The 72,089-nt window shown below is 48.6% G+C and overlaps 3 pseudogenes; all 3 read right to left on the bottom strand.

Moving 5' to 3' along the window:
- Nucleotides 1-8,682: 8,682 nt before the first annotated feature.
- Nucleotides 8,683-9,471, bottom strand: LOC125368194 (annotated as a pseudogene).
- Nucleotides 9,472-37,889: 28,418 nt separating this feature from the next.
- Nucleotides 37,890-45,152, bottom strand: LOC125368193 (annotated as a pseudogene).
- Nucleotides 45,153-45,760: 608 nt separating this feature from the next.
- LOC125368191 lies at nucleotides 45,761-63,027 on the bottom strand (annotated as a pseudogene).
- Nucleotides 63,028-72,089: the final 9,062 nt, after the last annotated feature.

Genomic DNA, 72,089 nt, shown 5'->3' with positions numbered 1-72,089 from the left:
CTAGGGTGCTGAGGACTTGGAGGCATTTCTTTTCCCTTCCACCACCCACCAGAATCCCTGTGAGAGATCAAGGCTTCGAGGACGCTGACCCCACCAGAGGTGCTCTGTGAGATTGGGCAAGGTAGCTCCTCAATGTGGACGTTTTTTGCAAAAATATCACACTGTCTTAAGTCTTTCCACAGAATTAAGTGGGGAAGGATAGGTGAGTGTGTGTGTGAAGAAATAGTCTTTGTCAAAAGTACTGTCATCCTATAATAATTGTCACTATTAATGTCACAGCTTACCAACGTCATAGACATTGAGTATGTGGCTCTGTGCTGAGCCTGAAGCTAGGAGGTGGGCTTACAGTGAAGAGAAAGCCCCTATGAACCCTGATCTCACGAAGCAGCACATGTTTGGAGGCTGAGACTGACTCTGAAATGGTGTCTCCAGCCGGTGGTCACTGCTTAACAAAGGGATCTAGGAGACCAACATTGTTCAAAAGTGAAAACTCGACTTTGGATACATGAATGAGGTGTGGAAGTGTAGGAAGGGAAGATACTGCAAGGAAAAAATAAAGCATTGTGCATCCAGCCACAAGATAGGCTAGGCTCAGATGGAGACAAGGAGATATCAACTGACTGAGATATCAGGTGGGGCCCAAACTCTTAACCCATAACAAAGTACATGGTCCATGCTTTCTGCAGTATCAAGCCAAAATGAGAGCTCAATCTCTCTCCTAAATATTTGCAAGGGCAACATGCTCAAAGTGCCCACTTGTACTTAGTGCAACTCGATTGAAGGTTTCTTGAGGAAAGTGCAAGGGACTGTCACTGGATGCAGGTGAGGGTTTGTAAACTTTCCCTCTGAAAGTAGGGACTCTTCATTGGGCTCCTTGACTTTGATCACAGAATAAGAATTTCTGCAAAAGTCACAATGGGAAGAAAACTTGACAGAGCCTTATTGAGTAAGTAAGCAGGCAAGCAGACCATGAGCAGACAAAATAATCCCAAAAAACCAGATAAGCAGAAAGGCAAGGGCACTCTCTTAACGGAGTGTGGGTGCTTTCAGAGGGGGGGACACACACTGGGCTCTTTGACATCAGGATATATATCATGTGATAAAGGTGGTCAAACTTAAAGTTGTGCAGACTGGCGTTTATTCTTTGTTCTAATCATTCTTGGTGTTGCACTGCTACCACTTGGGCTCAGGGGCTCCAAGACTGACTATACTTTAAATTGGCCATTACGTTTGGGTATCCATTTTAGGAAAGAATGCCTTCTGCCATATATTTTTAAAACTGGTTGTTTGTGGCTGAGGATATGGCTTAGTGGCAAGAATGCTTGCCTCATATACATGAGGCCCTGGGTTTGATTCCCCAGCACCACATATACAGAAAACGGCCAGAAGTGGCGCTGTGGCTCAAGTGGCAGAGTGCTAACCTTGAGCAAAAGGAAGCCAGGGACAGTGCTCAGGCCCTGAGTCCAAGGCCCAGGACTGGGAAAAAAAAAATAAATGAATAAACAAACAAATAAATAAATAAATAAAACTGGTTGTTTATCCTTGAGATAGAATGTGTCCTGCCATACATGTTCATCTTTTGAGGTAAGCACTTTGTGGCAGGAGAAGCCATTTCCCCAAGTATTTGCTTCTCTAGGATACATGTCTTTTCTTTCTTTCTTTCTTTTTTAATATATCCTTTCTTAATTTTTAGAGCACACTAAATGTCTGGGGCTAGCAGGCAAGGTCAGATTGAGAAAGCTACTCTTGATTTTTTCCCTCTTCTTGTGTTAGTACTGCAGCTTACAAAGGAGTGCAAGTGCTATGCTTCTAAATACACTTTCTAAATCCCTAGCTGCCACTCACCTTATTTTCCCTGGTCTATCTTGCCTAATTCTCCCCTAAAACAACTTTGATCCCTTAATCTTAAAAAGTTCGTGGGTGAAAATCATTCTCCTTTATTTACTTTAAACTGAGTTTTTACATTCTTGGCTGCCGTTTACCATACCTCATGTTTCCTAGTCTATCCTGGTTCAAGATGATAGAACTTGGGCTGGGGATATAGCCTAGTGGCAAGAGTGCCTGCCTCGGATACATGAGGCCCTAGGTTCGATTCCCCAGCACCACATATACAGAAAACAGCCAGAAGCGGCGCTGTGGCTCAAGTGGCAGAGTGCTAGCCTTGAGCAGGAAGAAGCCAGGGACAGTGCTCAGGCCCTGAGTCCAAGGCCCAGGACTGGCCAAAAAAAAAGAAAAAAAAAAAAAAAAGATGATAGAACTTCATCTCAAGTGTTTGTACTGCCCAGAGTCCCTTCTTGGGGACCTATTCATACCCACCGCACCCACCATTACTTTTCCTCCTTTTTCATTCTACAGGTTTCTACATCTCTAAGAAGCAAGCAAGTTTCCTGTCTTGTTATTTACCTATCAGTTTACCAACTATTTCAGCCACTACCTGTACTCATGCTGTCTCCAAATACACTTTTAACGTTCTAACTAAAAAAAAAAATTATTGAACACGACTTTCATTGGACACAAATATTTAGCCCTGCATGTCTGCTGATGAGTTGTATTGCCTGTCCATTTTTCTGACTGGTACTCTACACATATCTTTGATCTAGCATGCAGGTAACTTCTAGAAATTGGGACACTTCTCATAGTCTAGCATCTGTCCCTTGCTGAGATTTGGGGTAAAGAATAATTATGTTTGAAATTCACAAGGAAGGCGACATTTTGTCTTACCTCAATCACTGAACCTCTGAGTTACAAAGGACCTTTGTTATTATCCAATTCAGAGTTCCCTAGCTCAGGGTAAACAAATGACCTTTCAAGGTCATGAAGCTCAATGACCAGATAAGACTTAGTTAGGAGTCACCACAGTGGCAGGATTGGTGTCAGGGATGGGGTGGGGAGCAGTGAGAAGGAGCAGAGGAATGGGTTGTGCCTTCATTCACATCCATTCGTGTTGCATCTCACTTTCTTGGTACCCAATATGCTAAATGCCCAGAAGCATTGATTGTGGATGAATGCCCCCTCTTCTTAAGTGAACAGTCTGAAATGGATCAGTTAGTCATTGTTGAATACAGAATGCCACTTACACAATACAGTGGTCTTGTGCTAATTATGAGAGTTGGTAGACTGTGATCAGTTAACAGGCTTAGGAATTTCACTCAACCTCTAAACAACCTAGAACTCTTAAATGCCAAAGGAAGCTGTTAATTTTCAAGGTGAGACCTAGCACAGTGTGAGTGCAAAGCCCCTAGAAATGACCCAGGGTTGGTGCTCTGTTATGTTTTTGAAACAGTCTCCCTATGTAGCCTAGGCTGCCCTTGAATCTTTGATCCACATTGCCTCTGCCTCTCAAGTGCTGAGATTATAGGCTTGTGGTACCACACCTGGTATGACACCCTTAATCCTCTAAGCTAATGGTCTAATATAACTATTGCTGTTATTGTGCAGAACTGTTAAGTCATGAAAAGACAAGAGAAAAAAAATAAATGCATATTACTAATATTTTAAAAGTTAATCTAAAAAATCTACCCACTGTGTGGTCCCCCAAATAGGCATTTTTAAAAAGGCAAAGCTATGGAGAGAGTAAAATGATCAGATATGGTCAAGAAAATGTGGGGACCCAGTGAGGAATAAGTTGAGAATAGATGATTTTAGGATAGTGAAAATATTCTGTCTGGCATATAATGATAGATCAGTGTCATACAGTTAACAACCTATCAAATGGACAAGAGTGGACTCTAATGTAAACTGTGGTCTCAGCATGATGATGTATCAATGTTGGGTCATCAGATGTACTCAGCGTATGTTTCTGATGTAGTTGGTACTGGGAGAAGCTGTCCAGGGATGTATGAAAGCTCTCTGTACTTCTCACTCAGCTATCCTCTGAACCTAAAATTGCCCTAAAATTAAGATCCATATTTTTTTTAAGTAGAGACAGTCCCTATTTGAGAAAGGACTACAAAGGCAAAGAGTCATGGCAGTTAATGCAAGTGTAATCCTTGATTGTGCCCTGAACCAGAATTCTTTATTCTCTTTTCAAATAAAACTCATTTATGAGATAATTGGAAACAAATGAATATGTTTGTAGTTAGGTCATTATACCAATGACAATGTCTTGACTTAATCATAATGTGGTTACTATATAAGATGGAACTCTGACGTGTTTAGCAGAAAAGAGTATAGTGCCTTCAATTATTCTGAATCAGAAAAAAATGCAGTGCAGATACATACAGAGAGGAGAGATAAGAAAATGCAGCAAAATGTTAATATTTGGAGTTAAAGGAATTGTTATTTCTACTATTTTTATGACTCTATTATAAGACTAAAAATGTTTCAACTGTTTAAAATACAAAAATTTGAAAAAAAACCATTCCAAAAAATAATTTAAAAACCCACTGATTTCCCACCTCCCCCACCTTGTTAAAACTTAGTAATATTCATTTAATTTTCTTACATGTCTTTTAATGACAATAGTTTTCCGTTGCTTCCAGCTTTGAGCAGTTATGAATAAAACTGCTATAAACATTTGTGTGTAGTTTCTGTGCAGAGGAGATCTCACACTCCTTTGGACCAGTGCCATATTGAACATCATATGCTAGAGATATGTTTAGTTTGTTCCAAGCTGCCCATTGCCTTACAAGGGGCCACACTGCTTCTCATACTACTTCAGTTCTCAGAACCAATCAGTGTAGAACACCTGGTTTCTCCATATCACTCTTTAGCATTTTAGATTTTGGGCATTCTAAGAGTTGTACAGTAGTGACTTGTTTCTGAATTTGACAATATAAAAGGCCCAGCCCATTGGGTCATCTCTCTTGGCCTACAGCCACACTGGCTGTGACCATGGTTTTGCCACTAGGAGGTAGTATGTCAAACTCATTACTGGTGTCAATGATTATCTTTAACTGTGACTACTTAAAGACACTTCTTACAACAATCTAGAAGTAAAGTGCTATTACAGTATTCTATGGCTTTTTGGTTGTGAAGCTTGGAGTCGGGAGTAGGTTTAGAGTCATTCATATCACATTGGCAGAATTGTTATCTTCTTTGCATGCATAACTGAGACAAAAAGTGTTTTGATAATCTTTCTAGTACGATCAGGAGAGTTTAGCATGAAGACCTGCAGGAATGCAAGACATTCTTGTGAGAAATGCCACATCAAGCTGGGTGCTGATGGATCATGCCTATAATCCTAGCTACTTAGGAGGCTGAGATGTGAGGATCACGGTTCAAAGCCAGCCTAGGCAAGAAAGTCTATGACACTCTCATCTCCAGTTAACTACCAGAAAACCAGAAGTGGAACTGTGGCTCAAGTGGTAGAGCTTTGAGCTGAATTGCTCAGGGGCAGTGCTCCAATACATATATATAGACATATATATTATATACATATATTATATTTTGTTTCTATGTCTGTCTTCTTGTGAATTGTGGATTGAACGTAGGGCCTAGGGCAAGCTAAGCAAGCATGGTACCACTGAGATATTTCTGTAGGCCAGTCTTCCATACCTGATCGTCTAGAGGCTATGGTCACAAACTCTGAGTTTAAAAAGGATTCTAAGCAACTGTGAATGCAATCAAGTTTTAGAAAAGTAACTAACCTATACATTGGAATGAAGATGATAATAATCTACACGTAAGTAAATCTAAAAGAGCTCTCCCAATAATATGAATTTAAATGTTAAGTATTAAGGAAGTATCTTGTGAGAGTTAATTTGCAAATCAAACTGTTGACTTTGTCTTTTTAGAAATATGTATTATCTCAGACAAGGTCTGGGCCTCAGGCCTTTTTCCAGAGACTCAAAATGGAAATAATAATAATAATAAAAGTCAACATACAAAAGAAATGTCTGCATACATTAATCAAGAAAACAAATAAACAATATGTATGTGTAAGCTCAAGGTAGACTGGTAAATTACATAAGCAAGATATTCTCTGTGTTTACCCCTGCCATATTGCCCAAATTGTGATACAAATTCAATGAAATCCCTATCAAAATCCCAGCTACATGGGGCTGGGGATATGGCCTAGTAGCAAGAGTGCTTGCCTCGTATACATGAGGCCCTGGGTTCAATTCCCCAGCACCACATATACAGAAAATGGCCAGAAGGGGCACTGTGGCTCAAGTGGCAGAGTGCTAGCCTTGAGCAAAAAGAAGCCAGGGACAGTGCTCAGGTCCTGAGTCCAAGCCCCAGGACTGGCAAAAAAAAAAAAAAAAAAAAAAAAAAAAAAAAAATCCCAGCTACATTCTTCACTGAAATAGAGAAAGCAATCCATAAATTCATATGGAACAGCAAAAGACCTAGAATAGACAAAGCAATTCAAGGCAAAAAAAAGCAATGCAGGAGGTATCACAATACCAGACTTCAAGCTCTACTATAGAGCCATCATGACAAAAACAGCCTGGTATTGGTATAAAAGCAGACCTGAAGACCAATGGATTAGAAGTGAAGATCCAGAAATAAAACCACACTCTTAAAGTCTGCTGATATTCAACAAAGGAGCTAAAGACCTACAATGGAATAAACAGAGCTGCTTCAACTACTGGTGCTGGGCAGCCATATGCAGAAAACTCAAGGTGGATCCTAGCCTATCACCATGCACCAAGATCAACTCAAAATGGATCAAGGACCCCAACATCAGACCTGAATCCTTGAAACTACTGAAGGACAGAGTAGGAAAGACGCTAGAACTTATAGGCACAGGAAGGAACTTCCTGAATAGAGTCCCAGGGGCACAACAGTTAGGGGAGAGACTCAACAAATGGATTACTGCAAAATAAAAAGTTTCTGCACAGCTAAGGACATAGCCACCAAAAATAGAAAGACAGCCAACCATATGGGAAAGGATCTTTACCAGCACAGCAAAAGACAAAGGCCTAATATCTGTCATCTACAGAGAACTCAAAAAACTAAGCCCCTCCAAGCCCAGTAAACCAATTAGGAAATGGGCAAAGGGGCTAAAGAGAGACTTCACAAGAGAAGAGATAAAAATGGCAAAGAAACATATGAGGAAATGTTCAACATCCCTGGCAGTAAAGGAAATGCAAATAAAAACAACCCTGAGATACCACTGGACTCTAGTTAGAATGGCCTATACTCTGAACTCAGGCAACAACAAATGCTGGAGGGGGTGCGGGGAAAGAGGAACCCTTCTCCATTGTTGGTGGGAGTGCAAATTAGTACAACCACTTTGGAGAACAGTATGCAGGTTTTTCAAAAAGCTCAACATAGACCTACTCTATGACCCAGCCATACCACTCCTAGGCATCTATCCTGAACAACAGGTCCCAAGATATCAAAAAGACATCTGCACTTCTATGTTTATCGCTGCACAACTCACAATAGCCAAAATATGGAAACAATCCAGATGCCCCTCCACAGATGAATGGATCCAAAAAATATGGTACCTATACACAATGGAATATTACATAGCGATCAGAAATGATGAAATATTGGTATTCGCAGGGAAATGGTCAGAACTTGAACAAATAATGTTGAGCGAGACAACAAAGGGGCATGATCTCCTTGATAGATGACTGTTAAGGTGGGGGAAGGGTGAGATAGTAGAGACCAGGTCTGTGAAACCAAAAACTTCTTGTCAAATGGTATTTCCCACAGGTGTAGGTCAGCGACCCTACACTATGTATGCAAAACCAACAACTACTCAAAATATAAAGGTCAAAAATAGACCTCTCAGTGGATCACATAGCTCAAAAGCTATGTATGTACAATCATATAAGACTATTGTTGACATATTGTCTACTGTCAATATTATATTTAAAGCCCTAGGCGAATTTTCTTTGGTGTAGGCCACGTGGCTACTGTATATGTTCTTGGTACACTGTGTATTATATATATACATATATATATTATATATATATGTCTACCTGACCTAGGGAAGGGAAACTAAAACAGGGTGTAAGATATCACAAGAAATGTACACACTGCCCTACTTTGTAACTGTACCCCTGTGCACAACACCTTGTCAAAACTTTTTGCTAAATTAATGAAGTATAAAAAAAAGGCATGGTGCCTTGAAATTCATACGGATGACTATGATCTATATCAGCACTTCAGGAAGGGAATGGAAGAGAATGACAAATTTTCACTAAAGCACTGTCAGCATATGTATTACGGGATAGATTCTACTACATATTTTTAAATTATAAATACAATAAGCTTTTGCTTTCTAAAACCAAAGTAAAGATGTTTAACTTAAATTTCCTATGGTAATTTTTCATATACTAGATATATTTGAATATCTACTATACTTACAGAGTACCAGGGAACAATAAAGAATGACATATTCAGTAGCAGGTCAGGAAAACATTGTTCATGTTAACAGTTTAATGCTATAATTTTGAAGACAGAAAGCTTTTCAATACCAAAGAAAAGATTATCAGGCTTTATGTTACAAAGTCAGATCTTTTAGGAATTCTCTGTGTACCTGTTGTCCTTATGACCAAAGTTATACAAGTATCCAAAGGTAAAGCTATGTTACCGGTGGGGAATAAAGAACAAGAGCAGTTATAACCTTGTAACTGAAGACATCCCTGGATATACCATACCTTAAAGGTAATGCAATCCAGATTCTTGACATCTTCATAACCTGTTGGCACTCTGATGCCACAGGTCGATTCTCTGAGGAACTCTCATGCGTACAATAGTCTTTCTGACTAAGATACTTTCAATTTACATTTTTCTTCTTTGAAAAATAAAGTTCATACACTTGACGGTCTCACTTCTGTAATCCAAGCATTCGGGATAGATGCACTAACAGCAGGCTTTATGAAACCAGCGGTACTTGGATGCTCCCATGGACTCACAGGATATTTTACACTGAGGTATGGACATGCGGTCATCAAACTAGACCACGGTAAACGGGTGCTCTTTGTCACCGGGATAAGGGGCCTTGAACATTATTTTTTGGAACAGACACATTTGGGTGATGAGGCTGGTTCACAGTTTCTAAAATAGAAACCAGGTTCTCATGTTCTGAAAGTTCTTCTGCACTAGGGAAGGAAACAATGTTCCAATTCAACTGGGTGTGTCCATCTGTGAGAGCCCAGAAGAGAGAGGGGATAGGCTCATACAGTTCTTCTACTGTGCTCTTGAAGTGGGAGGAGTGTCACTTTACTTCTGAGGATGACACATACCAACACAACCCCAGCACTTGTCCCAAAGTGCCCCAAGACACAGTGTACACTCCTTAGAGCAGGAACAATTTCCTTGTCCAGGCCCACCCTGGCATAGCTCCTGAATGAGACATTTGCTCACACCACTAGCACAGAGTGCTTTGTAACAGCTCTGTGATACAGGGAACCACATCAGATATGTCAGCAGGGCTAGAGGAAGCCCAACACACTGTGACTCCATGACTCTTCCAAGAAGCTGATCCTATTTCCCTCCAGGAAGTGCTTCAGTGACCTTCCTGCAAAGAGTTGCCTCCTGCCGGCCCCACAGGGGGCGATGCAGAGTTGGGGTTTTGTTTTGTTTCTTTTGTGGTTTTTTTTTTTTTCTTTTTTGGTTTTTGGGTTTTTTTGTGGTTTTTTTTGTGGGTTTTTTTTTTTTTTGGTTTTTGTGTTTTTTGTTTTTGTAACATTCTAATAGGCAAGGCTGCCATACTTCACTTAAAATAGGATTGTGGATGAAGGATTGAGAGGGTTTCAGAATTGGAGGTGAATGTAGGGGGGATGTGGCCTGGGCCACTGTAGGTTTGTGGTGATTAGCCCTGGTCCAGCCAGACCAAGATGATAGTACAGGTTTTGGCCCTTTCTCTACGTGGGAGGCAGACGGAAGCGCACTCTATGCTCCTTCTTTGTCCTCTGGGAAAAGGTCTTTTGGATCGGCTGGGAGCCGCCACTGCAAGGGAAGGCAGTGTTGTGGGAATGGTGGCACTAGAGAGGTTCTTGGAGTGCAAGCCCCAAGCACAGTCCAAGCTCCCATTCCCCAGTACCCTGCTAGCACGAGGCTCCAGTCCAGTCTCTTGGCAATCACTGCTTTCCTTAATCTGACCCCTTCTCAGGGATGGATCCCAGAGACTTTGTAGGGGAAGAAAGTGAGGCCCAGAGAGCTGAACCTCTAAGCCCAGCAACAGGGCTGCTGTTAGCTGGGCGAACTCAGCCCCAGGCTTTGGGGCCAGAGGGTTGCCCAGCACCCCCCCCCCCCCATCTACCCTGGTCCCTGACTGCCAGGGCCCATCCACTTACTTCTTCCCAGACTTGCCAACACTTGAGTGCTTCTGGCTTGGACAGCCAGTCGACCTGCAGGGCTCCAGGGCACAGGACAGCTCATAGCTAAGACAAATGAGCCGGTGAGGAGACCAAGTGCTGTGTACAGCTCCCTGCCAGAATTGGCCTGGGCTTGGAGCTTGGTGGCCCACCTGCCATTAGGCCCTCCAGAGTGTCAGTCCAATCCCCCTCACCCAGGTAACACAACTCTGTCCCTCTGGACTCTGTCCTAGGCACGGCCCCTCTCCCTGCCTCAGAGAGTGGCAACCTACCTGGCATCCTTGCTGAGCTGCTCCAGGCCCCTGAACCACTCAGTAAAATGGTGGTCGACTTGAATATTATAAAAGCGACAACTGTGTTGCAGCTCTTTCATCTGCTCGAGGATCTCGTTTTCCTGGCCATGGACAGCACAAGGGCAGTGACAGGGCTGGACTGGCCAGGGCTGGGCTAGGCTGTCTTGGGAGGGACCCAGTTTTTCTGACTGCTCTGGAAACCCAACTTCCACTGAGCCTCCAAAGGCTGCTGGGGACCTCACAGCCATGTCCTCACACTCCATCCTGCCAGCGGGGAATCTCCTGGGTGCCACCTCACAACCCACCCTCCCTGGGGTAGGACTTCTCTATCCTGCCATTGTCTGAAGGAAGAAAAAGCAGAGGGGCAGGCCTGACTCCACCACCCTGCTGGCCCCCACCAGCCCTGTTCTCTCTGGGCAGATACCTTGATCACCTTGATCAATTTCTTCACTTTCCTTCTCGCCACCTACAATGCAGAGGGCATTGCAGTTAGAATGGGGCCCTTCTGCACTTAGGACCTCTGAGCAGGGCCTCCTCTAGCCACGGGATCCCATGTGCATGCATAGAAAGAGGACCAACTCACAGAGGGCAGGGCTGGGGACCCAGCATGCAGTCAGGTGCAGGCAGTGTGAGGACTGACCCTTCTGAGCTAGGAGGAACATTGTGGCTTCAGGGGAAAAGGCCTGGCTTGGGCCACAGGTTGTTTGTCTTAGGAAATCTGCTTCCAGGTGGGGCCCCAGATCCTCCCTTATGGGACTTGAAGTCCCAGCTGGGCTCTGTGTCCACAGCACAGGGGTCAGGCGGCTGTGGGCGGCACCTGCTCCCAGAGGCATTGCACTCAGCTCAGTGGATGGCCTTGAGGCCACCAGCAGTGCCAGAGCTCAGGACGCCAGCTCCAAGCGGCCAGCTAGGTCCTGGCTACTCACATCCTTGATGTTCTCGTAGTCCACCTGAATCAGGATAAAGTCTTTCAGAATGATTCTCAGATAGGGAATGATGCCGTTGCTCATCGCCTGTAGGATTGGCAGAGTGATGGTCAGCGTCCAGGGCCCACGCCTCCCCAATCCCAGCGGACTTCTCAGACAGCCTGCATCTGCACAGGGCCTCCCACAGCACAGGGTCCTGGAGAACCTGTGAGCCCTCTGTCCACATCCCCGCCCTGCTGCTTGAAACTCCAAATAGTACAGGTCCAGCTCTAGGCTGTTTTGGGCAGAGCCCAAAGGGTAGTAGCCCACCTTTGCCAACCAACCTCCCTCTAAACTCTGCCAAGCCCTGGCTTTGCTGGCTCTGCTTCCTCCTTCCCATCTGACAGCTCACTGATCAGGGCTCCAATCTCCCACAGTGTGATCCTCCCTTCTGCTTGCCGCCCTCGGGCGTGAGCTCCAAGGCTAACAGAGCTAATTAAGGCTAGCATTTTCTCAGTGAGGCATCCTGGCCAAGGTCTCAGTCACTCACCATCTTTTGAGACTCCCTCGAACATCGTTTGAGCAGCTTCTTCTTGGCAGCCAACATGAAGGCCTCCTGCCGGGATCAAGCATGTTGTGAGTGAGGGCTCTGTCTTGTGCACCCTCCTAGTGCCAGTGTGTTACTCGTGCTATGCATTTGGCTGCTGTGCAGGGCCAAACCTTTAACAGCCAAGCTGACCAATTCTAGCTCAGGCGTGGACCCAGCATTCAATGCTGGGCATCTCCCCTGGACACCGGGCCTCCTCTACTTGCTTCCTCAACTGCACAGTGCGCCTCCTGGCACTGAAGACTAGACAGGGTCCTCTGCTGCCAGCCTCCAATGGGTGCTGACCTGCCTGGCATGGGGGGGTCAGTGCCTCCTCAGAACTCTACAGGGTTCACTGCTTTCTCCTTTGGGGGGCAGCACACAAGCCAACCTGGGTGGTTAGCCTTGGGAGCTGTGTAGCCCTTCCTATTTTCCAGTAGAAAACTGAAGGATACAGAAGGCTGTTGGGCTGTCCTGTGGCCTCAAGGCCTGTGGGGAAGGGGTCCATGAGCTTCTGAGTAGAGTCCACTCAGCTAGCATTTCTCTGTGGGTCAGGGTCCTCCCAGGAGGTGGGCACAAAGGGAGAATGCCATGGTGTTCCAGAATCCTTCCTGACCCCAAGGTCCTGGCTCTCCTCGGCTGAGTAGGATGGGGTTCCTGAATCCTGCAATATCTTCCCCTGGCTCCACAGCCCAGGCCCATGTGCTATGGCAAGAAGCTCTCTCTACCTGTGTGCAGCTGGGACAGGAGCATCCCGGGGCCTACTTGTGGACATGAGTGTGTCCAGCATGGGAGGAGATGTGCCTTCTGCTGCTCTTGAATGGGAAGAGCTCCGGAAAGTCAGGAAAGAAGGACCAGGACTTGGTTCCTTTCTCACCTTTATCTTTGAGGGCTTGTTTTCCTAATGTGTTTTCATTGCCACTGTGAGACTTCAGGGTCTGGGTGTTCTTTGAAGGTTGAAGCTCCTAGTGGCTGGGCTACCACCTGAGCCACAGCTCCATTTCCCGTTTTGGGGGGGGTCACCTCCCAGTTTTCCTTGCCAGGCTAGCTTGGAACAGCAATCCTCCCATATCCTCTTGTCAGAGTTGGAGTTAGGTTGAGAGGCAAGAGTTAGCAGTGCTTGGCCAGCCCTGTTTGTCAAGGCCTTGGGCTGTGCACAGCCTCTGCTGTGGGCTGGGAATTTCTCAGCTGGGATCTGAGCATGAGCAGCATCAGCTCTGTGGATACATTGAGAGCCCCACAGCGCCTCTGCTGGCACAAGGCTGCTCTGGGTGTTTGCACTCCAACCGAGGGGTCCCTTATGCATTTGACCAAGAGGCACCCCTGAAATGCCCCTAGCAGAGCAGGCCTCTTCTGAACAATGTGTCAAAACAATAAGGGGCAGGAGTCATTGGAGGCATCCTGCATGCAAGCCAGCCTAATATGGGGAAAGGCAGCCATGTTTCTGGGGCCTATAGCACATGCGGCAACATGTGGGTGGGTAGAAGCAGTCCCCAGTCCAGGAGATTCTCTGCTTCCCTGGACCACCGTGTGTTACCCTTCTATCTCCCAACCAGAAAGGCCTCCTAGGACTCCAGGGCTCTTGACCTGCATGAGTGCCTATCAGTCATCTCCTCCCTTGCCTTTCCCCCCAGGAGAAGCGCAATCATGTGGCCACACCCCTTCAGCATGAGTGCCCTCTCCACCTCTGCCCTCTGCCTTCCCCTCCTCATAGCATACCTTCAGTAGCAGCTCTCTACTCTTAAAGTAGTTGTTTTCAGGAGAGGTGATCTCGGCCAGCTTTTGGAATGTGAGCAAGTCCTTCCTGCAGGAGGGACAGAGTGAAGGTGACAGTTGGGAAGGTGTGGGAGGGGGAAGTTGGACTCCATTTTGTATGGGCAGCAGGAATCCCACAGGGCAGCACAAGAGTGTCCAAAACCTTTTCCTGAGTGCCCGGACCCGTGTGCCATGAGCAGTTTCGTGTTCCTGGCAGAAAGCTGTGCTATCCCACTTCCACTAGTCAGTGCTGCTTTCATTTCAACAAGACACAGATGTGTGGCCGCCACAGAAAACCTGATAACCATGTGTCTGTGTGTCACTGGATTTACACAAGTCTGTGTGTGTGTGTGTGTGTGTGTGTGTGCCTGTATTCAGTGGCCGAGCCTGCCAAGGACTGCCTAAGCTGTGCCAAGGCAGCAAGTGTGCCATTCACATTTCATGGCCTGGACTTTGGGACCCCAGCTCAGGGAAGTTGCTCTCTACCATGCTTACCCTCAGGGCATTTCCTGGTTGAATAGCAACCTACCTGGAGACCAGTTGCCACGACCTGTGCAGACGCCAGATGGCTCTGCTCTGCAAGGCAGACATGATGGCGTGCAGTGAGGAGAAGTTCCTCAGGACATAGCAACCCTGGGGAGGAAGATTGTGTGAGCTTTCCCTGGCACTGCCGCCACCGCTTACCCTGGACAAGAGAGGGATGCTTGGAGTGGCAGGGCTTGGAGGGAGCTAGGGCCACCCAGGCAGCTTTTGGGGTCCCACACTACAGGCTGAGGAGCAGGACAGGAGGAAGAGCCAGCCAGGGGTGACCTGGGACTGGCTGGCTCTGCCAAGCATGGGCCTAGCAAGGTGGGACTGTGCTCCACACAGCACCTGAGCACAATTCCAAGAAGCATAGGAAAGAGAGATGGGAAAGGACAGCGAGAGGCCAGAGGCCACACAGTCCATCCCCTACCTCAGCCACCTGGATCCAAAATTCCAGCAGACCGGCCCTGACTGAGGCGCTCATGCTGAGGTCCCCAAGACAGAGGGTTGTAACCAAGGACACGACGTTGTTAAAGTGTATCAAGATGGCCCGGATGCTGGGGGCCAGGTGCGGCTTGCCCGTGTTGTACCTTCGAGACCAGTTGTAGAGCAGGCACTGGATGGGCTCCGCCTTCTCAAAAAGCTCCTGTAGAGGAAGGCCAGGGTCACCAGGCTCTGTCACACAGCACAGTGCCCAGGCCAAGGCCTGGGATCCCTGTCCCCATACATACACACACACACACACACACACACACACACACACACACACACACACACACACGGCTATGGAACACAGAGGAGGAAGGAGGACACTCCAGCCTCTGGGAGTCTCTGGATCTGCTGTGCTGAACTCCCAGCACACCAAGCCCCACAGGGACTCCAAGGGAACTAAGGTGGGAAGGAGAGAGTTGTTTTTGCCCAAGTGCGCTTAGCCCTCCCAAATGCCTTCCTGTCCCCAGCGAAAACTTCTTTCACCCAAGCCTGGCCAGCACATGTCTGTGTCCAGGAACACTGGCATAGGTCCTACCAAAGAACTAGCACCCTTTCCTGTCCCTGGCCTTGGCTCCCATCAGGTCCATATCAGGTGCCTGCCGAGGGAGTAAGGAGACCCCCAGCTCCTGGTACTTTAGGCTGAGCTCTATCCTGTCTGCCTGTCTTTCTATTCCACCAGTTGATTCCACACATTTCCTGGCAGGGGAGCAGGGCTCACCTCTTTAGGGATTGCACTTAAACAAATGGTCCTAGACAGACAGGTGCCAGGTGTGCTGGGGCTGGGGCAAGAATCCTTGGACTCCAGGGAAAGGAAGCTCAGGCCTGGGCAGCAGAGGGCACAGGAAACCCAACCCCCCACATGAAGCTCTGCCCAGCCACTCACCACATCCATCCTGGTGAGCTGCTCTGACATCAGGTGGGGAACTGTAATCAGGGCAGGAGGCACCTCCTGGCCGCGCCCAGTCTCTCTGCCCACCACAGGACGATGGCAAGATTCTTGGGCAGGAACTGCTGCCCAATCCAGATCCGAATGGCCAGAAGCGGAGGGAGCCTGCTCCTTCACCATGGCCAGGCAGTTATGGGACTCCTGCTGAGGTCTCCAGGCAGCTGTACTGTCCTGAGCCAGCACTGGAGCACAGGCATCGCCTGCTGCTGTTGAAAGCAGGCCCAACACCGGAGTCGAGCTTCTCAGGCATTCCCTCTCATCCCCGGAGGCTGCTGTGTCCTCACGCCTGAGATCTGAAACCATGGTGGAATCTGGCCCCATCCGAACACTCCATGATGGTGTGTGGGAAATTGGGGCTCCTACGAGGAGGAGCACAACATATAGTGCTGCTCCAACACACAATGCCAGAACTGGTGTTTGCACCAGAGACACCATCGCAGCCAGGGGCAGACACACGTCCAGCTCTGCACTGGGGGCTGCGTCTCTGACACTGAATCCTGGAGCTGAGCTAGATCGTGGCTTCGGGGCAGGCCTGGAGGCTGGAGCTCCATCTACACTGTTCACCTGAGCCACGGTGGCCGATGGCTCTAAGTCTGCATGACATGCTATACCTCTGACCACAGCAAGAACCATGGCCGGTACTCCAACCAGAAAGAGCACCACAGCTGGTGCTCCAAGAAGGTAGAACAACAGACCTAAGGTGAGAAGCACCTCCAGTTCTGCACTGGAGACTGGTTCTTTGAGACTGAGATGAGGAGACAAGGGAAAACTGGGCTCCTTGTCAGTGCTACTTTCCATAGCTCCCTGAGCACTGTGCACCAGAGCCAAGCTGGTAGGTGACTCTGATTTGGCACAAGAATTGAGTGCTCTGAAAGCATGGAGCAGCAGCATGAGTACTCCCACAGCTGAGAGCACCTGATCGGGTCCTCTGGAGAGAAGCAGCACCAGGGCCAGGATCAGGAACACTGGCAGCTCAGCACTAAAGGCCGGCTGGCTGCAAGGGAGCACGCGAGCCCAGCTGGCACACGGCTCCCTGTTGGCAGCACTCCATGCTGGAGCTCCATCAGCACCGGGGCCCCGAGCCATGGGGGAAGCTGGCTCCGATGGGACACAAGAGCCTACAGCTCTCATGGCACAGAGCAGCAGAGTTAGTACTACTAATCCAGAGAGCAGCCCAACTGTAGCTCCCAGGACAAAGAACAACAGAGAGAAGGACAGAAGCAGCTCCAACTCAGGACTGAAGGTTGAAGAACTATTGCCTCGAAGGGGAGCCAAGGTGGATGCTGGCTCTGCCTCAGCGATGGCCTCTGCTGCAGGCTGGGCCCCAAGCACAGGCGACAAGCTGGAGCAGGGCTGCATCTCCCCAGCGCCCACTGTTGCTTCTCCTACACTCAACCCAGGAGCCCCGGAGCAGGAGGGCTCCAGCTCAGCACTGGCCGCCGCTGGTCCCTGGCCACTAAGCTCCGAAGCCCAAGTGGGGGATGATGACTCTTCCCCGCGGGCTGCTCCTGCCCCTTCAGGCCGTGGCAGCAGAGCCGGCGTGGCCCGTGGCTCTTCATCCACACACGCTGGTTGGGCTCCCAGAGGCCTGCAAGCCGGATTCAAGGCTGAAGGGGCCTCCGCTTGGGCAGCGGTCGGTGCTCCACCCAGCGTGCAGGGGGCCACCTTTAGACATGGAGCGCAATCCAGCTGGGGAGTCGGGGTCACAGTCACCAGTGGGGTTGCTGCCGGAGCTGCAGGAGGACACAAGACCATCTCCACGACTGCTTTGTGGCCCAGTCTTTGAGGAGTCCCACAACACCCGCCACCCTGGGTTGCCCTGAACCATCTACCCTGCCCAACCCACGGCTCTGACCCAGGCTCCGCACCCATGGCCTTGCCTTGGATGGATTCCTGGATCCCCAACTGCGCCAGGAGACGGGAGACACCGTGCTCCAGCTCGGAGCCACACATATGGAGCCGCAGGTGAACCAAGAGGCTCTGGAGGCACGGATGCTGGGCAGCTTCTAAGAAATCTTGGGGGCGATGGTCCAGCCAGGTGTTTATGAGGCCCGAGATGGCACTGGAGGCACATGGGTGGCAAGCAGAGTCTCAAGAAAGGCCAGCACCTCCCGTGGTCTTCTTTTTTTTTTTTTTTTTTTTTTTGGCCAGTCCTGGGCCTTGGACTCAGGGCCTGAGCACTGTCCCTGGCTTCTTCCCGCTCAAGGCTAGCACTCTGCCACCTGAGCCACAGCGCCGCTTCTGGCCATTTTCTGTATATGTGGTGCTGGGGAATCGAACCTAGGGCCTCGTGTATCCGAGGCAGGCACTCCTGCCACTAGGCTATATCCCCAGCCCTCCTGTGGTCTTCTTTATCCCCAGAAGTTGCTCAAATTCCTGGGGATCCCATTCCAGCTACTTCTTGCCAGAACATCAGATGTTGGGGCTCCTAAGTCCCCATCTCACCAAGAACAGAAAATGGCCCACGTCACTCAGGCTCTCCCTTGGCAGGGAACAATTTCATGGAGAGCCGGCACACAAAACTAAATGTGTGGTGCTGGGAATTTGGCCTAGTGGTAAAGTGTTTGCCCCATATACATGAAGCCCTGGTTCCAATTCTTCAGCACCACATATATAGAAAAAAGCCAAAAGTGCACTGTGGCTCAAGAGGTTGAGTGCTAGCCTTGAGCAAAATGAAGCCAGAGACAGTGCTCAGGCCCGGAGTTCAAGCCCCACGACTGGCAACAAAAACAAAATATAAAAAAGCTGCTTTCACATGAATGGCTTAAAAGAAAATAAGTTTGCTCATCTAACAATTATGTTTAAAAAAACAGAACAACTAAAGGTGTTGGCTGGGAATATAGCCTAATGGCAAGAGTGCTTGCCTCGTATACATGAAGCCCTGGGTTCGATTTCTCAGCACCACATATATAGAAAAGGCGAGAAGTAGTGGGTGGATCAAGTGGCAGAGTGCTAACCTGGAGCACAAAGAAGCTTGGGGACTGCTCAGGCCTGAGTTCAAGCCCCAGGACTAGCAAAAAAACCTAAATGCAACTTGAGCAAGCCCTAGGCTTCTGCTGTGCCATCTAGAAAATGCTGCTTGAAATCCTTTGTAGGCATTCTTGGGGATCCTAGGCAGATGGGAATGGCTGAGACTCAGACACCAGGCCCTTGTGCCACAGACCTGCCTGTTTCCTCCCACGACTCCCAGAATTGAGCCCTGTGGCTCGGCTCTGCATGTGGCCACTGAGGTAGAGGACACACTCACAGGAGCTTCTTGGTGCCCAAGCCCCTAGGGCCCTCCCCTCCACATAGTCTGCTCTCCACACCTGACTGCTAAGGAATGGGACAGGGGGAATGACCACCAAGTTCCAGGCCAGAGAACTTGGGACTTGGGGTGGCTCTGTCTCTCTTCTTCCTCTCTCCTTCCTGTCTGTCCCACCTCCCATCCCTGATGCCAATGACTCATCTGCGATAGTTTGGGCTGCTTTTTGGAGGCCTCAGGGTTCAAGAGCCCCCAGGGCCCATCCACCAGACAGAAAAACAACACAAAATGGAGGCTCAGTTCAACAGGGCACTGCCACTGCCCACCTTCTGCCTCAGTGGAGCCCATAGCCACCTCCTCTTGGAGACCAGAAGGACGAGGCCTGGCTGGAGCCTGCAGGGTTCGGGGATCCCAGGAACTGGCCCTTACTCCGTGTGTGGCTGGTTGTCAATGCCGCTTTGGGAGAGGCTGTTCCTTGGGCTGAGATCTGAGGGTCGAGGTTCAAAGCCACACTAGGCAAGAAAGTTCGTGAGACTCTTATCTCCACTTAACCATGAAAAGCCACAAGTGGAGCTGTGGCTCAAAGGGCAGAGCACTAGCCTTCAACAAAAAAGCTCAGGGACAGTGCCCAGGCCCTACGTTCAAGCCCCAGGACTGAAGAGAGAGAGAGGGAGAGAAGGAGAGAGAGAGAGAGAGACAGACAGACAGAGAGAGAGAGAGAATGTTATTTTCTTTGTGGGTGAATAACATCTTGTATTATATACAGATGTGTCCAAACTTACATAGATGGATACCAAAGCTGATTCTATATCTTAGCTATTGTGAATAATTCCACAATAACAAGAGTGTATGCACAGCTCTTTGTACGACGACTTTGTCTCCACTGGATATATATATATATATATGTACACATTCAGGAATGGGGAACCTGAATCATATAACAGTTCTACTTTTGGTTGTGTGGTTTTTCTTAGATATGTAACTCAGGCTGGACTCTCATGATCTTCCTGTCTCTTTTTTTTGTTTTCTTTTTTTTTTTTTTTTTGATCATTCATGGGGCTTGAACTCAGGGCCTGGGTACTTTCACTGAGTTTTTTCTTTTTCTTTTTTCTCAAGACTAGCACTCTACTACTTTGAACCACAGCTCCTGTTCCAGTTTTCAGGTGGTTATTGGAGATGAGAGTCTCATGGACTTTCCTGCCCAGGCTGGCTTGGAACAAAGACCCTCAAATCTCAGCATCCTAAGTGCTAGGATTACAGGTGTGAGCCACCAGTGCATGGCTCATTTACCTAGTTTTTACTTAATTAGTTTGCTATTTTTGTTTTGTTTCTTTTTATATACTATACTCTTATATAATATACTTTATATAATATACTCTACTGCATTGCATTTACTTATATTGCTCAGCTACAGAAATTGGACACCATATTTTTATTAACTTTATAATTCTCTCCTATTTACCTACTTAGGCACAGATTAAAAAGAGCTTTATTAGTACAAGTTGTTATCAATTTAAATATGGGTTTATATACATTTTACTTATGTATAACGCACTCAAAATTATAACTTGGACGAATATAACTTTTGATGATAAACATTTTTTCTGTGAAAAAAATCCTGAACACACACACATAATCTAAAAACAAAAAAAAAATCTGTTCTTATTTGGGAGATTTTCTATGCAAAATTGTAAAAAAAAAAAAAAAAAAAAACTTAAGTCAGACGCTGGTGGCTCACGCCTGTAATCCTAACAACTCAGAAGGCTGAGATCTGAGGATTGGTTTGAAGCTATCCAGGGCAGGAAAGGCCTCCAGACTCTTATCTCCAATCAGTCCAAAAAAACCCGGAGGTGGAGCCCTGGCTCAAAGTGGTGGAGCACTGGCCTTGAGCAAAAGAGCTCAGGGACAGAGGCCAGGCCCTGAATTCAAGCCCCAGGACAGAAAAAAAAAAAAAAAAAATCATAGCAATTACAGGAACATTCCCAATGTGAATACAACTGGCTCCCCCTAGTGTTCAGTGTCCACAACTGCCAAACTTTAACACTCAAAATTGCTATTAAAACACAGGTTCTAAAACTGCATTTGTTTATTACTACAGTGTAAAGAATGAAATAATATCAAAATTAGTATGAAATAGCCGCATCTACTTAAATGTGAAAAAGACTTATTCACTTCAAATATGCATTTCTACTGCCTCTAAATTATCAAAATCTCGAAGAAACATGTAGGTGTAGGTAGCTAAAATATACAGAAAGACTACCATCAATAGAGCTTAATCAGAAATCATAAAAAGCAGAAAAAATGGTTTATTCAAAACCCTAACCGCAGAGCTAAGGATAATGCCTGGTGGTAGAGTGTTTCTCTCATATACATGAAGCCCGGGGTTTGATTCCTCAGCACCACACATCTAGAAAAATCCAGAAGTGACTCTGTGGCTCAAGAGGTAGAGTGCTAGCCCTGAACAAAAAGAATCCAAAAACAGCACTCAGGCCTTGAGTTCAAGCTGAAAGACTGGCAAAACAAAATCTAACTCTAGAGGCTGGGCATATGGCCTAGTGGTAAAGTGTTCGCCGCGTATACTTGAAGCCCTGGGTGCGATTCATCAAGCACCACATATATAGAAAAAAGCTGGAAGTGGTGCTGTGGCTCAAGTGGTTTAGTGCTAGCCTAGAGCAAAAAGAAGCCAGGGACAGTGCTTGCTCAGGTCTTGAGTTCAAGCACCGGAAATGGCAAAAAAAAAATGAAATCTAACCTTAACCCTAAGCTCTAACCTTCCCAACCCCATTCGTAAAACCCTGCACCTTGTTTCATTCAGCACATCATAGCCCATTCTGGACTTCCAGAGCCTCTGTTTCATAGAAATTAAGAGATAGGTGCCCTAATTGGCAGGTTATCAATTCTAGTAAGTTAAAAACAGCTCAACAAAATTGCTCCATTTTTTCATCAAGATGCCGCCTCTCTATGTAAACAGTTTGGGATCCTCAAGAACAAGAACAGCCTAATAGAGTTTAAAAATTGCCCTCCATACATTGTTAGTCCCCAAAAAGGTGTCAATCCCCCTGAGTGCTCAGACTTAATACATGGATGTAACTCACTTCCTTTGCTTTGGAAAACAAAAATGGAACATGTTAACATAGATACTTGTTCAGGTTTCATCTTTGCCTTGTAATGCCCAAGTTGAGAGAAACCCACCAAGAAGACCACCGAGATGGATTCACCAACGAATTCTATAAAACCTTTAGTGAGAAGCTAATACCAATACTCCTCAAACTCTTCCGCGAAATAGAAACAGAGGGAAAAATCCCAAACTCATTCTATGAAGCTAATATTATACTCATTCCCAAACCAGGCAGAGACCCAACAAAAAAAGAGAAATACAGACCAATATCACTAATGAACACAGACGCAAAGCTCCTCAATAAAATATTAGCTAACAGAATCCAGAAACTGATCAAGAAAATTATATATCATGGCCAAGTAGGCTTCATCCCACAGTCACAAGGATGGTTCAACATCCGTAAATCAATCAATGTAATTCACCACATAAACAGAACTAAAATCAAAAATCACTTTGTTATTTCAGTCGATGCCCAAAAAGCCTTTGACAAAATACAACATCCATACTTATTAAAAGCTCTAGAGAGAACAGGAATAGATGGAACATTCCTCAAAACAATAAAAGCCATATACAACAGACCAACTGCTAACATCATATTAAATGGAGAGAAACTTAAATCATTCCCCCTAAACTCAGGAACAAGACAAGGATGCCCACTCTCCCCCCTCCTTTTCAACATAGTGCTGGAATCCCTAGCCATAGTAATAAGGCAGGAGGAGGACATCAAAGGGATCCGCATCAGCAAGGAAGAAATCAAGCTATCCCTATTTGCAGATGACATGATCTTATATCTGAAGGACCCAAAAAACTCAGTCCCCAAACTCCTACAACTAATAAACCATTTTGGTAAAAGTAGCAGGCTACAAAATCAATCCACAAAAGTCAGCAGCTTTTCTGTACACCAGCAATGTACAAGCAGAAAAGGAAATTATGGAAACAATTCCATTTACAGTAGCCAAAAAAAGAATAAAGTACCTAAGGATCAACCTAACCAAGGATGTGATGGACCTATTTAATGAGAACTATAAAAATCTAATAAGGGAAATCAAAGAAGACACAAGGAGATGGAAAGACCTCCCATGCTCATGGGTAGGCAGAATCAATATAGTGAAAATGGCCATATTGCCTAAATTGTTATACAAATTCAATGCAATCCCTATCAAAACCCCAGTTACATTCTTCAGTGAAATAGAGAAAGCAATCCATAAATTCATATGGAACAGCAAAAGACTTAGAATAGCCAAAGCAATTCTAGGCAAAAAAAGCAGCGCAGGAGGTATCACAATACCAGACTTCAAGCTCTACTATAGAACCATCAACAAAAACAGCCTGGTATTGGTATAAAAACAGACCGGAAGACCAATGGATTAGAATTGAAGATCCAGAAATAAAACCGCACTCTTACAGTCAGCTGATATTCGACAAAGGAGCTAAAGAGATACAATGGAATAAACAGAGCCCCTTCAACTACTGGTGCTGGGAGAACTGGGCAGCCATATGCAGAAAACTCAAGGTGGATCCTAGCCTATCACTATGCACCAAGATCAACTCAAAATGGATCAAGGACCTCAACATCAGACCTGAATCCTTGAAACTACTGAAACACAGAGTAGGAAAGATGCTAGAACTTATAGGCACAGGAAGGAACTTCCTGAATAGAGTCCCAGGGGCACAACAAATAGGGGAGAGACTCGATAAATGGGACTACTACAAAATAAAAAGTTTCTGCACAGCTAAGGACATAGCCACCAAAATAGAAAGACAGCCAACCATATGGGAAAGGATCTTTACCAGCACAGCAAAAGACAAAGGCCTAATATCTGTCATCTACAGAGAACTCAAAAAACTAAGCCCCTCCAAGCCCAATAAACCAATTAGGAAATGGGCAAAGGAGCTAAAGAGAAACTTCACAAGAGAAGAAATAAAAATTGCAAAGAAGCATATGAGGAAATGTTCAACATCCCTGTTAGTAAAGGAAATGCAAATAAAAACAACCCTGAGATACCACATCACTCCAATTAGAATGGCCTATACTCTGAACTCAGGCAACAACAAATGCTGGAGGGAGTGCGGGGAAAGAGGAACCCTTCTCCATTGTTGGTGGGAGTGCAAATTAGTACAACCACTTTGGATAAGAGTATGGAGATTTCTCAAAAAGCTCAACATAGACCTACCCTATGACCCATCCATACCACTCCTAGGCATCTATCCTGAACAGCACGTCCCAAGATATCAAAAAGACATTTGTACTTCCATGTTTATCGCTGCACAATTCACAATAGCCAAAATATGGAAACAACCCAGATGCCCCTCCACAGATGAATGGATCCAAAAAATATGGTACCTATACACAATGGAATACTACATAGAGATTAGGAATGATGAAATATTGTTATTTGCAGGGAAATGGTCAGAACTTGAACAAATATATTGAGCGAGACAAGCCTAGAACACAGAAAACAAAGGGGCATGATCTCCCTGATATATGACTGTTAAGAAGGGGTGATGGAAAGACAGTAGAGACCAGGTCTGTGAAACCAAAAACTGATTGTCAAATGGTATTTCCCACAGGACTGGGTCAGCGACCCAACATTATGTAACTAAAACCAAACAACTACTCAACATATAAAGGTCAAAAATCGAACTCTCAGTGGAATACAATAGCTCAAAAGCTATGTATGTACGTTCATAGAAGACTATTGTCAACATATTGTCTAATATCGACATTACATTTAAAGCCCTAGGCTAATTTTCTTGGGCGTAGGCCACGTGGCTACTGTCTTATGTTCTTGGTACATTGTGTATTGTATATATGTCTACCTGACCCAGGGAAGGGAAAGAAAAACAGGGTGTAAGATATCACAAGAAATGTACACACTGCCCTACTATGTAACTGCACCCTTTTTGCACAACACCTTGTCAAAAAATTTGTGTTTAATTAATAAATAAATTACAAAAATAAAAAGAAGACCGTTCCGAAATGCAAAAGCAAGGCTTTATTCAGGCAAGCTGCAACTCGGGCCTCATCCTGCGGAGATAGGGAGGAAACCCTGGGCTGGATTTTTACAGGGCTTATAAAGGCAAAAAGTACGAAATTTACAGCAACCAGGTGTTTGGGCAGAATTAGGGTAAGGACCAAAGGCTGACTGGCTCAAGGCTAGGGGCATTCTAGGACAGTCAAAGGTTATCAAGGGAGTTTCCAGGCTGTCTGGGTTTTTACAAGCTGTCCTGCCAAATGGGGTGATTAACAGTCTTTTCCAAGGCCAGGCACAGCACAGAGTGGAGCCTGACTTTAAGATAGCTTTGTTCTAGGAATCTACAAGCAAGGTGGGGAGTCTGACTTTAGGGTTGTTAAGGAATTTGCAGCTCAACACCGGTTCAGCTTCCCGGACTCCCAGCTGATGCGAGCGGCCTCCTCACAGCTCCTGATCTCCTTGCACTTTATCACTGGGGGAGAGGGGGCTATGTGGGGGACAGATGAGCAGAGGGCAGTTCATTGGTGGCCATTCTGTTGTCATGGACAAATACACAGGCACCTCTTCTTCACACAAAAGATTCAACTTTCTATGGATGTTCCCTCCCCGTCTGTGTGATATTGGGGAGCAGGGCTTTGCATGCCACACTTGGCAGCATGGCCCATTCTCCACCACTGAGCCACCCCAGCTCCAGGAAAACCAGCATGATTGAAAGTACCAGGTCAGCCCTCTCAGAGGCTCCTGCAGCGCAGACGAGTAGGTGCATTCCCTAGGCTGCCTTGAAACAGGCACAGGCCGTCTACCTCCCCTGCATCCTTCCACCCAAGAAGAACCCATTGTCTGCTTTGTGTTTCAGAATATCTAATGGCGACTCCACATTTCATTTGTAGATGACAGCCCTTCTTTCCAAGAATCTTGGGATGTACCATTCTTCTTTCTAGTTTATTTACTCTTTTATAATGAGGTTTCTCTTAAAAAAAATGTTTGTTTTTTTTTTGGCCAGTCCTGGGCCTTGGACTCAGGGCCCGAGCACGGTCCCTGGCTTCTTCTGCTCAAGGCTAGCACTCTGCCACTTGAGCCACAGCGCCACTTCTGGCCGTTTTCTGTATATGTGGTGCTGGGGAATCGAACCTAGGGCCTCGTGTATCCGAGGCAGGCACTCTTGCCACTAGGCTATATCCCCAGCCCTTATAAAAATTTTTTTAAAGGCGATGAAATTAGGGCTGGGGATATGGCCTAGTGGCAAGAGTGCCTGCCTCATATACATGAGGCCCTGGGTTCGGTTCCCCAGCACCACATATACAGAAAATGGCCAGAAGCGGTTCTGTGGCTCAAGTGGCAGAGTGCTAGCCTTGAGCAAAAAGAAGCCAGGGACAGTGCTCAGGCCCTTAGTCCAAGCCCCAGGATTGGCAAAAAAAAAAAAAAAAAAAAAAAAAAAAAAGACGATGAAATTAGAAGTAGGAAAGCCTAGTTCGAGGCAACTCAGTTGCCAGACAGCACTAGCTGTCGAGATGAAAGACTAAGGATAGAAGGTGAATTACATTTGCTCCTACCCCAAGATGCACCAGCAACATTATTGGGGTATGATATTATGAGGGGTAATTAAGACAATCAAAGGTTTTTCTTTTTAGTAGTATTTAGTATCACTTCTCTTAAATAAGTACAATAGGATAGCTTTTTTTATTTTATTTTTAATACGAAGGTTTGAGTTCAGGGCCAAAATGCTTACTCAAGCCCGTTCTCTGCTACTAGGATCTTTGTGTGGGGGTTATTATTTTTTTCCTTTTTTGTTATATTATTCAAGGAGTTATGCAAAGGGGTGAGCATCCAACATGTGGGTTTATGAGCATGATGCATCTTGATCAGTATTTCCTCTTTCATTACTTTCCCCCTTTCCCTTCCAACCTAACCCTCCCCTCAATTTTCCTATTGTCGTAGGCTAAGCACTGAATATTATAACAGCATTCTTCCCTTGCCCCTTTGTGTTGGTTATCTTCAAGAGAAGATCTTGCTTTATTCTCAGGTAAGCCTAAAATGTAATCCCCCTATTTGAGCTTTACTTTGTCGCTGAGATGACAGGTGTTCCTTGTCCTGCCCAGCCATTGATTGAGATGAAGTTCCACAAATGTTTATGCCTGAGCTGGCCTTGAACCATCATCCCTTAATTGCTGCTTACCAAATAACTAGGATGACAAGACTTCAGCCATCACATCAGGCTCCTTTTTTTTTTGGCCAGTCCTGGGGCTTGGACTCAGGGCCTGAGCACTGTCCCTGGCTTCTTTTTGCTCAAGGCTAGCACACTGCCACTTGAGCCACAGCGCCACTTCTGGCCATTTTCTGCATATGTGGTGCTGGGGAATTGGACCCAGGGCCTCATGAATACCAGGCAGGCACTCTAGCCACTAGGCCATATCCCCAGCCCCCAGGCTCCTTTTTAATCTTAATAATAATAGCAAGAATCCATGAGCAGTATCTCAATTAATCCTCACAACAATTTTAAAAGTTCAGTGTATTTGTTTTCTCTGTACTCAATGCACAAACTGGAGTAAAGAGTATTCGGTATTAACCAAACTGCTGTATTTTCAGCCCCAAATGATTGAGTGTCAGCAATTAGCAAAGAATGTTGCTATTCATGAGCAGTAAAAAGGACTCTTAAGGAAAAAAAAAAAAAAAGCCAGGTGCTGGTGGCTCACGCCTCTAATCCTAGTTACTCAGGAGGGTGAGATCTGAGGATCACAGTTTGAAACCATCCTGGGTAGAAGAGTCAGCGAGACTCATCTCCATAAACTATTCAGAAAAAGTGGGAAGTGGTACTGTGGCTCAAGTGGTAGAGTGCTTGCCTTGAGCACAAACAGGCTCAGGGACAGCGCTCAGGCCCAGAGTTCAAGCCCCAGGACCGGCCATAAAAAATTAAGTAAAGAAAAATAAAGTAAAGGAAGAATGTCACCCAGCTCCTCCTGTCCCTTCAATGCTGTGCCTGGACGCCAGTGACTCCCGCACCCCCACTGCTGGGAAGAGGCCGGTTACCTGTCATGTATGTGGCACGTTCACTGCATGGGCTGGGGCCAGCCTTGTTTTCAGCTATCACCCAGAATTCATATTGGGTATTTGGCTCAAGGTTTCTGACTGAGCAATACGTTTCTTTGACTGTCACTGTAAATTCTGGGGAAGAAATTAAGAAGAGAAGAATTTAACCCTAAGAATAATCCTAGTGTCTCCAATTCCCCATGCAAATCTCACTACAGCAGAAGGTGTGGCCCCCGCCCGGCCCTATACTGCCACTCTGCAGTAGGGCTCCATCTAGAGTGTCCTTTCCTCACCTCACTATTGCTTGAAGCCAGGCTTCCTAGGTGACACACCGGAAAGATGGGGCTAGGGAAGCCATTCGGCTTCTTAATGACTAGAGGTGGATTGTCCTTGCCCTCAACCCCATGCCAGTCAGTACCCTGGGAAAGATGGGCCACAGTGGAGCAAGAGGCCATCCCCGAGTCTTCCTACATCTGGGCATGGACCCCTTCACCCCTCAGGGGTCTGCACACATACCAGGACAGAAGAATCCGGTCATGCGGGGACTCCTTATCCAGAGACCCACCCAGGAGGGACTGCACTGAGGACAACTCTGACACTCACCCCCGGACCTCACCAGACTGGCTCCCACTTGCCCTGCAGGCTCTGCCTGCCACACTCCCCTGCCTGCACCTCGCCACCCTGTAGTGTCTTCAGGTCCCCACAGCCACCGTGCAGACCTCCCTTCCCCACGTGATCCTCCTGGGGCAGGCCATCCGCACAGGCCGGTAGCACAGCTGGTAGCACTCCACTGTGTCATCGGAGTACAAGCTCCAGCACACCCGGATAGAGGAGTCTGTGGCCGAGTTGGGGACCTGCCGATTTATCACTGGAGCAGAGGGAGGTAGAGAGAGAGAAGAGAGAAAAGAACAAGAACATGTGAGGAGCCGTAAGTAGAGGCATGGGGGTGGAGTGGCCTTCCATAGGGCACATGCAGATGGGCAGTCTCAGGCTGGAATAGGTGCCGAAAAGAAGACATTAGTGCCAGGCCCCAGGGGTACTGGGGGTGTCCAGTGACCATCTGCCATGTCACAATGAGAAGGGATGGTGGGGGCCAAATTGGGGCTTTTTGAGAGTCTTCGAGTCCATCTACTATAAGTTCATTAGTCCCTTCTGCCATTTGCAGTGGTCACGCCTGTAACCCTAGTTACTCAGAGGCTGAGATGCAAAGCTAGCCTAGAAGAAAGATCCATGAGACCATCTCAGATTTAAATAGCAAACTGCTGGACTGCAGGTATGGCTCAAGTGGTAGAGCACCAGCCAAGTAAGCAAGCTGAGTGAACACAAAGTCCTGAGTTCAAGCCTCAGTACTGGAAAAAAAATATATAGTGTCACCTCATTGCCCCAAGCCTTTGTCTCACACACACAACTAGGAAGGGAGCAAGAAGCATTTCCCTCTGTCTTCCCTCTCCCACTGTAGCACCTCCTTCCATCCCAGGCTTCTAAGAAGCAGAGAATAGGGCTGGGAATATGGCCTAGTGGTAGAGTGCTTGCCTTGTATCCATCAAGTCCTGGGTTCCATACCTCAGCAGCACATATATAGAAAAAGCTACAAGTGGTGCTGTGGCTCAAGTGGTAGAGTGCTAGCCTTGAGCAAAAAGAAGCTAGGGACAGTGCTCAGGCCCTCAGTTCAAGCCCCAGGACTGGCAAAAAAATAAAATAAATAAAAAGGAGTAGAGACTAGATCAGTGGTACCCAGGAGCTGGAGGGAGGAAGAAACCAGGAATTCCTGTTCAATACAAACAAAGATTTTGTTATGCAACCTGAGTAAGCTGCAAGGAGGTGTAGTGTAATGGGGTGCTCAGGGTTCATGATGTAGTGTTAGGCACTATAAGAGATATTAGAGGACAAATCCAATGTCAAAGCTCCCCTGCTGCCCCACCCCCACCCCTGAGGACACAGCTGAGAGTCCCCACCTGGGACAGTATTCAGGGCCCCCATCAGCTGCTCCACCTCAGTGAAGTCCAAGGTCTGGTCTTCGAAGTCGGGTTGTGTGAAGATCTCCACATCTGTCTTTGCTTTCAGGAACTTCCCGAGTCTGTTGGTACACAAAGGCACACTCACAACATGGGGGAAGGGGGTGTCCTGGGGTGTAAGTGGCTAGGCCTCCAGTTCTGCTATGCTCTCCTTTCCTGCCCAGGCTCAGGCCTGATGCAATCCACCTACTTGAGGTGTCCCCTCCTAGCTGTGATGTCAAGGGTTTCACCCCATCCAGCTCTCTGTTGAGAGAGGGTCTGGGGAGATTGTCTGCTCAGGCTGGCCTCAAGCCAAAATCTTCTGTCTCAGCTAGGATTACAGACGTGAGCTACTGGTGCCTAGCTATTTGTTCCCTCCCTCCCTTTCTTTCTTGTCATAAGTCATGGGGCTTGAACTCTGGGCCTGCGTGCTGTCTTTGAGCTTTTTCAATCAAGGCTAATGCTCCACTACTTTGAGCCACAGCGCCACTTCCAGTTTTGAGCCACAATACTACTTCCAGTTTTCTTTTTTCTTTTTCTTTTCTTTTTTTTTGCCAGTCCTGGCTTGGACTCAGGGCCTGAGCGCTGTCCCTGGCTTCTTTTTGCCCAAGGTTAGCCCTCTACCGCTTGAGCCACAGTATTCCCAGTCCCTTTTCTGGTGTTTAATTAGAGAAAAGAGTCACACAGACTTTCCTGCCCAGGCTGGCTTTGAACTGCAATTCTCAGATCTCAGTCTCCTGAGTAGCTAGAATTGCAGATGTGAGTTCTTGGCACCTGGATTGTTTGTTTTCTTGATGATAGTCATTTTCACTGAAGTGAGATGAATCTCAATGTAAATCTCCCCACCTCCTATGTTTCCTGTGCTGGGATTAGAGTTGTGAACCACAACACCAAGCTTGGCAGATTAAGTTTTGCCTAGATCAGCCTCAAATCACAACCCTATCCCTGCCTCTTGGGTCACTGGGATTACAGGTAGCTGGGAGTATGTATTATCATGCCTGGTAATAATTTTGATTTGTATTTCCTTTAGGAGGTAAGGATGTTGAGCATTTTCTCAAGTATTGATTGGCTCTTTATACTTTTTTTTTTAATTTTAAGAATGATCTGTTCATTCATTCAGAGCTCTGGGTCTCCTTGTACCTTTTTCCTGGCAAAGGCAGAATTTGACATCAACGTGGTTTTAATCCTTACATTTTAAAGTTCCTGTGTCCACATTGCTTTATAGACATTGTCTTATTAGGTTTTCATACAACTGTACAGAATAACTGTAAATGCCCTGGTGAACCTGCTCAGAGAGGCAGGAGTAGCAGGGTTTGAACTCCCATCTGACTGTAGGCCTGCTTTTGCAGCTGCACAGTCTGGGTCCTAGAAGAGCTGGGGGAGGCCAGGCTTCCTCCAGACCCCTTCTCCAGGTAGAGGAGGGCTTGCTGGCTTCGCCTTGCTGTGTATACTCTCTTCCTCCCTGAGGCTCGGAGAGTCAATTCTAGGCCTTGGCACCTCAGGCTGTCACTTCAGCGCTAAGCTGCTCATGGGGGCAGACGGGAGGCTGAGGGAAGCTGAGTTACCTGTCAGCCATGGCCACTGCATCCTGCAGGGAAGACAGAAGAGAAATAGTCCATCAGTCTGGGAAGGGACTTTTCTTTTTCAAATAGATGACAATGTGAACATGCTTAAAAACTGGGCAGTTAGAAACCAGCCACCAAGTGTGTCCTTTGGACCACTGACTAGAAGACAACAGGCAGGTTCACTGACTGGAAACACCGCTGGTTACAAGATGGGTCCTCTGCTGCTGATGCTGGGGTGTGTCTGGCTTTCACGGGGTAAGCAACAGTGAGCAACAGTGAGTGTGCATATCACCTTTGATGTCCCAGGCTGCGTCTTAAAGATAATGGCACTGGTGATGGTAGATTTAAAGGTGTGGGCGTCTCTGGCTCTCCTTGGGCCTGACATCACTCTCAGCGTTAGTCACCCCTAAACACAGCAGGAAGGAGGTATAGTTGGGCTTTGGGGGACAGTGTGGAGCCATACTCAGTAACCAGAAAGTTTCTGTTGGCTGAAGAACCTTTCCCACAGCTGGTGGACCTTGTGAGAAAGGAAACCCCTGCTCTGGCTGAAGTTGGAATTCCCACAGCCCAGCTGCACATGGTTCGGGTTAGATTTAATTTGATTTGAGAAAATTGAGAAATGCATCTTTTTTGGATGCATGCCTGAGATTATAAAGTAAGGTGTAGGCTGGGAGTGTGGCTTAGTGGTAGAGTGCTTGCCTACCATGCATGAAGCCTTGGGTTTGATTCCTCAGCACCACATGCACAGAAAAGCCAGAAGTGGGGCTGTGGCTCAAGTGGTAGAGCGCTAGCCTTGAGCAAAAGAAGATAGGGGACAGTGCCCAGGCCCTGAGTTCAAGTCCCAGGAACAGCAAAAAAAAAAAAAAAAAAAAAAAAAAAGGTAAGGTATATAATCATTACCCTTGTAACTGGAAAGTGGGAGGCACCCTTCTTAGCCTTCACGTCTCCCTGACTCCCAGCCCTGGAGCCCCACAAGCTGAGGTGGCCAGAAAGCTCCCAGGGTGCTACTTTTGCTCAGCTCCAGGATAAGGGACAGAGAAACAAAGGTGGGTGCAATAGTGGCTAGCAAGGGTCAGCCGTGTCTGAGCTAGCGTGTCCACTCATGGCTGAGCCATGCAGGCAGACAGCCAGTTTCCCAGTCTCGAACATCCAGTGGAGTCACAGGGACACAGACCACAAAAGCCAACTCCAGGGGATGGAGCTGTGGTTAAGAGCTTCCTTAGCAAGTGTGAGGCCCTGAGTTCAAATCCTAGTAACTCCCAAACCAACAAAACACAAAATTGATTGGGCACCTCGGCTCCCCTAACCACGACTGATCGGTGTCTCCCCTGTACGTCTCCTTGCTTCGTCACCCACCTTTAAGAAGTCAGCCTTGGAAATCAAAGAAGACACAAGGAGATGGAAAGACCTCCCATGCTCATGGGTAGGCAGAATCAATATAGTGAAAATGACCATATTGCCCAAATTGTTATACAAATTCAATGCAATACCTATCAAAATCCCAGCCACATTCTTCACTGAAATAGAGAAACCAATCCATAAATTCATATGGAACAGCAAAAAACCTAGAATAGCCAAAGCAATTCTAGGCAAAAAAAGCAGTGCAGGAGGTATCACAATACCTGACTTCAAGCTCTACTACAAGGCCATCATAACAAAAACAGCATGGTATTGGTATAAAAACAGATCGGAAGACCAATGGATTAGAACTGAAGACCCAGAAATAAAACCGCACTCTTACAGCCAACTGATATTCGACAAAGGAGCTAAAGACAAACAATGGAATAAACATAGCCTCTTCAACTACTGGTGCTGGGAGAACTGGGCAGCCATATGCAGAAAACTCAAAGTAGACCCAAGCCTATCACCATGCACCAAGATCAACTCAAAATGGATCAAGGACCTCAATATCAGACCTGAATCCTTGAAACTACTGAAGGACAGAGTAGGAAAGACACTAGAACTTATAGGCACAGGAAGGAACTTCCTGAATAGAGTCCCAGGGGCACAACAAATAGGGGAAAGACTCGACAAATGGGACTACTACAAATTAAAAAGTTTCTGCACAGCTAAGGACATAGCCACCAAAATAGAAAGACAGCCAACCATATGGGAAAGGATATTTACCAGCACAGCAACAGACAAAGGACTGATATCGGTCATCTACAGAGAACTCAAAAAACTAAGCCCCTCCAAGCCCAATAAACCTATTAGGAAATGGGCAAAAGAGCTAAAGAGAGACTTCACAAGAGAAGATATAAAAATGGCAAAGAAACATATGAGGAAATGTTCAACATCGCTGGTAGTAAAGGAAATGCAAATAAAAACAACCCTGAGATACCACTTCACCCCAGTTAGAATGGCCTATACTCTGAACTCAGGCAACAACAAATGCTGGAGGGGCTGTGGGGAAAGAGGAACCCTTCTCCATTGTTGGTGGGAGTGCAAATTAGTACAACCACTTTGGAGAACAGTATGGAGGTTTCTCAAAAAGCTCAATATAGACCTACCCTATGACCCAGCCATACCACTCCTAGGCATCTATCCTAAACAGCAAAATCCAAGATATCAAAAAGGCATTTGTACTTCCATGTTTATCGCGGCACAATTCACAATAGCTAAAATATGGAAACAACCCAGATGCCCCTCCACAGACGAATGGATCCAAAAAATATGGTACTTATACACAATGGAATACTACAAAGCGATTAGGAATGGTGAAATACTGTTATTCGCAGGGAAATGGTCGGAACTCGAACAAATAATGTTGAGTGAGACAAGCCTAGAACACAGAAAACAAAGGGGCATGATCTCCCTGATATATGACTGTTAACAAAGGGAGACGGAGAGACAGTAGAGACCAAGTCTGTGAATACTGTATAGGTTCTTGATACATTGTATATTGCATATATGTCAACCTGACCTAGACAAGGGATAGAAAAACAGGTCGTAAGATATCATAAGAAATGTACACACTGCCCTACTATGTAAGTGCACCCTCTTTGCACAACACCTTGTAAAAAAAATTATGTCCAATTAATAAAAAAAAAAAAGAGTCAATGGCTTGGGGTAGCCTATCTTTTGTGTGTGTATGTGTGTGTGTGTGTGTGTGTGTGTGTGCGACTGTGACAATAGATCTTAGGCCTCTGAGATACTCTACTGTTGAATTATATCTTTTTTTTTTTTTAAAAAGAAGTCAGCCTTGTCCTCATGGCACACCTCTTCTATGGTCTCCATCAGTTCTTTGCAGGTCTCCAGGCTTTCTCCACAGCTGACCAGCTATCCGTACACGGCCTCCAGCTTCTCTTTCTTTTTCTCCCCGAGAGCCTGTATTTTTTCCTCATATATATATATATATTTTTTTTTTTTGGCCAGTCCTGGGGCTTGGACTCAGGGCCTGAGCACTGTCCCTGGCTTCTTCCCGCTCAAGGCTAGCACTCTGCCACTTGAGCCACAGCGCCACTTCTGGCCATTTTCTGTATATGTGGTGCTGGGGAATCGAACCCAGGGCCTCATGTATATGAGGCAGGCACTCTTGCCACTAGGCCATATCCCCAGCCCCTTTTCCTCATATTTTTGTGCAAGTGTTTCCAAGATCTCATTGTAATGTGACTGAACGTTTTGTTCCTGTCTTCTGAAGTTCTCCTGCAAGACAGCTGATCTCAGTCTCGGCCTCAGTGCCCGGGATATAGTGGAGGTCATTGTTCTGCCAGGATGGAGGAGTCGCCAACCTGGCAGTATTCCACAGTCCTTTTCAGTTTTAGCTGCCTCCTACTGCCATGACAATCAGCTGGGGACCTCTACCTTAATGTGGAACAGAGGCCTTCCTACATTTCCTTCTGAGCTGTCAAAGCTTCCTGATCTTCACATCCTGAACTTCCCGATCTTCACTTCCCATAAACCTCAGCACCAACTAGATCCCACCCACAAGGGGAAAGAGGAGATGTGGAGCAGAATTGTGGCCAGTGGGCACTGCCCAACAAATGTGACATGCAGAAAGGAGGGGTGGGGTGCTGTCTTTAATCGAGGGGACAATTCATGAGAAGCACCTGGGATGTATGGACGCTGAGGTCGCCATTTAGAGCCAAGAGCGAACGCAGAATGCTGGCAACCTGCGTGTCTGTATGTGCCCAGGTGCAGAGGAAGGGGTGGGGATGAAGAGGAGGGAGGGTGGCATGGAGGGGCCGCCATCCTATAAGGTGCTGGACACCCCCATGGCTGTCAGACATGCTCTCACCTCCACCATGATGAAAACCTCTTCCAGGTGACTCGCAAAGTTTTCCATGTGGATAATCTGCTTTTCCAGTCGGCACATGTACTTGTGGATTTCATCCTGTTGCCAGGGCATCACAGAGGAGGTGTGAATACCGCCTTTGCCCTGTCTCTTTCCTGAGCCCCCCCCCCCCCACATACACACACATGACCCTCTTACCCTGATGCTTTCCAGTGCTTTCTCCAGTGGGGTCACGTGGTGGTCCCTGTGCTCATGTGAATTCTCCACAGCTGTAAGCGGAGTCTTGCAGGTGACACAGAAGACATCGGCAGCTTCCTCCTCCTCCTCCTCCTCCGGGATGACATAGCACTCGTACTCCTCACTGGCACGGCCGTGAGTGTAGCGGTATGCTTCCCGCAAGTCCTGGCCCTGTAAGCACTAACCCCAAAACCACACAGACACACAGTCACCTAGGAAGAAAACACTTTAGTGTAAGCCTAAGCTGACAGACTAGCTTTCCCAGGATAGAGGAGTGGCAGCCTGCTCTCAGGCAGCGAGGTCGTTAGGATTACCAGGGAGGCTGAAGGCAGGAGAAGGAGCTGGGAGGAGGAAATCTCTTGTGGCCACAGCTGGACACTGTGTATCAGGCAGCCAGGGCAGGACATTCTATAGCTGGCTCTTAGCCAGGGAAAACATCCTATAGCTGGCTCGTAGCCAGGGACAAGACATTGTCTAGCTGAGCACTAGGAGGAGGCGTGGGAAGGGACTGGCATCTTGACTGCTGCAGCAACATGTTCCTGACTCACTTGGGGCTACGGGTGCGTGCAGGTTGGGTGGGAAGGGGCGACCGTGGCCTGGCCTGTGGATGACCCAGGAGGAAGGCTGTCGACCTAAAACATGCAGTTACACCGCTCCATCCACAACAGCCAGACCCATCCTCCAACAGGTGAGCTCATCGACATAACGTGTCCAGGAGACCCGCGCCCGCACCCCTGAGCCCCGAGGGCCTCTACACGAGGCCGCGCACCACGCGGGGCGTGAGTTCCAGGCCAGTCCCGCTCCACACAAGGCGCCCCACAGGGGAACGAGGCCGGCTGACTGCGCCGGAGCCTCGGGCTGGGACTCAGCGCGCATAGCAGAGGAGGGGGCGCCTTCGACCGGGAGCGGGGTGAGGCACCGGGCGGAGGCCCATGTCGCAGGAGGGCGGCGGCTGGTGCAGATCCCTGCGCACCCCGTGGAGAAACGCTCGCCACAGACCCGGCCACTGGGGGGCGCGGAAGCGCAGTCCGGAAGGCACCGCTGCGGGCGCTCCCGCCCTCCTCGGGCCAGCGCTAAGGGCCTGCCGCTCGTCCAGGACACGAGATCCCAGGCGCGAGTGAGGCGAAACGAACCGAGTACGGGTTCCCGTCACGGCCAGAGCTCCGCCCAGGGGCCGAGGGGGAGCATCAAGGGCACCGGAATCCAGGCCGGTGAGGGAGGGACTGGGAATGGGGGGCGGAGCCTCGGGGGGTTCAAAGGATTCTGGGTGATGGAGTCCGTTCGGGAGGACGAAGGCGGAGTGCGCATGCTCGAGAGCAGGGGCGGCGCCCGGAGCTCCGCGGTGAGGGCGGGGCTTCGCATTCCGGAGCGAGGGCCTGGGCAGCAGGCTGGCGTGGACGCAGTCTTCCCGGGCGCCTCAACATCCCGGCGGGGCTCTAGGCTGGCGTGGGGTTTGGGGTCCAGCCGCCGGCTGCCACGGTGCTGCCGGGGCTTCCCTGGGCAGCGCAGCGCAGAAGCAGCCGCCTCGGCTTCTGGCAAGTGGGTTTCCGGATCCCTCGCAGGTTCGAGCCTGGCCGCCTGGCGGGCAGTGACACGAGCGTTCCGTGGGGCTGACACCACCTGGAGGCGCGGAGGTCAGGCCGCGCTGGCAGGGGAAGCCAACCACGGGGCTTCGTGCAGGCTGGGGCGCTGCGCCCCGAACTCGGAGGTGGTGCAGGAGCTTCGCTGACCAGGGGGAGCTCCGCCCCGGTCTGCACGTGGGGAAACTGAGATTCAGAGCTTCTGCCACCTGGACGGGGCGGGATCCACAAGGACCTTCCTGTGGGACTCCTGGTCCACCGAAGGTCCCACATCACCTCCCACCCCGCGGTCCCCAAATCTCGGGGCTGATGGCTTCAGTGATGGGGCTGAGACAGGGAAAGAGGCTGCCTGGGAGCTGGTCCACGGGTGACTATTGCACAGGGTGGCTGAGGGAGAACTAGGCGGGCTGAGGCGGCCCCTGAGGACCAAGCAGATCAGGAGCGAGTGCTGTTGGGGAAGGAGAGGAGAAATCTGAGAGAATGTCTGAGCGGTGAGGGAGCGGGTACCCATGCTGCTGATGTTTAGGCAGGAGGCGGCTTCCACTAGCTGGAGCGGGAAGGTGGAAAGCATGATGTGGGGTAGAGATGTTTCTAGGCCTCTGAGGCAGCCTGTCTAGAGACACTGTGCAGGCCCAGCCACAGAGGTCAGGGAGCCAGGCATGGTGGCATACATCTGTTATCACAGCACTCAGGAGGAAAAGGAAGGAGAATAGGGCCAGTAAGAGGAGACTCAACCAGGACTTACAGACCTGCAGGCCCGGGATAGTGCCTGCCTGTCTGCACCTGTTTGCTCATCTGCCTTCGACTGGAAACAGGATGGAGCAGCAGAGCATATAATAGATATCGAGGGTGGGAATGTGGACAAGTTGCCAGAGTGCTTGCCTAGTACACATAAAGCCCTAGGTTCGACTCCTCGGCACCACATTGACACAAAAGGCCAGAAATCTCAAGTGGTAGAGTGCTAGCCTTGAGCAGAAAGCAGCCAGGGACAGTGCTCGGGCCCTGAGTCCAAGCCCCAGGACTGGAAAAACAAATACATAATAGATATCCATAAGCATTCACCGATCCTTCATTATTACTTGAGTCGCCTCATACTATTCCTGCCTAGAGACAGGCACTGGCCTCCAAGCTCTGACCTGGTACTCCTGATGGGAACTACTGTGCTGGGCTTCCCTGGCCACGAACCTCCAGAAGATGTGTGTGGTGGTGAAGCTGGAAAACTATGAGGAGTAAGAAGCCATCCTGTGGGACCTGGAGATGCACACCTCCAATTCTGGTGCTTCCTCTAGGAAGAGGCAAGAGAACCCCAAGAGGCACTAGCCTGGCTTCATGAGCTGTGTCACCAATGGCTACAGCCAGACGTGTCTGCCAAGGACCAGATTGGAACTCTTAGTTCCTGGGTGCACTGCTTCCCTGAGATTCAATACAAGGACAACATCCAGACAGCCCTGAAGAGGCTGCTGCCTTCCTTGCCAGGCTACACAGAGAGCTGGGCTAGCCTCAGAAATGGGTGAGTTAATGGACCTGAATGGATCTCAGGACTGGAGCACCATCCAGCTGTCTTCTGCCCTGGGGAGTGCTGTACCTGGCCAGAAACACCCTCTTCTGCCTGCATGATGCATATGTGGTGCGCACCTATAACAGGGATCCTCTGTGAGGCTCCTCAGGACAGGAAGGGTTCTTGCAAGTTCATCCCTACACTACCTGGAATTATGTTGACACATGGCCATAGGCTAGCAGAAAGGAAGGGTAACAAGTAGACGTGCACCAACAAGTGGGCCTTTTTCTCCCTGCTTGGGGGCTGCGGGAAGGAAGAGTTTAGAGGATGTAGTCAGAAGGTGTTGGCCAGGCCGACTTTGGGGTTCTGGAGTGGGTGCTCATCAACCTTTACTGTACCCAGCATCACTCTCAACTTGGTTGGAGCATCTCCCCAGGTCACAATCCAGGTTAAGGGCCGGGAGGTCCTATCTATCAGAGAAGACAGAGCCCTCCAGCTTTCAGCAGGGCGCTCAAACTAAGCCTCAAAATCCAGAACCTGGGGTGGAGACACAACTTGGGCGCTTGTCCCTCCACCTTCACATGAAGGAGGAACCAGAGGTTAGGAGGATTCAGGTGAGGCCAGTCAGAGACAAGACCTAACCTCACTAGGTGGACCAGAAGACGTTGCTCTGAGCAGTCCGAATTCCACTGGGCCAGGCCTTGTTAGAAAAAAGAATTCCTATCAGTCTCAATCGCTGTCCCTTATGAGGAAAGCCTGGCTAACACAACCACATTGCCATAGCTCTGCACAAGCATGGAGGGGGCTTTTCCCTGAGTGGACCATGTACAACTTGTGGTGATGTCCGCTAAAGGTAATCCCCTGGTAGCTGGGAAGCAGGCTAAGGAAAGACCACATAGTGCTGAAAGCTTGCTCTTCATACTTAACTCCCAGCCAGAGTACCTGAGCCTGCCACCCACAGTGGGTCATAATCTACTCTGCCCCATGCCCATGTCCAGGTCGTCCCAGCCTAGATCTGACATTTGGCAAACCATTGGGAAGGCCAGCAAGGTGGGACCTCCCTTGGGCTACCTGATGGTATTCTTTCCCTGTAGAGCTCTTGGAGTCTGAGCTGCTTCCTATTACCCAAGAGGTGGCAGCCCTCCTCCTACCTAAGGAGCAACTCTGTCCGGGGAGCCAGTTTGGTGTGTCACTCAAGCCCGTCACTGAGTCCTGCCAGTACAGTGAGCACTATGGGCTATGGGACAGTGCTGAAACAGACCTCTCCTCACAGCAGGACTGGGCCTGAGGGCCCTCCATGTCCTGAGCTCCCAGGGGACCTTTGGCAGGAGAAAATGGAGGACCTCTTCTCCCAGATGAGTCACAATGGCAATGGTGGAGCCAAGCCCTCCTTATAGTCCACTGTGCCCATGAGCACTGGAACTGGAACTACCAAGGACGCCTTCACTCTAGTCTGCCCCACGTACCCATTTTGGAAGACACATGTCCAGCATGCTAGGAAAGGTCTGCCCTCCTGGCTCCTCTTCTCATAATGTCAGAACACCTCTTGAGAGCAAAGTCTATGTTTTACACTCTTAAATCCCTCTTGCAAACATCCTGCATGGCCTCCTGACACTTGTGTGGATCCTGCTGGCTCAGTATCAGGAGTGGGGAGGTGAGGACCTTGTGAGAAAAACAGCTCAGTGCATAGAGCAGGAGGGCCTTTAACATAATGCAGTTATCCAGTAAGGAAAGGTCAGGAGGGCATAATATTGGGACACAACCGTAATATCGGTAGATATGGTAGATATGCCTGGAATCAATACAGGTTCTTCCTAGACAGACGGTGGCCAGACTGTCCTCACCAGAACCAGCGAGGAACCTTGAACATTGTACTTGGCCTTTTTGTCCTATTATGACTGAGACTTGAGAGTGTATTCTATGTGCCAAAGGACATTAGACTTTTGGTTTTCTTCATCCCTGCACCTGCTACTGTGTGGCTATTCTTTTCCTTGTGTACTAGGAGGAAGGAATGGCTGCCATGTTATAGGTGAGCACAAAGTCAACTTGAATGAAATCTATCAAATAGGGAACTTGTCAGAGGCAAATTTCTGAGGCATGTTCAGCCATACCTGAAGGTGGCTTTTGTGAGCAGGTGGTAAGAAAAACAGGGCCCAAACCATCCAAGGGCTGAGAATGTGGCTTAGCGGTACAGTGCTTGCCTAACATGCATACATGAAACCCTGGTTTGGATTCCTCAGCAGCACAGACATAGAAAAAGCCGGAAGTGGTGCAGGGGCTCAGATGGTGGAGTGTAATCCTTGAGCCCAAAGCCAGGGACATTGCCTAGGCCCTGAGTTCACAAGCCCCCAATTAGGCAAAAAATACCAAAACATCTGATTCTCATTCATTATCTCTGTCCCCCTCCCTCCCTCCCTCCCTCCCTCCCTCCCTCCCTCCCTCCCTCCCTGTCTCCCTCTTCTTCACTGTCTTGTTCTTTTTATTTTTTTGCCAGTCCTGGGGCTTGCACTCAGTGTCTGAGCACTGGCTTCTTTTCTTCAAGGCTAGCACTCTACCACTTGAGCCACAGCACCACTTGTGGCTTTGTCTGTATATGTGGTGCTGAGGAATCAAAAGCCAGGGCTTCATGTATGCGAGGCGAGCACACTACCACTAGGCCATATTCCCAGCCCCGATTTCAGGCACTTTTAGACAAACGTACTTCAAGTAAAAAAAAAAAAAGGACATACTAATATCTAAGTATCAATTGTATAAATGAGCTAACCCTCAGCCTCTCAAAAGGCCAAAGTACCTTGAATGTTCATTAGATTTATTGGAAAGAACAGGAAAATATCAAGGCTTTTATTGTTTTTCTTTCTTTTTGCCAGTCCTCGGGCTTGAACTCAGGGCCTGAATGCTGTCCCTGGCTTCTTTTTGCTCCCGGCTAGCACTCTGCCACTTGAGCCACAGTGATACTTCTGGTGTTTTCTATATATGTGGTACTGAGGAATCAAACCCAGGGCTTTCCATATGGCAGGCAAGCACTCCACCACTAGGCCATATTCCCGGCCCCAGGGCTTTAATATTTATAATATTTACAGTGTAATAAATGATCTAACAACTAGTGTTCAAATAATCCATATACAAATGTATCCAAATATGATCTATTTTTATATACTAAAATATGTGTTTTAAAGAAGTATTTTTTAAAGTACTTGTAATTCCCATATTACCTAGAAAAAATTGGTAATCCAAGGAATTATCTGTATAATAGAAATATTAATGTCTTAGATTGGCTCTTGAAGGTAGAGTTTTATTCCTATGAAGGACATATCGTACTTCAGCTTAACTCTATTGAAACATTGTTTTTAAAAAAAGCCGTTTGTATAGCTGTGTAGGATATTTTTAGTAAAGAGCATTCTAGCCTCCCAGTATGATATGTGTTTAAAAAGAACTTCAGGGGACTGGGAATATAGCCCAGTGGCAAGAGAGCTTGCCTCACATACATGAAACCCTGGGGTCGATTCCCCAGCCCCACATATATAGAAAATGGCCAGAAGTGGCGCTGTGGCTCAAGGAGTAGAGTGCTAGCCTTGAGCAAAACGAACTCAGGGACAGTGCTCAGGCCCTGGGGGGGGGGAGGGGAATCAGATGTAGCTAGAAATTTAATTAATGGAAAATTTCAAAAATAACCAAGGCGGGCTGGGGATATAGCCTAGTGGCAAGAGTGCCTGCCTCGGATACACGAGGCCCTAGGTTCGATTCCCCAGCACCACATATACAGAAAACGGCCAGAAGCGGCGCTGTGGCTCAAGTGGCAGAGTGCTAGCCTTGAGCGGGAAGAAGCCAGGGACAGTGCTCAGGCCCGGAGTCCAAGGCCCAGGACTGGCCAAAAAAAAAAAAATAAAAATAACCAAGGCAATTAACATAAACTGCTGTAAGTGGTTCCCATTATAGCTCCCTGCATTTTTACCCTCTCCTGTAGACACACATCTTCAGTTTCCATCTGATCACATTGTGTCTACTGAACTAGGCACCAACTTGTTAGTGCTGGGTTTAGTTTCTTTTCCCAGTATAGCTTTGACTTTACTTATGCTGCTCCCTATAGGAATACATGTTCTTCCCTTGGGACCCATGTGAAATCCAAGTAGACAGTCATTCCAAAGCACCACTGCTCTCAAAGCTGACATCTTAGCTCAAACAAATGCCTCACTTGGCTATTCACCTAATCTCACATGTATCTAGTGTTGTTGAAAAGGTGTAGGTACCTTGAAATTCATAGGGATGACCATTACCTATATCAGCACTTCGGGAAGAGAATGGAAGAGAATGACAAATTTTCAGTAAAGTACTGTCAACAAATGTATCACGGGATAGATTCTACTACAGATTTTTAAATTATAAATACAATAAGCTTTCGCTGTCTAAAATGAAGGAAAGATGTTCAACTTAAATTTCCTATGGTAATTTTCATGTGAGCTGTTACACTAATATATTTGAATATCTACTATACTTACAGAGTACATAAACACTACCAGGGAACAATAAAGAATGACATATTCAGTAGCACGTCAGGAAATCATTGTTCATGTTAACAGTTTAATGCTATAATTTTGAAGACAGAAAGCTCTTCAATACCAAAGAAAAGATCATCAGGCTTTGTTACAAACTTAGATCTTTTAGGAATTCTCTGTGTACCTGTTGCCCTTATGACCAAAGTTATACAAGTGTCCAAAGGTAAAGCTATGTTACCAGTGGGGAATAAAGAACAAGAGCAGCTATAACTCTGTAACTGAAGACATCCCTGGATATACCATACCTTAAAGGTAATGCAATCCAGATTCTTGACATCTTCATAACCTGTTGGCACGCTGAGGCCACGGGTCGATTCTCTGAGGAACTCTCATGCGCACAAATTTCTTTCTAAGATGCTTTCTATTTACGTTTGTCTTCTTTGAAATATAAAAGTTCATACACTTGACGGTCTAACTTCTGTAGTCCAAGCATTCGGGACCGATGCACTAACAGCAGGCATTATGAAACCAGCGGTACTTGGATGCTCCCATGGACTCACAGGATATTTTACACTATGTATGGACATGCGGTCATGAAACTAGACCACAGTAAACAGGTGCTCTTTGTCACCGGAATAAGGGGCCATGAACATTATTTATTTTATTTTATTTTTATTAATTGAACATAAATTTTTTTACAAGGTGTTGTGCAAAAAGGGTGCAGTTACATAGTAGGGCAGTGTGTACATTTCTTGTGATATCTTACGACCTGTTTTTCTATCCCTTGTCTAGGTCAGGTAGACATATATGCAATATACAATGTATCAAGAACATATACAGTATACACAGACTTGGTCTCTACTGTCTCGCTGTCTCCCTTTGTTAACAGTCATATATCAGGGAGATCATGCCCCTTTGTTTTCTGTGCATGAACATTATTTTTAGGAACAGACACATTTGGGTGATGAGGCTGGTTCACAGTTTCTAAAATAGAAACCAGGTTCTCATGTTCTGAAAGTTCTTCTGCACTAGGGAAGGAAACAATGCTCCAAATCAACTGGGTGTGTCCTTCTGTGAGCGCCCAGAAGAGAGAGGGGATAGGCTCATACAGTTCTTCTACTGTGCTCTTGAAGTGGGAGGAGTGTCACTTTACTTCTGAGGATGACACATACCAACACAACCCCAGCACTTGTCCCAAAGTGCCCCAAGACACAGCATACACTCTTTAGAGCAGGAACAATTTCCTTGTCCAGGCCCGCCCTGGCATAGCTCCTGAATGAGACATTTGCTCACACCACTAGCACAGAGTGCGTTGTAACAGCTCTGTGATACAGGGAACCACATCAGATATGTCAGCAGGGCTAGAGGAAGCCCAACACACTGTGACTCCATGACTCTTCCAAGCTGATCCTATCTCCCTCCAGGAAGTGCTCCAGTGACCTTCCTGCAAAGAGTTGCCTCCTGCCGGCCCCACAGGGGGCGATGCAGAGTTGGGGTTTTGTTTTTTATTTTCTTTTTCTTTTCTGTTTTTTTTCTCTTTTTTTTTTTTTTTTTTTTTTTGGCCAGTCCTGGACCTTGGACTCAGGGCCTGAGCATTGTCCCTGGCTTCTTCCCGCTCAAGGCTAGCACTCTGCCACTTGAGCCACAGCGCCGCTTCTGGCCGTTTTCTGTATATATTGTGCTGGGGAATCGAACCTAGGGCCTCCTGTATCCGAGGCAGGCACTCTTGCCACTAGGCTATATCCCCAGCCCTTTTTTTTTTTTTTGTGGCAAAGCGGGGTTGGGGTTTTGTTTTGTTTCTATTGTGGTTCTTTTCTTCTTTTGTGTTTTTTTTTTCTTATTTTTGTTTTTTTGTGGTGAATCGGAGTTGAGGTTTTGTTTCTTTTAAAATTTTTTTTTCTTTTTTGGTTTTTTTTTTTTTTTTTTTGGTGTGTTTTTTGTTTTTGTAACATTCTAATAGGCTAGGCTGCCATATTCACTTAATATAGGATTGCCAAAGAAGGATTGAGAGGGTTTCAGGATTGGTGGTGAACGCAGGGGAGGTGTGGCCTGGGCCACCTTAGGTTTGTGGTGATTAGCCCCAGTCCAGCCAGACTAAGGTGAGATGATATTAATGTTTTGGCCCTTTCTTTTCCTGGGAAGAAAGCTGAAACAGGCTCTAAGCTTCTTCTTTGTCCTCTGGAGAAAGGTCATTTGGAGTGGCTGGGAGCCGCCACTGCAAGGGAAGGCAGTGTTGTGTGAATGGTGGCATCAGAGAGGTTCTAGAAGTGCAAGCCCCAAGCACAGTTCAAGTTCCCACTCCCCAGTACCCTGCTAGCATGCAGCTCCAGTCCAATTTCTTGGCAATCACTGCTTTCCTTAATCTGACCCCTTCTCAGGAATGGATCCCAGAGACTTCATAGGGGAAGAAGGTGAGGCCCAGAGAACTGAGCCTCTGAGCTCATCAATAGGGCTGCTGTCACCTGGGCCAAGTCTGCCCAAGCCTGTGGGGCCAGCGGGTTGCCCAGCCCCCCATCTGCCCTGGCCCCTGCCTGACAGGGCCCATCCACTTACTTCTTGTCAGGATTGCCAATGGCTGAGCGCTTCTTGCTTGGACAGTCAGTGGGACTGCAGGGCTCCAGCGTACAGGACAGCTCGTAGCTATGACAAATATGCCCGTGAGGAGACCAAGTGCTGTGTACAGCTCCCAGCCCAAGTTGACCTGGGCGTCGGAGCTTAGTGACCCACCCCTCATTAGGCCCTCTAAAATGTCTATCCCGTCCCCCTCACCCAGATACACACCTCAGTCCCTCTGGCCCCTCCTAGGGATGGCCCCTTTTGCTGCCCCGGAGAGTGGCAACCTACCTGGCATCCTTGCTGAGCCGCTCCAGGCCCCTGAACCACTCAGTAAAATGGTGGTCCACTCGAATATTATAAAAGCGGCAACTGCGTTGCAGCTCTCTCATCTGATCGAGGATCTCGATTTCCTGGCCATGGACAGCACAAGGGCAGTGACAGGGCTGGGCTGGCCAGGGCTGGGCTAGGCTGTCTTGGGAGGGACCCAGCTCCTCTGCTGCTCTAGCCACCCAACATCCACTGAGCCTCCCAAGGCTGCCTGGGAGCTCACAGCCATGTCCTTACAATCCATCCTGCCAGCAGGGAATCTTCTGGGTGCCACCTCATAACCCACCCTGCCTGGGGTAGCACTTCTTTCTACTGCCATTGCCCCCAGGAGAAAAGCGCAGAGGGGCAGGCCTGACTGCACCCCCCTGCTGGCCCCCACCAGCCCTGTCCTGTCTAGGCAGCTACCACTCACCCGTATCAAATTCTTCTCTTTGCTTTTCTCCTAGAAGGCAGAGGGCATTGCAATTAGAATGGGGCCCTTCTGCCCTTAGGACCTCTGAGCAGGGCCTCCTCTAGCCACAGGATCCCATGTGCATGCATAGAAAGAGGACCAACTAGCAGAGTGGAGGGCTGGGCACCGAGCATGCAGTCAGGTGCAGGCAGTGTGAGGACTGACCCTTCTGTGCTAGGAGGAACATTGTGGCTTCAGGGGAATAGGCCTGGCTTGGGCCACAGGTTGTTTGTCTTAGGAAATCTGCTGCCAGGTGGGGCCCCAGATCCTCCCTTATGGGACTTGAAGTCTCAGGTGGGCTCTGTGCCCACAGCATGGGGCTCAGGCAGCTGTGGGCGGCACCTGCTCTCAGGGGCATTGCACTCAGCTTAGAGCACGGCCTTGAGGCCACCAGCAGTGCCAGAGCTCAGGACGCCAGCTCCCTGTGCTACTCACATCCTGGGCATCCACGTAGGCCAGGTGAACCACGAGGAAATCTTTCAGGAAGATTCTCAGATAGGGCACGATGCCCTTGATCATCCCCTGTAGGATTGGCAGGGTGATGGTCAGAGCCCAGGGCCCACCCTGCCCCAATCCCAATGGACTTCTCAGACAGCCTGCACCCACACAGGGCCTCCCACATCATGGGATCCTGGAGAACCTGTGAGCCCTCTGTCCACAGCCCTTACCAGCTGCTTGCAACTCCAAACTCTACAGGTCCAGCACTAGGCTTTTGTATGCAGAGTCCAAAGGGAAATAGCCCACCACTGCCCAGCAGCCTCCTCAAGACTCTGCCAAGCCCTGGCTCTGCTGGCTGTACTTCCTCCTTCCCATCTGACAGCTCACTGATCAGGGCTCCCATCTCCCATAGCGTGATCGTCCCTTCTGCTTGCCACCCTTGGGGATGAGCTCCAAGGCTAACAGAGCTAGTTAAGGCTAGCGTTTTCTCAGTGAGGCATCCTGGCCGAGGTCTCAGTCACTCACCATCTTTTTAGACTGCCTAGGACCTCCTTTGAGCAGCTTCGCCAGCTTGCGGGTCTCCTGCCAGAATCAAACATGTTGTGAGTGAGGGCTCTGTCTTGTGCATCTTCCTAGTGCCAGTGTGTTCCTTCTGCTATGCATTTGGCTGCTGTGCAGGGCCAAACCTTTAATGGCCAAGCTGACCAATTCTAGCTCAGGCTTGGTCCCAGCACTCACTGCTGGGCATCTCCCCTGGACACCGGGCCTCCTCTGCTTGCTTCCTCAACTGCACAGCCCGCCTCCTGGCACTGAGGACTGGATAGGGTCCTCTGCTGCCTGCCTCCAATGGTGCTGACCTGCCTGGCATGGGGGGGGGAGGGTCATACCTCCTCAGAACTCTACAGGGTTCATTGCTTTCTCCTTTGGGAGGAAGGACAAAAGCCAACCAGGGTGGTCAGCCTTGGGAGCTGTGTAGCCCTTCCTATATTCCTGGAGAAAACTGAAGGATACAGAAGGCTGTTGGGCTGTTCTGTGGCCTCAGGCCCGTAGGGAAGGGGTCCATGAGCTTCTCAGCAGACTTCACTCAGCTAGCTTTTCTCTGAGGGTCAGGATCGTCCCGGCACAAAGGGAAGGTGCCATGGCGTTCCACAATCCTTCCTGACCACAACATCCTGGCTCTCCTCAGCTGAGTAGGATGGGGTTGTGACTCCTGCAATATCTTCCCCTCTCTCTGCAGCCCAGGCCCATGGGCTGGGGCAGGAAGCTCTCTCTACCTGTGCGCAGCTGGCACAGGAGCATCCCAGGACCCACTTGTGCACACCAATGTGTCCAGAATGTGAGGGGATGTGCCTTCTGTTGCTGTTAAATGGGAAGAGCTCAGGAAAGAAGAACCAGGCCTTGGTTTTTTCTCACCTTCCTCTTTGGGGGTTTCTTTTCCTAATTTGTTTTCATTGCCACTAGCAGACCGCACGGTCGGGGTGACCTTTGAAGGTTGAAGCTCCTAGTGGCTAGGCTACCACCTGAGCCACAGCTCCATTTCCCCATTTGGGGGGTCATCTTCCAGCTTTCCATGCCAGGCTAGCTTGGAACAGCAATCCTCCCATATCCTCTTGTCAGAGTTGGAGTTAGGTTGAGAGACAAGAGTTAGGGGTACTTGGCCAGCCCTGTTTGTCAAGGCCTTGGGCCATGCACAGCCTCTGCTGTGGGCTGGGAACCTCTCAGCTGGGATCTGAGCATGAGCAGCATCAGCTCTGTGGATACATTCAGAGCCCCACAGCGCCTCTGGCGGCGCAAGGCTGCTCTGGGTGATTGCACCCCAACCAAGGGGGGCCTTATGCATTTGGCCAAGGGCACCCCTGAAATGCCCCTAGCAGAGAAGGCCAATTCTGAACAGTGTATCTAAACAATGAGGGGCAGGAGTCAGTGGAGGCATCCTGCACGCAAGCCAGCCTAATGTGGGGAAAGGCAGCCATGGTTCTGGGGCCTATAGCACATTTGGCAACATGTGGGTGGGTAGAAGCAGTCCCCAGTCCTGGAGATCCTCTGCTTCCCTGGGCCACCATGTTTTCCCATTCTATGTCCCAACCAGAAAGACCTCCAAGGACTCCAGGGCTCTTGACCTGCAAGAGTGCCTATCAGTCAGCTCCTCCCTTGCCTTTCCCCAAGAGAAGGGCAACCATGTGGCCACACCCCTTCAGCATGAGTGCCCTCTCCACCTCTGCCCTCTGCCTTCCCCTCCTCATAGCATACCTTCAGTAGCAGCTCTCTACTCTTAGAGTAGTTGTTTTCAGGAGAGGTGATCTCGGCCAGCTTTTGGAATGTGAGCAAGTCCTTCCTGCAGGAGCGACAGAGTGAAGGTGTGGGAGGAGGCAGTTGGACTCCATTTTGTATGGGCAGCAGGCCTCCCACAGGGCAGCACAACAGTGTCCAAAAGCCTTTCCCTGAGTGTCCGGACCCATGGCCCATGAGCAGTTTCTTGTTCCTGGCAGAAAGCTGTGCTATCCCACTTCCACTAGTCAGTGCTGCTTTCATTTCAACAAGACACAGATGTGTGGCCACCTCAGAAAACCCAATAATCGTGTGTTTCTGTGTGCCTGTATTCAGTGACTGAGCCTGCCAAGGACTGCCTAAGCCGTGCCTAGGCAACAAGTGTGCCATTCACATTCCCTGGCCTGGACTTTGGGCCCCAGGTCAGGGAGGGTGCTGTCTACCATGTGGACCCTCAGGGCATTTCCTCGATGAATAGGTACCCACCTGGAGACCTGTTGCCATGACCTGTGCAGACGAGAGATGGCTCTGCTCTGCAGGGCAGACATGATGGCGTGCAGTGAGGAGAAATTCCTCAGGACGCGGCAACCCTGAGGAGGAAGATTGTGTGAGCCTTCGCTGGCACTGTTTACACCACTTACCCAGAACTAGAGGGGATCCTTGGAATGGCAGGGCTTGGCAGGGAGCTAAGGCATCCCAGGGAGCGTTTGGGCTCCCCCAAAGGCTGAGGAGCAGGATAGAGGGAAGAGCCCACCACTGGTGGCCTTGGACTGGCTGGCCCTGTTAAGCATGGGCCTGGCAAGATGGGACTGTGCTCCACAGAGGACCTGAGCACAATTCCAAGATGCACAGGAGAGAGAGATGGGAAGGGACAGCGAGAGGCCAGAGGCCGTACATCTCATCCCCTACCTCAGCCGCCTGGATCCAAAATTCCAGCAGATGCGCCCTGACTGAGGTGTTCATGCTGAGGTCCCCAAGACAGTGGGTTGTAACCAAGGACACGACCTTGTTAAAGTGTATCAAGATGACCTGGATGCTAGGGGCCAGGCGTGGCTTGCCCTTGTTGTATCTCCGGGACCACATGGACCCCAGGCACTGGTTGGGCTCTGCCTTCACAAAGAGCTCCTGGGAGAAAGGCCAGGGTCACCAGGTCCTGTCACACAGCACAGTGCCCAGGCCCAGGCCTGGGATCCCTGACAGACAGACAGACAGACAGACAACAGACACACACACACACACACACACACACACACAGAAAGACAAATGGCTCTGGAGCTCAGAGCAGGGAGTAGTACACTCCAACTTCTTGGATTCTCTGGATCTGCTGTGCTGACTGCCCAGCACACCAAGCCCCACAGGGACTCCAAGGGAGCTAAGTTGGGAAGGAGACAGTGGTGCTTGCCCAAGTGCGCTCAGTCCTCCCAAATGCCTTCCAGACCCCGGCAAAAACTTCTTTTGCCCAAGCCCAGCCAGCACATGTTGAGGTCCAAAACCAGTAGCATAAGTCCTACCACAAAAACTAGCACCCTTTCCCATCCCAGGCTTGGCTCCCATCGGGTCCATATCAGGTGCCTGCCAAGGGAGTGAGGAGACCACTGGCTCCTGGTACTTTAGGCTGAGCTGTATCCTGCCTGCCTCTCTTTCTGCTCCAAGGCTTGAATCCACACATTTCCAGGCAGGGCAGCAGGGCTCTCCTCTTTAGGGATTGCACATAACCAAATGGTCCTAGACAGACAGGTGCCAGATGTGCTGGGGCTGGGGCAAGAATCCTTGGGCTCCAGGGAAAGGAAGCTTGGGCCTGGGCAGAAGAGGGCACAGGAAACCCAAGCCCCCACATGCAGCCCTGCCCAGGCCCTCACCACATCCATCCTGGTGAGCTGCTCCGACATCAGCTGGGGAAGTCCATTCAGGGCAGGAGGCACCTTCCGGCTGTGTCCAATCTCTCTGCTCACAAGAGGAGGGTAGTAAGGTTCTTGGGCAGGAACTGCTGCCCAATCCAGCTCTGAATGACCAGAAGTGGAGGGAGCCTGCTCCTTCACGTTGGCCAGGTCGTAATGGGACTCCTGCTGAGGTCTCCAGGCAGCTGCACTGTCCTGAGCAAGCCCTGGTGCACAGGCATTGCATGCTGCTGTGGAAAGCAGACCCAACACCGGAGTTGAGCTTCTCGCGAATTCCTTGTCGGCCCTAGAGCACCTATAATAGGGATCCTCTGTGAGGCTCTTCAGGCCAGGAAGGGTTCTTGCAAGTTCATCCCTACACCACCTGGAATTATGTTGACACATGGCCCCAGGCTAGCAGAGAGGAAGGGTAACAACTACACGTGCACCGACAAGGCGCCTTCTTCTCGCTGCTTGGGGCCTTGGGGAGGGAAGACTTTAGAGGGACTCGAAGGAGTTGGCCAGGCAGACTTTGGGCTTCCCGAGTGGGTGCTCATCAACCTTGACTGTACCCAGTGTCACTCTCAACTTGGTGGGGGCATCTCCCCAGGTCACAATCCAGGTTGAGGGTCGGGAGGTCCTATCCGAGAAGACAGAGCCCTCCAGCTTTCAGCAGGGCGCTCAAACTAAGCCTCAAAATCCAGAACCTGGGGCTGAGACACAACTTGGGCGCTTGTCCCTCCACCTTCACATGAAAGAAGAGCCAGAGGTTATAGAGGATTCAGGTGAGGCCAGGCAGAGTGGACAAGACCTAGCCTCACTAGGTGGAACAGAAGAGCTCACTCTGAGCAGTCTGAATTCCACTGAGCCGGCCTTGTTAGAGGAAAGCATTCCTATCAGTCTCAATCGCTGTCCCTTATGAGGAAAGCCTGGCTAACACAACCACATTGCCATAGCTCTGCACAAGCATGGAGGGGGCTTTTCCCTGAGTGGACCATGTACAACTTGCAGTGATGTCTGCTGACGGTAATACCCTGGTAGTTGGGAAGCAGGCTTATTCACAAGTGTGTGTTGCTAAGGTATGCCCACATAGTGCTGAAGAAAGCTTGCCCTTCATACTTAACTCCCAGACAGAGTACCTGAGCCTGCCACCCACAGTGGGCACTAAGCTACTCTCCCCCAAGCTCATGTCAAGATCTTCACACGTTGCACACCATAGGGAAGGTCAGCAAGGTGGGACCTCCCTTGGGCTACCTGATGGTATTCTTTCCCTGTAGAGCTCCTGGAGTCTGGGCCGCTTCCCACTACCCAAGAGGTGGCAGCCCTCCTCCTACCGAAAGAGCAACTCTGTCCCGGGAGCCAGTTTGGTGTGTCACTCAAGCCCCTCACTGAGCCCTGCCAATATAGGGAGCACTGTGGGCTATAGCACAGCACTGAAACAGACCTCTCCTCACAGCAGGACTAGGTCTGAGGGCCCTCCATGTCCTGAGCTCCCAGGGGACCTGTGGCAGGAGAAAATGGAGGACCTATTCTCCTCAGATGAGTCACAGTGGCAATGGTGGAGCCAAGCCCTCCTTATAGTCCACTGTGCCCATGAGCACTGGTACTGGAACTACCCATGACGCCTTCACTCTAGCATGCTCCAGGTACCCATTTTGGAAGACACATGTCCAACATGCTAGGAAAGTTCTGCCCCCCAAAGAAGCCCATCACTGACCTCCTGGCTCCTTTTAACATCTCACAATGTCAGAACAACTTCTGAGAGCAAACCATGTTTTGCACACTTAAATCCCTCTTGCAAACATTCTACATGGCCTGACACTTGTGTGGATCCTGCTGGTTAAGTATCAAGAATGGGGAGTTGAGGACCTTGTGAGAAAAACAGCTCAGTGCATAGAGCAGGAGGGCCTCTACCATAATGCAATTATCCAGTAAGGAAAGGCCAGGATAGCGTAATATCGGGACACAACTGTCATTTCGGTAGATATGCTAGATATGGATGGAATCATGTCAGGTCCTTCCTGGACAAATGGTGGCCAGACTGTCCTCACCAGAATGAGCGAGGAACCTTCAACATTGAACTTGGCCTATATGTCCTACTATGACTGAGACTTGAATGGACTCTGTGCTACAGGACATTTAGACTTCTGATTCTTTTTTACCCCTCACCTGCTACTGTGTGGCTATCCTATTCCTTGTGTACTAGGAAGAAGCAATGGCTGCCATGTTATAGGTGAGCACAAAGTCACCTCGAGGAATGAAATCTTTCTATCACATAGGGAACTTGTCACAGGCCAGCCATTACTGAATGTGGCTTTTGTGAGCAGGTGGGTAAAAAACCCCAGTGCCAACCCACCCAAGAACTGGGAATGTGCTTAGTGGTAGAGTGCTTGCCAAGCATGCACGCATGAAACCCTGGGTTGGATCCCTTTGGAGCACAGCAATAGAAAAAGCTGGAAGTGGTGCAGGGGGTCAGAAGGTGGAGTGTAATCCTTGAGCCCAAAGCCAGGGACAGTGCCTAGGCCCTGAGTTCACAAGCCCCCAATTTGGTAAAAATACAAAAACACATCTGATTTTCATTCTGTCTCTGTCTCTGTCTCTCTCTCTCCCTCTTCTTCAGTCTGTTCGTCTTTTTATTTTTTTTTTTGCCAGTCCTGGGGCTTGAAATCAGGGCCTGAAGACTGTACCTGGATTCTTCTTGCTCAAGGCTAGTACTCTACCACTTGAGCCACAGTACCACTTGTGGCTTTTTTGTATATGTGGTGCTGAGGAATCAAAGCCAGGGCTTCATGTATGCGAAGCGAGCACACTACCACTAGGCCATATTCCCAGCCCCTGGTTCAGGCACTTTTTACCAGTCTTGGGGCTTGGACTCAGGGCCCGAGCACTGTTCCTGGCTTCGTCTTTTGCTCAAGGCTAGCACTCTGCCACTTGAGCCACAGTGCCACTTCTAGCCTTTTCTATATATATGGTACTGAGGCATCGAACCCAGGCCTTCACGTATGCTAGGCAAGCACTCCATCACTAGCCCTGGCCCCAGGGCTTTAATTTTTATAATATTTACAGTGTTACCAATAATCTTACCACTAGTGTTCAAATAATGAATATAAAAGTGTATCCAAAAACATGATCTTTTTTGGGGTTGGTGGGGGGCAGTCCTGAGGCTTGGACTCAGGGTCTGAACACTCTTCCTGGCTTCTTTTTTTGCTCAGGGCTAGCACTCTGCCACTTGAGCCACAGCGCCACTTCTGGCCATTTTCTGTATATGTGGTGCTGGGGAACTGAACCCAGGGCTTCATGTGTATGAGGCAAACACTCTTCCCACTAGGCCATACCCACAGACCCATGATCTATTTTTATATACTAAAATATGTGTTATAAAAAAGTATTTGCGATCCATAGACTTCTCCGTGTAATAGAAATATTAATGTCTTAGATTGACTCGAAGGTGGAGTTTTATTCCTATGAAGGACATACAGTACTTCAGCTTATCTCTACTGAAACATTGTTTGAAAAAAAAGCTGTTTGCATAGCTGTGTAGGATATTTTCAGTGAAGAGCATTCTAGCCTCCTAGAATGATATGCGTTTATAAAATACAGCAGACTGGGAATATGGCTGAGTGGCAAGACAGTTTGCCTCACATACATGAAACCCTGGGGTCGATTCCCCAGCACCACATATATAGAAAATGGCCAGAAGTGGCGCTGTGGCTCAAGAAGTAGAGTGCAAGCCTTGAGGAAAAGGAAGCCAAGGGCAGTGCTCAGGCCCTGAATCCAAGCCCAGGACTGGCAGAAAAAAAAAGAAAGAAAGGAAGGAAGGAAGGAAGGAAGAGACCATCAGATATAGTCCATTTTTAATAAATGAAAAATTACAAAATAACCAAAGCAATTAACATAATCAGCTGTAAGTGGTTCCCATTACAGTTCCCTGCACTTTTACCCTTTCTTGTAGACACACATCTTCAGTTTTCCGTTGATGACACAGTGTCTACTGAACTAGGCACCAACTTGTTAGTGGTAAGCTAGTTTCTTCTCCCAGTAAAGCTTCACCTTTAGTTATGCTGCTCCCTATAGGAATACAGGTTCTTCCCTTGGGACCCATGTGGAATCCAAGTGGACAATCATTCCAAAGCCCCAGTGCTCTCAAAGCTGACATCTTAGCTCATACAAATACCTCACTTGGCTATTCACCTAATCTCACATGTACTTAGTGTCGTTTGAAAGGTGTACATACCCTGAATGTACCCTGAAATTCATAGGGATAACTCTATTATCTATATCAGCACTTCAGGAAGGGAATGGAAGAGAATGACAAATTTTCAGTAAAGCATATGTATTACAGGATACATTCTATTATATATTTAAAAATATAAATATAGTAAGCTTTCACTTTCTAAAGCCGAAGTAAAGAATTTTAACTTCAATTTCCTATGGTGATTTTTCATGTGAGCTGTAACAGTAATATATTTGAATATCTACTATACTTACAGAGTACATCAACACTATCAGGCACCAATGAAGAATGACATATTCAGTACCAGGTCGGGAAACCATTGCTCATGTTAACAGTTTAATGCTATAGTTTTGAAGACAGAAAGCTTTTGAATACCATAGAAAAGATCATCAGGCTTTATGTTTAAAAAAAAATCAGATCTTTTAGGAATTCTCTGTGTACCTTTTGCCTTTATGACCAAAGTTATTCAAGTGTCCAAAGGTAAAGCTATGTTACCAGTGGGGAATAAAGAACAAGAGCAGCTATAACTCTGTAACTGAAGACATCCCTGGATATACCATACCTTAAAGGTAATGCAATCCAGATTCTTGACATCTTCATAACCTGTTGGCACTCTGATGCCACGGGTCGATTCTCTGAGGAACTCTCATACGTACACATTTCTTTCTGACTAAGATGCTTTCTATTTACATTTTTTCTTCTTTAAAACATACAGTTCAGCCGCCGCGAGTGCAAAGTCCAGACAGCAGGAGCTCCACGAGCTCCACACTGCGCGCAGACTGGTCCGAGACAGAATGCTGCTCGGGACTGGAGGCTCGGGACCGAATGGCCGGGACCAGACAACAACAGCAGGGGAACCAGGCGGTGCAGACAGGGAGAGCAGGACGGGAGAACCGAGACCGCCACCGCCAAACGATCCATCTCCACACCCCAGCCCGGAAAAGCCCACAGCAGCGCAGGACATACACAGAATCCAGGACCAGTAAGTTCCCCATTGTTCCCCCCCACCCCTCGCCCAGGAGATCAGCTGTAGAAGAGACCCAAAACCTCAAGTGGAGCTCATCACGAGGGAACAAAGAAGCTAGAGCTCCCTCCCTCCCCCTTCCTACCCCGAATGAACAAAAGAGCCCCATATCTGGTGGTTCTATGACCCTACAGCTCCTGGGAGGACACAGGAGCTAGCAGCGGGTGGAGCAGCGCCCAACAAAGTGACCGGGAGACAACTTAGGCCAGCAACCCCAAAGCCCGAGCTGGGGAGCCTGAATCTATCCACACCAACCCCCCACCCCCAGCAGGGACCCAGGGACTGGTAGGCATTTGAGCGCCACCTGAGGCGCCCTGGTCCGTGCAGGCTTTTTGAACAACAGTCACAGGCTTGCTGGTGTGCAATACCAGCCTAGCAGGGTCACCTGGGCCTGAGCACACGCCCCACCCCCTCACCCACAGCAGAGGTGCAGAGAGCCTGTGGGCACCAACCACCTTCCAGACACTGGAACCTGCTGGGGATCACTCATACCGCCCCCACAGTAGATTCACGAGAAGATGGAGAAGAAAAAAACAACCGAGACTAAGATAAAAGAAATGATTGAAAGCCTCAGGACTGAATTCAGAAAGCAGTTCCAGGAGTTTAGAATGGAAGTCTCCAAGGACCTTCAGCAAGAAAGAAATGGAAGCAAAAATGGATACAGTCTGCTCCTCCATTAAAGAAGACTTTAACATCCTGAGAAACAAAATGCATGAAAAAATAGATTCAAAATACAACTCATTAAAAGAAATGACCACAATGAGAGCTGATCTGGCAACCATACACATCTCACTCGCCTCAATGCAAACCACACTTGATGCCACATCACAAAGAATTGATCATCTTGAATCTCGAGTCTCTCTTTTGGACGACGATGCAGCTGATAAGGACCAGAAGATTACTGCACTCCAAGAAACTGTCAAACTCCAGGGAAGACCAATCCAGGAGATAGTGGACAGGGAGAAGATATATAATCTGCATATAATCAGAATCGATGAAGGAGAGGAGTACCAGAGCAGAGGATGCAACACATATTCAATAGTTATTGCAGAAAACTTCCCCAATCTCACAAGGGATAATCTCACCCAAATAATGGAAGCTTATAGGACACCTGGCAGACCAGACTCTAGAAAATCCTCCCCTAGGCACATAATTAACAAGACCTCAGATCTCAAGAATAAAGAGCAAATTTTGAACGCAGCCAAAATAAAGAAAGAGCTATATTACAATGGAATAAAGATCAGAACCACGGCAGACCTCTCCACACAAATTTACAACGCACAAAGAGCCTGGAAGAACAAAATCCAAGTCCTCCAGGCCAACAACTGCCAACCCAGAATTAGATACCCAGCAAAATTAGAATTCACTGTCGAGGGAAAAACCAGATCTTTCCATAGCAAAGAGGAACTAAAGGATGATGTGAATAAAAACAACAGCCTTACAGCAAATTATAAGAGGGGAACCCCACCCAACAGAAAATGTACAGGACCCCCAGATAGAAACAGAAAAAAAAACTACAATAGCCAGAGCCCAACAGGAAGAGCAGCTCAATAAAGACAAGAAAGAAAGAGAGGACAAAGAGCCAAACAGGAAAATGGAAGGGAAAAAAACACGTTTATCCAGGATCTCTTTGAATATAAATGGTATAAACTCTCCGATAAAGAGAAGCAGACTGACAGAGTGGATCCGTAAACAAAAAGTTGCTATCTGTTGTCTTCAAGAGACCCACCTTACAGCAAGGGACAAAAACAGGCTCTGAATGAAAGGATGGAGCAAGCTCTTCCAAGAAAACGCACTGGGGTAGCCATCCTGATTTCAGACAAGCTGGACTTCTCATTAAGTTCATCTCAAAAAGATAAAGAAGTGCACTACATTGTAATACAAGGAAAAATCCAAAGTCAAGACATCAGGGTGATAAATTTATACTCACCGAACACAAGAGGCCCTAGGTATGTCAAACAAATTCTCACAGATCTACAGAACAAGATAGACCCAAACACAATCATAGTGGGAGACTTTAATACTCCACTCTCTCCAGGAGACAGATCCAACACACAGAGGATTAGCAAGGGAGCCGAAGACCTAAGTAACACCATATCCCAAATGGATCTGACAGATCTGTACACAGTTTTTCACCCTACAGAGACCCAATACACATTCTTCTCAGCAGCCCATGGAACATTCTCCAAAATAGATCATGTCATAGTCCACACAAAGAACCTCAGCAAATACAAGAGTATTGACGTCATCCCATGTATTATATCTGATCACAGTGGAATCAAGATAACCTTCAATAACAAAGGATACCACAGAGGCTACACAAATACTTGGAGGCTAAACCCCTCACTGTTATCTAACACTTGGGTCACAGAGTAAATTAAGGATGAAATTAACAAATTCATAAGCTACAACGACAATGAAAATACATCACAAAGAAACCTATGGGATACAGATAAGGCAGTGCTGAGGGGCAAGATCATTGCCCTGAGCACACACATTAAAGAATGGAAGCAGAGCAGGTGAATAACTTCACGATGAAACTAAAACATTTGGAGAAACAAGAAATAATTGAATCTAAAATGACTAGGAGGAGAGAGATCACAGAGACTAAAGAAGAGAAAAATCTGATTGAAAATAGAAAGATCATTCAACAAATAAAACTAAAAGCTGGTTCTTTGAGAAAATAAATAAAATTGACAGACCTCTCGCAAGACTTACAAAAAAAAAAAGAAAAGAGGCTCATATCCATAAGATCAGGGCTCATATCACATAAACAGAGCTAAGACCAAGAATCATATCGTCATCTCAGTCAATGCCCAAAAAGCCTTTGACAAAATACAACATCCATACATGTTAAAAGCCCTGCAGAGAACAGGGATAGAACATTCTTTTTTTTTTTTTTTTTTTTGGCCAGTCCCGGGCCTTGGACTCAGGGCCTGAGCACTGTCCCTAGCTTCTTTTTGCTCAAGGCTAGCACTCTGCCACATGAGCCACAGCGCCACTTCTGGCCATTTTCTGTATATGTGGTGCTGGGGAATTGAACCCAGGGCCTCATGTATACGAGGCAAGCACTCTTGCCACTAGGCCATATCCCCAGCCCTAGAACATTCTTTAAAACAATAAAAGCCATATACAACAGACCAACTGCTAATATCATATTAAGTGGGGAGAAACTAAAACCAGCCCCCTAAACTCAGGAACAAGAAAAGGATGCCCACTCTCCCCACTTCTTTTCCACATAGTGCTGGAATCCCTAGCCATAGCAATAAGGCAAGAGGAGGGCACCAAAGGGATCCACATTGGCCAAGAAGAAATCAAACTATCCCTATTCGCAGATGACACGATCTTATCTCTAAAGGACCCAAAAAACTCAGTCCCCAATCTCCTACACTTAATAAACTGTTGTGGCAAAGTAGCAGGATACAAAATCAACCCACAAAAGTCTGCAGCTTTTCTGTACACCAGCAATGTACAAGCAGAAAAGGAAATTATGGAAATAATACCATTTAAAATAGTTAAAAAAGAATAAATTACCTAGGGATCAACCTAACTAAAGACGTGAATGACCTATTTAATGAGAACTATAAAAATCTAAAAAGGGAAATCAAAGAGGACACAAGGAGATGGAAAGAACTCCTATGCTCATGGGTAGGCAGAATCAACATAGTGAAAATGGCCATATGCCCAAATTGTTATACAAATTCAATGCAATCCCATCAAGATCCCAGCTACACTCGTCACTGAAATAGAGAAAGCAACCCATCAATTCATATGGAACAGCAAAACGCCCAGAAGAGCCAAAGCAATTCAGGCAAAAAAGTAGTGCAGGAGGTATCACAATACCAGATTTCAAGCTCTATTGTAGAGCCATCATATCAAAAACAGCCTGGTATTGGTATGGAAACAGACCTGAAGACCAATGGAATGGAATAGAAGACCCAGAAATAAAGCCGCATTCTTACAGTCAGCTGATATTTGACAAAGGAGCTAAAGACATACAATGGAAAAAAAACAGCCTCTTCAACTACTGCTGCTGGGAAAATTGGGCAGCCATATGTAGAAAACCCAAAGTAGACCCTAGCCTATCACCATCCACCAAGATCAACTCAAAATGGATCCAGGACCTCAACATCAGACTTGAATCTTTGAAACTACTGAAGGACAGAGTAGGAAAGACGCTAGAACTTATAGGCACAGGAAGGAACTTCCTGAATAGAGTTCCAGGGGCACAACAGTTAGGGGAGAGAGTCAACAAATGGGACCACTATAAAATAAAACGTTTCTGCACAACTAAAGACAAGGCCACCAAACTACAAAGACAGCCAATCATATGGGAAAGGATCTTCACCAGCACAGCAACAGACAAAGGCCTAATATCCGTCATCTACAGAGAACTCAAAAAACTAAACCCCTCCAAGCCCAGTAAACCAATTATTAAATGGGCAAAGGAGCTAAAGAGAGACTTCACAGGAAAGGGATAAAAATGGCAAAGAAACATATGAGGAAATGTTCAATATTCCTGGCAGGAAAGGAAATGCAAATAAAAACAACATGAGAGACCACCTCACTCCAGGTAGAATGGCCTATACTCTGAACTCAGGCAACAAGAAATGCTGGAGGGGATGCGAGGAAAGAGAAACCCTTCTCCACTGTTGGTGGGAGTGCAAACTAGTACAACCACTTTGGAGAACAGTATGCAGATTCCTCAAAAAGCTCAACATAGACCTACCCTATGACCCAGCCATACCACTCCTAGGCATCTGTCCTGAACAACAGCTCTCAGGACATCAAAAAGACATCTGCACATCCATGTTTATCGCTGCACAATTCGCAATAGCCAAAATATGGAAACAACCCAGATGCCCCTCTACAGATGAATGGATCCAAAAAATGTGGTACCTATACACAATGGAATATTACACAGCAATTAGAAATGATAAAATATTGGTATTCGCAAGGAAATGGTCAGAACTTGAACAATTAATGTTGAGTGAGACGAGCCTAGAACACAGAAAACAAAAGGGCATGATCTCCTTGATATATGACTATTAAGGTGTGTGGGGGGGTACTAAAGACCAAGTCTGTGAAACAAAAAACTTCTGGTCAAATGGTATTTCCCACAGGTTTGGGTCAGCGACATTACATTATGTAACTAAAACCAAACAACTGCTAAACATAGAAAGGTCTAAAATAGACCTCTCAGTGGATCACAATAGCTCAAAAGCTATATATGTATGATCATATAAGACAAGGATAAGCAAACTCTTGTGTTGTCATTATATTTAAAGTTCTAGCTGAATTTCCTTTGGCGTATGCCACGAGGCTACTGCATATGTTTTTGGTACACTGGGTATTGTATGTATGCCTACCTGATCTAGGGAAGGGAAAGAAAAACGAGGGTGTAAGATATCACAAGAAATGTACTCACTGCCCTAGTATGTAATTGTACCCCTTTCGTACAACAACTTGTCAACAAAATTTAATTAATATATTGAAAAAAACACATACATTTCATAGACTTGATGGTCATACTATCATAGTCCACCCATTTGGGACCGTTGTACTCACAGCGGGTGTTATGAAACTAGCAGTAGTTGGATGCTCTCATAGACTCACAGGATATTTTACACTGATGTATGGACATGCGGTCATCAAAATAGACCACAGTAAACGGGTGCAATTTGTCACTGGGATAAGGGGCATGAACATTATTGCTAGGAACAGACACATTTGGGTAATGAGGCTGGTTCACAGTTTCTAAAAATGAAACCAGGTTCTCATGTTCTGAAAGTTCTTCTGCAAGAGGGAAGGAAACAAAGTTTCAATTCAACTGGGTGTCTCCTTCTGTGACAGCCCTGAAGAGAGAGGAGATAGGCTCATGCAGTTCTTCTACTGTGCTCTTTGAAGTGGGAGGAGTGTCACTGTACTTCCGAGGATGACACATACCGCCACAATCACAGCACTTGTCCCAAAGTGCCCCAAGACACAGCATACACTCTTTAGAGCAGGAACAATTTCCTTCTCCCAGCCCACATTGGCAAGCTCCTGAATGAGACATTTGCTCACACCACTAGCACAGAGTGCTTTGTTACAGCTCTGTGATACAGGGAGACCCACCAGGGATGTCAGCAGGGCTACAAGAAGCCCAACACAGTGTGACTTCATGACTCTTCCAAGAAGCTGATCCTATCTCCCTCCAGGAAGCTCGCCAGTGACTTTCCCCCAAGGAGTTGGCACCCACAAGGCCCACAAGGGTCACTGTAGAGAGTTACTTTGTTTGGTTTGTGGTATGTTTGGGGTTTTTTGTTTGTTTGTTTTTTGTATTTGTTTTGTAACATTCTAATAGGCTAGGCTGCCATATTTCACTTAAAATAGGATTGGGAAAGAAGGATTCAGAGGATTTCAGGACTGGAGGTGAATGTAGGGGAGGTGAGGCCTGGGCCACTGTAGGTTTGTGGTGATTAGCCCCAGTCCAGCCAGACCAAGGGGAGATGACATTACAGGTTTTGGCCCTTTCTCTACCTGGGAAGAAGGCTGAAGTGCAGTCTATGCTTCTTCTTTGTCCTCTGGGGAAAGGTCGTTTTGAATAACTGGGAGCTGCCACTGCAAGGGAAGGCAGTGTTGTGGGAATGGTGGCACTAGAGAGGTTCTTGAAGTGCAAGCCCCAAGCACAGTCCAAGCTCCCACTCCCCAGTACCCTGCTAGCACAGGGCTCCAGTCCAGTCTCTTGGCAATCACTGCTTTCTTAAATCTGACCCCTTCTCAGGGATGGATCCCCGCGATTTGGAAGGGGAAGAAAGTGAGGCCCAGAGAGCTGAGCCTCTGAGCCCAGCAACAGGGCTGCTGTCAGCTGGGCGAACTCAGCCCCAGGCTTTGGGGCCAGCAGGTTGCCCAGCCCCACATCTGCTCTGGTCCCTGCTTGACAGGGCCCATCCACTTACTTCTTGCCAGCCTTGCCAATGAATGAGCGCTTCTTGCTTGGACAGCCAGTGGGACTGCAGGGCTCCAGGGCACAGGACAGCTCGTAGCTATGACAAATGTGCCCGTGAGGAGACCAAGTGCTGTGTATAGCTCCCAGCCCAAACTGACCTGGGCATTGGAGCTTGGTGGCCCACCTGCTATTGGGCCTTCCAGAGTGTCTGTCCCATCCCCCTCACTCAGGTACACACCCCCGTCCCTCTGGACCCCTTCCGAGGGACGGCCCCTCTCCCTGACCCAGAGAGTGGCAACCTACCTGGCATCCTTGCTGAGCCGCTCCAGGCCCTTGAACCACTCAGTAAAATGGTGGTCGACTGGAATATCGTAAAAGCGGCAACTGCGTTGCAGCTCTTTCATCTGCTCGAGGATCTCGTTTTCCTGGCCATGGACAGCACAAGGGCAGTGACAGGGCTGGGATAGGCTGTCTTGGGAGGGACCCAGATCCTCTGACTGCTCTGGCAACCCAACCTCCACTGAGCCTCCAAAGGCTGCTGGGAACCTCACAGCCATATCCTCACACTCCATCCTGCAGTGTGGAAATCTCCTGGGTGCCACTTCACCCCACCCTGCCTGGGGTAGCACTTCTTTCTCCTGCCATTGCCCCCAAAGAAAAGCGCAGAGGGGCAGGCCTGACTGCACCAACCTGTTGGCCCCCACCAGCCCTGTCCTGTCTGGACAGCTACCACTCACCTTTATCAAATTCTTCTCTTTGCTTTTCTCCTAGAAGGCAGAGGGCATTGCAGTTAGAATGGGGCCTTTCTGCCCTGAGGACCTATGAGCAGGGCCTCCTCTAGCCACAGGATCCCATGTGCATGCATAGATAGAGGACCAACTTGCAGAGGGCAGGGCTGGGGAACCAGCGTGCAGTCAGGTGCAGGTAGTGTGAGGACTGACCCTTCTGAGCTAGGAGTGACATTGTGGCTTCAGGGGAAAAGGCCTGGCTTGGGCCACAGGTTGTCTTAGGCAATCTGCTTCCAGGTGGGGCCCCAGATCCTCCCTTATGGGACTTGACGTCCCAGCTGGGCTCTGTGCCCACAGCACAGGGGTCAGGCGGCTGTGGGTAGCACCTGCTCCCAGGGGCATTGCACTCAGCTCAGAGGATGTCCTTGAGACCACCAGCAGTGCCTGAACTCAGGACGCCAGCTTCCTGCGCCCAGCCAGGCCTGGCTACTCACATCCTGGGCATCCACGTAGGCCAGGTGAACCACGAGGAAATCTTTCAGGAAGATTCTCAGATAGGGCACGATGCCCTTGCTAATCGCCTGTAAGATTGGCAGGGTGATGGTCAGAGCCCAGGGCCCACCCCTCCCCAATCCCAGTGGATTTCTCAGCCAGCTTGCATCCACACAGGGCCTCCCACAGCACGGGGTCCTGGAGAACCTGTGAGCCCTCAGCCCTTTCCTGCTGCTTGCAACCCCTAACACTACAGGACTAGTTCTAGGCTGTTGTATGCAGAGCCAAAAGGGTAGTAGCCCACTTCTGCCAACCAGCCTCCCTCTAGAATCTGCCAAGCCCTAGCTCTACTTTCTCCTTCCCATCTGACAGCTCACTGATCTGGGCTCCCATCTCCCATAGAGTAATCCTCCCTCCTGCTTGCCACCCTTGGGGGTGAGCTCCAAGGCTAACAGAGCCAGGTAAGGCAAGCGTCCTCTCTGAGAGGCATCCTGGCCGAGGTCTCAGTCACTCACCATCTTTTGAGACTGCCTAGGACCTCCTTTGAGCTGCTTCTTCTCCTTGGCAGCCAGCTTGTGGGTCTCCTGCCGGGATCGAGCATGTTGTGAGTGAGGGCTCTGTCTGTGCACCTTCCTACTGCCAGTGTGTTCCTTCTGCTATGCATTTGGCCACTGTGCAGGGCCAAACCTTTAATGGCCAAGCTGACCAATTCTAGCTCAGGCTTTGCCTGAACTCTCACTGCTGGGCATCTCCCCTGGACCACCGTGCCTCCTCTGCCTACTTCCTCAACTGCACAGTCCACCTCCTGGCATTGAGGACTAGACAGGGTCATCTGCTGCCTGCCTCCAATGGTGCTGACCTGCCTGGCATGCGGGGGAGGGGGGGAGGGTTATGCCTCCTCAGAACTCTACAGGGTTCATTGCTTTCTCATTTGTGGGCAGCACAAAAGCCAACCAGGGTGGTCACCAATGGGAGCTGTGTAGCCCTTCCTATTTTCCTGGAGAAAACTGAAGGATACAGAAGGCTGTTGGGCTGTCCTGTTGCCTGACGGCCCGTAGGGAAGGGGTCCATGAGCCTCTGAGCACAGTACACTGAGCTAGCATTTCTCTGTGGATCAGGGTCCTCCCGGGAGGTGGGCAGAAAAAGGGAGTGCCATGGCGTTCCAGAACCTTCCTGACTCCAACATCCTGACCCACCTCAGGTGAATACGCTGGAGTACCTGACTCCTACAATATCTTCCCCTGTCTCCCCAGCCCAGGCCAATGGGTTATGGTATGAAGCTCTCTCTACCTGTGTGCAGCTGGGACAGGAGCATCCCAGGGCCTACTTGTGCACACAAGCATGTCCAGCACGGGAGGGGATGTGCCTTCTGCTGCTCTTGAATGGGAAGAGCTCCAAAGAGTCAGGAAAGACGACCCAGGGCTTGGTTCCATTCTCACCTTAACCCTTTGGGGTTTCTTTTCCAAATATGTTTTCGTTGCCACTAGCAGACCACAGGGTCTGGGTGTCCTTTGAAGGTTGAAGCTCCTACTGGCTGGGCTACCACCTGAGCCACAACTCCATTTCCCCTTTTGGGGGGTCATCTCCCAGTTTTCCATGCCAGGCTAGCTTGGAACAGCAATCCTCCCATATCCTCTTGTCAGAGTTAGAATTAGGTTGAGAGGCAAGAGTTAGTGGTGCTTGGCCAGCCCTGTTTGTCAAGGCCTTGGGCTGTGCACAGCCTCTGCTGTGGGCTGGGAACCTCTCAGCTGGGATCTGAGCATGAGCAGCATCAGCTCTGTGGATACATTCAGAGCCCCACAGCGCCTCTGGCGGCGCAAGGCTGCTCTGGGTGTTTGCACCCCAACCCAGGGGGTCCTTATGCATTTTGCCAAGGGGCACCCCTGAAATGCCCCTAGCAGAGAAGGCCTCTTCTGAACAGTGTGTTTAAACAATGAGGGGCAGGAGTCAGTGGAGGCATCCTGCACGCAAGCCAGCCTAATGTGGAGAAAGGAAGCCATGATTCTGGGGCCTATAGCACATTTGGCAACATGTGGGTGGGTAGAAGCAGTCCCCAGTCCTGGAGAGCCTTGCTTCCCTGGACCACCCTGTGTTCACCTTCTATCTCCCAGCAAGTAAGGCCTCCAAGACTCCAGGGCTCTTGACCTGCATGAGTGCCTATCAGTCAACTCCTCCCTTGCCTTTCCCTCAAAGAAAAGGGCAACCATGTGGCCACACCCCTTCAGCATGAGTGCCCTCTCCAGCTCTGCCCTCTGCCTTCCCCTCCTCATAGCATACCTTCAGTAGCAGCTCTCTACTCTTAGAGTAGTTGTTTTCAGGAGAGGTGATCTCGGCCAGCTTTTGGAATGTGAGCAAGTTCTTCCTGCATGAGCGACAGAGTGAAGGTGACAGTTGGGAAGGTGTGGGAGGAGGCAGTTGGACTCCATTTTGTATGGGCAGCAGGCCTCCCACAGGGCAGCACAACAGTGTCCAAAAGGCTTTCCCTGAGTGCCCGGATCCGTGGCCATGAGCAGTTTCTTGTTCCTGGCAGAAAGCTGTGCTATCCCACTTCCACTAGTCAGTGCTGTTTCATTTCAACAAGACACAGATGTGTGGCCACCTCAGAAAACCGGATAATCGTGTGTATGGGTGTGTGCCTGTATTGAGTAGCCAAGCCTGCCCAGGATTCCCTTGGCTATTCCTAGGCAACAAGTGTGCCATTCACATTCCCTGGCCTGGACTTTGGGGCCCCAGGTCAGGGAGGGTGCTGTCTACCATGTGGACCCTCAGGGCATTTCCTGGTTGAATAGGTACCCACCTGGAGACCTGTTGCCATGACCTGTGCAGACGAGAGATGGCTCTGCTCTGCAGGGCAGACATGATGGCGTGCAGTGAGGAGAAATTCCTCAGGACGCGGCAACCCTGGGAAGGAAGATTGTGTGAGCTTTCCCTGGCACTGTTTACACCACTTACCCAAGACAAGAGGGGGATGCTTGGAGTGGCAGGGCTTGGCAGGGAGCTAGGGCCGCCCAGGCAGATTTGGGGCTCCCCCAAAGGCTGAGGAGCAGGATAGAGGGAAGAGCTAGTCAGGGAGGACCTAGGACTGGCTGGCCCTGCAAAGCATGGGCCTGGCAAGATGGGACTGTGCTCCACAGGGCACTTGAGCACAATTCTCAGATGCACACGAGGGAGATTGGAAGGGACAGCGAGAGGCCAGAGGCCGTACATCTCATCCCTTACCTCAGCCACCTGGATCCAAAATTCCAGCAGATGCGCCCTGACTGAGGTGTTCATGCTGAGGTCCCCAAGACAGTGGGTTGTAACCAAGGACACGACCTTGTTAAAGTGTATCAAGATGACCTGGACGCTAGGGGCCAGGCGTGGCTTGCCCTTGTTGTATCTCCGGGACCACATGGACCCCAGGCACTGGTTGGGCTCTGCCTTCACAAAGAGCTCCTGGGGAGAAAGGAAAAGGTCACAAGACCCTGTCACACAGCACAGTGCCTAGGCCCAGGCCAGGGATCCCTGTCCCTACAGAAAGACACACACACACACACACACACACACACACACACACACACACAGAAAGACACATGGCTCTGGAACTCAGAGCAGGAAGTAGGACACCCCAACCTCTGGGATTCTCTGGATCTGCTGTGCTGACTGCCCAGTACACCAAGCCCCACAGGGACTCCAAGGGAACCAAGGTGGGAAGGAGACAGTGATGCTTGTACAAGTGCGCTCAGTTCTCCCAAATGCCTTCCTGACCGTCACTAGCAAAAACTTCGTTCGCCCAAGCCCAGCCAGCACATGTCTGTTCCAAAACCACTGGCCTAAGTCCTACCACAAAAACTAGCACCCTTTCCCATCCCTGGCCTTGGCTCCCATCATGTCCGCTTCAGGTGCCTAAGAAAGTGAGGAGACCACCGACTCTTGGTAATTTAGGCTGAGCTCTATGCTGCCTGCCTCTCTTTCTGCTCCACCGCTTGATTCCACACAGTTCCTGGCAGGGGAGCGGGGCTCGCCCCTTTAGGGATTGCACTTAAACAAATGATCCTAGACAGACAGGTGCCAGTTGTGCTGGGGCTGGGGCAAGAATCCTTGGGCTCCAGGGAAAGAAAGCGCAGGCCGGGGCAGAAGAGGGCACAGGAAACCCAAGCCCCCACATGCAGCCCTGCCCAGGCCCTCACCACATCCATCCTGGTGAGCTGCTCCGACATCAGCTGGGGAAGTCCAGTCGGGGCAGGAGGCACCTTTTGGTTGTGTCCAGTCTCTCTGCTCACAAAAGGAGGGTAAGGAGGTTCTTGGGCAGGAACTGCTGCCCAATCCAGCTCCAAATGGTCAGACGTGGAGGGAACCTGCTCCTTCTCCTTGGCCAGGTCATAATGGGACTCCTGCTGAGGTCTCCAGGCAGCTGCACTGTCCTGAGCAAGCCCCGGAGCACAGGCATTGCCTGCTGCTGTGGAAAGCAGGCCCAACACCGCAGTCGAGCTTCTCAAGCATTCCCTTTCAGCCCCGGAGCACCTATAATAGGGATCCTCTGTGAGGTTCTTCCGGCCAGGAAGGGTTCTTGCAAGTTCATCCCTACACCACCTGGAATTATGTTGACACATGGCCACAGGCTAGCAGAGAGGAAGGGTAACAACTACATGTGCACCGACAAGTGGGCCTTTTTCTCATTGCGTGGGGCCTTTGGGAAGGAACACTTTAGAGGGTCTAGTCAGAAGGTATTGGCCACGCAGACTTTGGGTGTCCTGAGTGGGTCCTCATCAACCTTGACTGTACCCAGTGTCACTCTCAACTTGCTTGGGGCATCTCCTCAGGTCACAATCCAGGTTGAGGGTCGGGAGGTCCTATCCGAGAAGACAGAGCCCTCCAGCTTTCAGCAGGGCGCTCAAACTAAGCCTCAAAATCCAGAACTTGGGGCTGAGACTTAACTTGGGCACTTGCCCCTCCACCTTCACATGAAAGAACAGACAGAAGTTACAGAGGATTCAGGTGAGGCCAGGCAGAGTGGACAAGACCTAGCATCACTAGGTGGAACAGAAGAGCTCACTCTGAGCAGTCCAAATTCCACTGAGCCGGCCTTGTTAGAGGAAAGCATTCCTATCAGTCTCAATCGCTGTCCTTTATGAGGAAAGCCTGGCTAACACAACCACAATGCCATAGCCCTGCACAAGCATGGTGGGGGCTTTTCCCTGAGTGGACCATGTAGAACTTGCGGTGATGTTCTCCGCTGAAGGTAATACTCTGATAGTTGGGAAGCAGGCTTATTCACTAGTGGGTGTTGCTAAGAAACGCCCACATAGTGCTGAAGAAAGCTTGCCCTTCATACTTAACTCCCAGACAGAGTACCTGAGTCTGCCACCCACAGTGAGCCCTAAGCTACTCTCCCCCAAGCCCATGTCCAGGTCTTCCCAGCCTAGATCTGACATTTGGCAAACCCTTGGGAAGGCCAGTAAGGTGGGACCTCCCTTGGGCTACCTGATGGTATTCTTTCCCTGTAGAGCTCCTGGAGTCTGAGCTGCTTCCTACTACCCAAGAGGCTGCAGCCTTCCTCCTACCTAAAGAGGCCCAGGTGAGCCGGGCACAGGATACAAGCAACTCCGTCCATGAGCCCGTCTGGTGTATCACTCAAGCCCCTCACTGAGCCCTGCCTATATAGTGAGCACTGTGGGCTATGGCACAGCACTAAAGCAGACCTCTCCTCACAGCAGGACTGGGCCTGAGGGCCCTCCATGTCCTGAGCTCCCAGGGGACCTGTGGCAGGAGAAAATGGAGGACCTCTTCTCCCCAGATGAGTCACAATGGCAATGGTGGAGCCAAACCCTCCTTATAGTCCACTGTGCCCATGAGCACTGCTACTGAAACTACCCATGACGCCTTCACTCTAGCCTGCCCCAGGTACCCATTTTGGTTTTTTTTTTTTTTTTTTTTTTGGCCAGTCCTGGGCCTTGGACTCAGGGCCTGAGCACTGTCCCTGGCTTCTTCCCGCTCAAGGCTAGCACTCTGCCACTTGAGCCACAGCGCAGCTTCTGGCCGTTTTCTGTATATGTGGTGCTGGGGAATCGAACCCAGGGCCTCGGGTATACCGAGGCAGGCACTCTTGCCACTAGGCTATATCCCCAGCCCCCAGGTACCCATTTTGGAAGACACAAGTCCACCATGCTAGGAAAGTTCTGCCCTCCAAAGAAGCCCATCACTGACTTAACTTCTCACAATGTCAGAACACCTCTTGAGAGCAAATCCTATGTTTTGCACACATAAATCCCACTTCAAAAATCCTGCATGGCCTCCTGACACTTGTGTGGATCCTGCTGGCTCATTATCAAGAATGGGGAGGTGAGGACCTTGTGAGAAAAACAGCTCAGTGCATAGGGCAGGAGGGGCTCTAACACAATGCAGCTATCTGATAAGGAAAGGCCAGGAGGCTTCTCAATCACACAGCGTAATATCGATACACAACCGTAATATCGGTAGATACAGTAAATATGGATGAAATCATGACAGGGGCTTCCTAGACACATGGTGGCCAGACTGTCCTCACCAGAATGAGCGACGAACCTTGAACTTGGCCTTTTTGCGCTATTACGACTGAGACTGAGTGTACTCTCTGTGCTAAAGGACATTTGGACTTCTGGTTTTCTTTATCCCTGCACCTGCTACTATGTGTCTATTCTTTTCCTTGTGTACTAGGAAGAAGGAATGGCTGCTATGTTATAGGTGAGCACAAAGTCAAGTCGAATGAAATCTATCAAATAGGGAACTTGTCACAGGCAAATTTCTGAGGCATGGCCAGCTGTCCCTGAATGTGGCTTTTGTGAGCGGGTAGGAAAAAAAAAAACAAAAACAGGCCCAAACCCATCCAAGGGCTGGCAATATGACTTAGCATTAGAGTGCTTTCCTAGCATGCATGCATGCAAGCCTGGGTTGGATTCTACTGGAGCACAGAAAAATAAGCCAGAAGTGGTGCTGGGGGTCAGATGGTGGAAGGTAATCCTTGAGCCAAAAGCCAGGGACAGTGCCAAAGCCCTGAGTTAACAAGCCCCCTACTGGCAAAAAAATACCAAAACACATCTGATTTTCATTCACTGTCT

The sequence above is a fragment of the Perognathus longimembris genome, chromosome 20 (assembly GCF_023159225.1).
Source record: "Perognathus longimembris pacificus isolate PPM17 chromosome 20, ASM2315922v1, whole genome shotgun sequence".
Lineage (NCBI taxonomy): Eukaryota > Metazoa > Chordata > Mammalia > Rodentia > Heteromyidae > Perognathus > Perognathus longimembris.
This window is presented reverse-complemented; position numbering and strand designations above follow the sequence as displayed.